Raw genomic sequence first — 72,089 nt, forward strand, 5'->3', positions numbered from 1 at the left:
AGCCACAGGGTAGAGAGAAAGAACGAGTGCCACCGTTAAAGTGGAACCGTGGAACTCAACATTTATCTAGTGGCGTGAGTGTACCATTTCTCTTCTGGATTTTTGTTCGTCCACTCTGAAAACAATCATGAAAACCACTGTTTGTGCCATGTCCGTTCGAGGTCCTTCTGTTAGATTTTGGGCCAAATGATGACGCAGTTTTTGTCCATTCCAGAGTGTCCCATTCTTTGGTAATTGCTCGGACCATACTTAATCATTACAGGGAGTCTAGTTGGAAGAATACTCCTAGTTTTAGTATGAAACAAAAAGAGGTTATCGTCCAGGTTGCATCATACTATTTTTGTTTTCCATGTTTACCATTGTGGAGATCAGTATCAGGTCAAGACTTAACTCTGAAGAATCACAAGGTGCAACAGTTTTTGATTCAAGACTGAACACACTTCATGATTGGGTTCTGAAGAACCAAGGAAGTGAATATACAAGAGAATTGTTTTCATACATAAAGAAGTGAATTGTATTTCTCATTACTGACCAAGATAAAGTGTGCATCGTTCCTTACCAATGAGTTGCATATCAGGATGGTCGCTTCCGGACGTGAATTTGTTTTCTTGAATGTTATGAGAGCCAATCCAAATGTCAACTTTGTACAAGTATCCAATACCTGCATGAATCTGAAAACAAATGTGTACACATATATAAGTTTATCTTACAGCAAGATTCCTTTTGAATGATTTTTTTTGGACTAGTGTCCAATACCTGCAACAATCTGAAAAGAAGTTCACCGTTCCCAAAAAGGCCAAATAAAGCCTAGGCAGTAAGATATCTTCAAAACTCAGACGTTCGACATGGTTAAGAGTGTTGCTGACTATATGTTGGTGCCACATGTGAGTGACCATGATTTTCATTTTTTATGTACTTTTATTATATACAGCTACTCCTTCTGTAACAAAATATAGGACGTTTTTTTGTTTCACGTACAATTGTTAAACACGCCTTACATTTTGTTACAGAGAGAGTGCAATATTGCAATACAAATGCAACATAACATCACACAGTCAAACTTGGTTAGAGGTGGTAGAGTGCACATATATATGGGTTGCCATGTAAAATGTGAAAGGATGGAGTCAAATGCAAGATAATATACATTTTTGTTATTGGAACAATAGTTAATGTTGGACCTACCATGAGTATTAGAAATACTGGTCTATGTTTTCATGCTGCTTGGACAGTTCGCTTGTCCTTGTCAACATGTTTGGACGTTTAGACAATTAAGTGCCCATGTGATCACACACCCTTGAATTCGTCGTAGTTGATGTTGTAGTCATCGGTACAAACTTTTCTATATTTTGAAGTCACTGTAAGAGTTCGCAGAGGCTTCGGTAAAAAATTAAAGTGTTGGCAGAGGCCAGTTAATTTGTCCAGAGAGAAGGATTCCCTCATCAATTCCATGGAGGTTGCCATATCTGCAGTTACAGGTGAACTTTTGAGCAGGTTCATCTCCTTCCTGATGAACAAGTATCGCTCCTCCTTAAGCCATGCACACTCAAAGGAGCAAAAGAAGATGGTGGAGAGGTTGCAGCACCTCCTGATGAGGGCTGGCACCATCGTTGAGGAGGCGGACGCACGGTACATAACCAACTCTGGAATGATGACACAGCTCAAGAAGCTCTCAGAGGCCATGTACCGAGGATGCCGCGTGCTGGACACCTTGAGGTACGGAACCCTCCAAGACAGTGGAAGCTTCGACGAGGTTAGCAACGACTCATCCATCAGCTGCTTGTATTTAGCCAAGCGTTCTCGAACAACTGGCAAGGCCGTGCACCTATAGTCACATGATGCCTTGGAAAGCTTAGAAATTGCTGTTGCTAACATGGCAGAATTTGTTGTGCTTCTGGGTGGATGCGACCGCATGTCTCGTAGGCCATACGACGTTTATCTTTACACCGAAAACTTCATGTTCGGCCGGCATGCTGAGAAGCAGAAGCTCTTGAGCTTCTTGCTGCAGCACAGTGACCCTCATGGTGATCATGCACCGGCCATTCTTCCAGTCATAGGTGGTGCCTCGGTAGGAAAGAAAACTTTGGTTGCTCATGTGTGTGGCGACGAAAGAGTTCACTCACGCTTCTCCTCCATTTTGCACTTGAATGGAGACAGCTTTATGAGGATACTTGACAACGGAAGGAGCATGTTTGGGATGGTGCTGGTGGTTATTACGTTTTCTTCTGATATAGGAGACGATGATTGGAAAAAGTTTCACTCCTTTGTCATAACAATGGGCAGAGGAAGCAAGATCATCATCATAAGTAGACTTCAAAGTCTAGCTCGATTTGGATCGGTGAAACCGATTTTCCTAACTGTTCTGTCTTATGACGAGCTGAGGTACCTTTTCAAGACACTAGTATTTGGAAGTGTAGACCCCATGCAACATCCACGGCTCGTAGAAATAGCAGATGAATATGTCAAGGTGTTGCACAGTACACAAGGTTCACTTGTCGCAATAAATATGTTCGCGGATGTGTTGAGAAGGAACCTCAATGTTCAGTTCTGGCGTGGTATATTGGAAAGGGGGTTACGAATGGTTAAAAGAAACCTCTCCATATACAGTGTGCACCCAACCATCCTTATAGAACAAGGCCATCCGGTGGACATAACGGACTTTGCTTTGCATCCACTTAGCATGACACGTTATACAGTTAATGTTTCAACCAAGAAGGAATCGCCAAGCGTGACATTTGGCCAATTGATAACAGATCCTAGTGTTAGACCGAAAGAAGATTTCATTTTAATTTCATGGGAATCAAGGATACCCCCTCATACCTCGTTTGCTCGTTTTGTTACGAGTCATGCTCAGGATACACATGAAGGGCCAGGGAGGAAGCGACGAGGAGTGCCTATGTAATTTTGTTTCAGAGCTCGCATAATGTAACCCATGTTGTACTTTCCGATGCATGAAAATAAGATGTGTTCGTGTGGCCATGGACAAACCATTTTAAAGAGTGATTCTATACCATTAAACTAAATGTGTTGGAGATCTCAATTGTAAGTAAAACAGTACTATCAGATCCAACGACCCCACCCCCCCTCCACTCTGCACTTTCTAGATAACAAAAAACATCATCTTGCACCATGGAATGAATCTAATCCATATAGGTAGGTGAGTAAACTTAACTGAAATAAGAAGTGAATATTCAAATGTTGTCTATTTGAAGGACTGTGAAACTTCAGAACATTCAGAACTCACTTTAATTTGAAGCTGGCCAAAACAGGATAAAAGCATCATTGCTTCGCCTCGTCATCTGTTCAAGAGTGATTAAATGTATCCAACGGCATGATTCTACCCGTCATTTACCATTTCCTTGTTGTCTCTAGTTTGCTGTTTAAGCCAGTTTTAGCTGCTAATCTTAGCTGAACTAACTGCCAAGTGCCTAATGTGACCGTTGCGGAAGTATATCGCCCCAGCTAATCTTTGGCAGAGAATTCATTTTGGGCCACTCGGTCCTCCTTGAGGCCGCCCTGTTCGATTTTGGGCCACAGTGATAGCGTTTTTTTGGGTAAATTTTAGACTATCTCATGCTTCGGCAATTTTTCTGACTGTACTCAGTACATGGAGCAAATACACAGGGGGTACCTAACAATTTCCTGTAGGATGACTACTTTTAGGTTTTTTAATAACAAAACCAAGTTGGATCCCAGTATTTGCTTTTCCATTTTTACCATTGTGGAGATCAACGTCAGGACACTAAGAATGCACACAGTGCGACAATTTCCGATTAAAAGCTGAATTAGTACAAAATAAGCCGCACAGAGATTAAGGGCAAATGTAGAAACAAACTAGTTACATGTGCTCAGAAAAATTATTAAGGTATAGAGTTGTGATTCTAATCACTGACCAAGATAAAAGGGCGCATATCATTTCTTTGTCAATGAGCTGCGCGCTGCTTCTCTCCACTGAAGCTCATCTGAAAAAACACAAACAATTTTCAAGTGAAACACTGCAATAATAGACTGCACATACATTTTTTTCCCGAGAAGGGGGGTCTCCCCGGCCTCTGCATCAGAGTGATGCATACGGCCATCTTATTAACCAAATAAAAAGGTTCCAACAAGATTCGAAAGTCTTCAACTGTAAAAACTGAAAAGAAAGCTCACACAGAGCCAAACTGGGCTAGAAACACAAACTAGCCAAGAAAAAACACCACAACCGGCTGGCTAAAGATAGATAGGTAAACTAATTGCCTATCCTATTACATGACCGCCATCCAAACCGGTTGAAGATATCCCGAGCTACCATCTCCCAGCGGATAGATCCAGTAACCAAATGCTCCCTGGCCTTCATCGGAGTGAGTAGCGACCACGAACGGATCACAGCCGTGGCTCGGAAAATAACCTGCAAAAAGTGAATACGTGATATTCTGTTAAAAACCAAATCATTTCTGCAATTCCAGATAGTCCACAACAAAGCGCAAACTCCAACACGAATATGTATCGCTAAGTCAGGTTCAATCCCATTAAGCCATGTCCCAAATAACGTGTTGACAGAATTCGGTGGAGTGATATTAAAAGCAATGTGGACCGTCCGCCAAAGGACTTTGGCCAACAGGCAATCAGGAAAGAGGTGTTTGATCGTCTCATCCTGATCACAGAAACTACACCTAGTCGGTCCTGTCCAATTATGCTTTATCAAGTTGTCCTTGGTTAAAATAACTTGTTTATGGACAAACCCCATAAACACTTTTATTTTCAATGGAACTTTGACAGCCCAAACATGCTTGGAGGTAGGAATGGGGTTCGAATTAATAACATCAATATACATTGATTTAACTGTGAATACTCCAGACCTAGTCAGTTTCCAGCGTAATTCATCGGGTTGTTGAGAAAGCTGAACCTCCATCAGTCTCCTAACTAGACGGAGCCATTCTTCCCAATGATTGCCCGCCAGCGACCGTCTGAACTGAATATTAAGGGGGATAGATTGAAATACCGTTGCAACGAACACCTCACGTCGTTGAACAATACGATAGAAAGACGGATATTGAATGGCCAAGGGTGTCTCGCCGAGCCAAGTATCCTCCCAGAAGCGTGTACTAGCGTCGTTGCCAATAACAAATTTTGTCCTATTAAACAAGGATTGTTTGACTTTCATCAGTCCTTTCCAGAAAGGCGAGTCAGTCGGCCTGACTATGACCTGGGACAAGGTTTTTGTCTGTAGGTACTTGCTGCGAAGGATTTGCGCCCACGTGGCATCAGTCTCAGAAGAGAGCTTCCACAACCACTTACTAAGAAGGCATCTGTTCTTAACTTCAAGATTCTCAATACCAAGACCCCCTTGGTCTTTCGGTCTACAGATGATATCCCATTTAGCAAGCCGGTATTTTCTTTTTAGTTCATCACCCTGCCAAAAGAAACGCGATCGATAAAAGTCCAATCTTTTCCTAACACCAACTGGGACTTCAAAGAACGATAAGAGAAACATAGGCATACTCGTGAGCACCGAATTTATCAGAATTAATCGGCCTCCGTATGACATGAGCTTACCCTTCCAGCAACTTAGTTTCTTCTCAAATCGGTCTTCGATGCACTTCCATTCTCTGTTTGTCAGCTTACGATGGTGGATTGGAATACCTAGGTAAGAGAAAGGTAAATCCCCCAACTCGCACCCAAACAATTGCCTATAAGCCTCCTATTCGTCTTTGGCTCTACCAAAGCAGAACAACTCGCTCTTATGAAAGTTAATCTTTAACCCGGTCAATTGTTCGAAAAGGCATAACACCAACTTCATATTTCTCGCCTTGGCCAAGTCATGCTCCATAAAGATGATTGTATCATCAACGTACTGAAGGATGGATACACCTCCATCAACAAGATGAGGTACCAAGCCACCTACTTGACCATTCTCCTTAGCCCTGCCTATCAAAATTGCTAACATATCAACCAAAATGTTAAACAGGATAGGGGACATCGGATCTCCTTGTCTTAGGCCTTTATGTGTCTGGAAGTAATGACCAATATCCTCATTCACTTTAATTCCCACACTCCCTATTTGCGTAAATGATTCAACCTGGCGGCGCCAGGCCTCATCAAAACCTTTCATACGCAATGCATGTTGGAGGAATGGCCATTTGACCTTATCGTACGCTTTCTCGAAATCCACCTTAAAAATTACTCCATCTAATTTTTTGGAATGGATTTCATGGAGCATTTCATGAAGGACGACCACCCCTTCAAGGATGTTTCTGTCCGGCATGAAAGCAGTTTGGGATTGTTGCACCACGGAATGCGCAATCTGTGTGAGCCTATTAGTCCCGACCTTGGTGAAGATTTTGAAACTAACATTGAGAAGGCAGATCAGTCTGAACTGCTCAATTCTCATAGCATCCGTTTTCTTAGGAAGCAGTGTGATAGTTCCAAAATTCAAGTGAAATAAGTGAAGCTGTCCAGAGAATAGATCATGAAACATAGGTAGCAAATCCCCCTTAATAATGTGCCAGCAATTTTTGTAGAACTCGACCGGGAATCCATCCGGTCCGGGAGCCTTATTGTTTTTCATCTGTGCAATAGCATCAAACACCTCCTTCTCTGAGAACGGGGCTACCAGAATATCATTATCAACAGCCAATAGTTGAGGCACATCCTCAGTCCTGGACTCATCAAGGGACACACAATTATCCTCCGGAGGTCCAAATAACTGCCTATAATACTCGGTTATATAGGTTTTTAGGTTATCCTGTCCTAAAATAGTGCCCTCATCTTGTTCAAGTTGAAAGATTCTCTTCTTTCTATGCTTACCATTAGCAATCAAGTGAAAGAATTGAGTATTCGCGTCCCCTTGGACCACTTCACGGACCTTAGCCTGCAATGCCCACTTCAATTCTTCTTCGCGGAGAAGTTCTTTCAACCTCTTCTCTGCCTCAGTTTTAACCTGAAGCTCAGCTGGCAGCAAAATCGTGGATTCGGCCTTTATGTCTAGCGTCTGTATAAGAGAAAGGAGCCTGTCCTTTTCAATCTTATACACCCCACTAAGGTGCTTAGCCTAACCCCGTAAAAAACTTTTCAAATTCCTAATCTTATTCTGCCAACGCTCGACCACAGTTCTACCTCCTGCACCCTTAGCCCATTCCCTGGCAATCAGGTCCAAGAACCCTTCGCGTTCGAACCAGGCCATCTCGAATGAAAAGGTGTTTTTGTTTCCCACGTGGTTCGTCTCCCCTGAGTCTATGAACAAGGGTGTGTGATCGGATATGCCCCGCGAGAGAGCTTGAACCGTAACAAGAGGGAACTTCTGTTCCCACTCCACGCTCGCGAGAACTCGATCAAGCTTTTCGTATGTCGGGTTTGGCATAGCATTAGCCCAGGTAAACTTTCTACCAGAAAGCTCTATCTCCCTCAGATCCAAGCTTTCAATAATGGTATTGAACATAAACGACCACCTGCCGTCAATGTTATCATTATTCTTCTCCTCTCTCCTCCTAATGATATTGAAATCACCCCCAACTAAAACTGGAAGCTGCTCAGACCCACAGATTCGAACAAGGTCCGCCAGAAACTCCGGTTTAAGCTCGGGCTGTGTGGCACCATAAACTGCCACCAAAGCCCAGTTGAAACCATCAACTTTAGACCTGACTCGAAACTTAACCGCGAAGTCCCCCATCACCACACTTTGGACTTCAAGCGAATCGCATCTCACACCCAACAAGATACCACCCGATCTTCCTCGCGGAGGGAGGCAATGCCAATCGAAATCAACACCACCCGCAAGAGAGGAAAGAAACTGGGGCGCAAAGTTATCTCTACCAGTTTCCTATAGAGCAATAAAATCTAAACGATGCTCCAGAGATGCCTCAGCAAGAAACCTTCTTTTAGCCAAGTCTTTCAGACCTCTGCTATTCCAAAAGATTCCTTTCATAACTCATCATGAAATTTTTTAGTAGTCCGAATCCTAGCACTCCTACGAACTGCAGAATCGGGATAAACTTCCGTTCCCACTTGCGCTTTGGTTTAGTAGGTTCTGTCTCCCGGTCCTCATAACCGGGCTCAGCAGTACTAACAACTGCATTATCTATGGGCACATCATCGTCCTCAGACTCATTATTGGAGGGTGCTAGATCCACACACAGATTATCGAGCACTCTGACCCCTAACGCATCAATCTCATCATCATTCATGGGTTTTACCACTGCGAGATTACGAATAGTCTCTAAGGCACGCTCCGCCTCCAAATCTAGCAGATCATTCACCGAATTGGAAATCTCACTATCAGTAGCCCCTAGTGAAACTCCTAATTGGTTTGCATTATTTATAATTTCCTCATTAGAAAAATGCAATAAAGAATTAGATATGTTGACGGACATACCAGTAGAGATCTCAGCATCATGAATCTTGGCCGCCCTCATAGCGCACCTCTGCTGCATGTCATCAACCTCCGGAAGCTCCTGAATGCGAGCACTCATCCGTCTCCCCATCGAGACCGGGTCAGGGATCCCGCCAAAAGCAACGACCTCCTCCCTAGTAAAGCCTTGCGCTGAATCCCGCAAAGGGTTAACCAAGGTTACCGGAGCAGGCGGCTGCGGGCTCCCATGCCCCTCGGACAAGTGCCCCACACCGAGGCCCAGGGCCACGGGCACGTCGGGAGAGAGGATGGCGGGGGCCGCCTGCCCGAGCCCTCCTCCCACCCCACCCCTCGGCACAGAGTGGAACGCTGTCGTCGTAGGAGACGCGGTCCTCCTGACCGCCGAAGAGGAAGGAGGAGCCAGGGCCACCTGCCCCAAACCCCCCTCCCCCAGCGCCACTGGAAGCGCGGGCGCCGTCGCCACGACCGGAGGAGAAAGAGCCGAGGCCTCCTGCCTCGGGCCCCCTCTCCCAGCACCAGCCGACCCCATCGTGACCGGCGTCGCCGGCGTCGAGATAGGGAGGAGAGAAGTCGAGGCCACCTGCCCCGAACCCCCTCCCCCAAGCCCCACCTCAGCCGCAGTCGTCATCTCCGGAGCCTCAACCACAGGTGAAGCAAGGGAAATAGAAGCAACCACCGGCTCCACCTCCCCAACTCCATCCAAAGTCCTCGCCGACGATGCCCTCACCAAGCGTCCAGCCAAGGATCTGCCAGCACCCTCAAACTCCAACAAAGGGAGCGTATGTTCAAACACATCATCAGAATCTACCCGGTCACTCCAAAGTCTGGGAGGGGCAGAGGCTAGCTCAAAGGACCCAAAACACAACGAAGTCATAGGCACCGATGGTGAGGGTGCTGGCTCAACCCCGGTCCCATCCCCGGGCAACTAAGCATCAGGGCGAGAACCGTTAGACCCCTCTCGTGTCGACTCATCAGTCGGTGCCCCCTTGGCTCCCGCACTGTAGTCACCCTCGTGCATATCAACATCATGCCCATTAATCGCCTCAGCAAACAGATCTGTGTCCTCAAACTCGATCTCGAGCGGAAACACCTCTCCCCTATAAGTCCAGTTGACCGCATCAGGCACGAACTCAACATCCAGAACGCTCACTAAAATCCAGGCCACTCCATGAGCACGGGTAAAAGCCATATCCACTTTCTCCGTCTTCCCAACCATAATACCCATACTGGCCACAACTCGAACATCCTGCAAAGGCTTAGATGGAGCCCCCGAAAACCTCAACCAGACCTGCGTAAGCGGCTTTCCCTTAGGCTCCACCTTCTTCCACTCGTGAAACTCCAGAATGCACTTAGTGCCAGGAACTCTACACAAGCAAAAGCTCAGCAGTCTCTGCAAATCATCCACAGTGGGGAAATCAACCTTAAAAACATTGGCCTCGAGAGCAACCAGCTCCCATTGGAAGTCCCTCGGTGCCAGCTCCTGAAGCCTCCGCACAATCAGAGCCTCAGTTACCTCACCCTAGGTAGCTTTCACAACCCCGGTGGTCAAGCTCAGTGTCTCCTCCGGAATCTCTCTCGCGGCCGGGGACTCAAAGAACATTAGCTCAGCACAATAAACTCCATACATTGTCAGAGACGGAGCCTGGTCATGCAATAACGGGCAATCCCCCGAGGCATGTGCTGGCTTGCCACACGACTCACAGTAGACCCGTCACTTTGCCAGGCATAACCACGACCTCCTCCCGTGGAAGAGGAACCACGATGTTGTCCATCTCCATACTCATCATACCCATCGTCCCCCCACTGGCCTCGGAGCGGACCATGGGACTCTCTAGTGTTTGAATTCCGCCTCGTCTGTGACGGTCCCGACCGGTTCTGAGCCGGCCTCGCGACGAAGTGAGGCAGAGGTGTGGCACGAGGTTGACCACCCGTAGGCATCAGCACGACCCCAAAGGCAGCACCACCCTAGCCAGCAGCAGCTACACCGGCCACGCCGCTTGAGGCCGAGGCCCACCACGAACCGCGGCCGGCTAAGCAACGGGCGCCACACCCGGCGCCGAAGGCCTCAGCCCGCCCCTTCCAGCCGCAGTTTGCATGGGCACTTGCCCCGGCGGCCGCACGCTCAAGTGGCCATTGCCACAGCCCGGGTTACCTAGAGGAACACCCCCGCCCGCCGGCGGCCTCTGGCCAAGCGGCGCCAGGGCTCCACGCCCGGCACCCACCGTCGGCGGCGGAGCCGCCCCGCCCCGTCCTGCTGGAGCGGATGAGGCAATCTTCTTGGCTGGTAGCGGCGCAGCCCCGCGGCCGGCCATGTCCAGGAGAGGCCGGATCCTCCTTGCCGGACGAGCACCACACACCGGGAAACCACGAGTCCCGCGCCTGTGAACCCTAGGACCAGCAGGAGACGGCGCACAACGGATAGAAGATCGATCACCCGCGTACGTGCATAGGTTAGAGATCCAGGTAGGATTATGGTCCGGTACAGCATGGGCCTCATACCCATCTGACCCTGGCCCATCTCCTCGCGGACCCAGCTCCCTCCGAGCCAGCACAACACATCCCATCAGGCGTTTCAAACGCAGCGATCTCATCTCCGAGATCCCGGTCGCCGACACGGCCATCACGGGCGCCTCTCATCTCCGAGATCCCGGTCGCCGACACGGCCATCACGGGCGCCGCCGGTGCCTGACGAACATCGATCCGCCTCGCATGCTTCCTCTTCTTAACAATAATCCACGACTCCGGCCTAATCATATCGAATAGCGTATGATTCGGAAGACTCACCTTAGGTAGGGGACCCTTCCAAGGTCTGAGCGCCGACGCCGCCGTCCTCCGATGAACAACACGTCGGATCATCTCTTTCTTCTCGCCCGCGTGAAGACCGATTCGCGCCGGATCGTCCGATGGTAGAACACGATCGATCGTCGTTGCCACTTCATCTTTGTTATAACCTGAATTGAAAAATTCACAAATGAAATCCGAAGGTGTCGGTGAGGGCGGCGACTCCGCCGGGGATGCATCCCCATCGTCGTCCGTGTCGTCCTCGTCGGAGTCGGTGAGAGCCCAAAACCACCCGCCGACGCGCCGACGATCACCGGCGGCGGACGGCACCATCGCGGTTGCGTGCACGGGCGTCCGCCCTGTTGCCCGCCCAGTCGCCCTCATCGCCTCACGGTCACGTGCACGTGGTGTTGATGTACATGGGATGTCATTCCCTCCAGAGGTAGAGGGTGAACCAAATATAAAAGGGGGGCGATTGTGCAGCTAGTTAAGAAACAACCTCTCAGCCTTTGCTAACCCATAAAATTAGGCTAACTAATGGGCCATATATCCTGTGAAAGAGAATTGCCCCTTGGTAAGGGGTGGCCAGAAACCAGGATGGTCCCCAAGAGGATTCCCTCGTATGTATAAAAATGTAAGGTGTTCAACAAAAGACAAATGCAAAGATGTTTAAATATACATTTTGCAACGGGACAGTAATCAATTTAGACCTAACGTAAATATTACAAATACTAGTTGGTTATTTCTTTTCAATGCTGCTTGGAAAGTTCACTGGTCCTTGTCACGTCTTTGAGCTTTAAACAAAGTATCCGTGCCTTTCACCCACCCACCCACCCACCAAGTCGTCCAGGGACACTTTGTTTAAATGCGACTGATACTTGAAGACTTGCAAAGGCCAGCTTAGTTAATTTTTCCAGGGATCAACCAGCATCTTACCTCATCAATCCTGGCCATGGAGGTTGCCATATCTGCAGTTGCAAGTGAGCTTGTAAGCCGGTTCATCTCCCTCCTGATGAACAAGTATCACTCCTCCAGCCATGGACAATCAGAGGAGAAGGTGGTAGAGAGGTTGCAGCATCTCCTGCAGAGGAGGCACCTGTCGGTGTACAAAAAGAGGGGTGCATTTTTGTACCCCTATACCTGTGCACGGGCAGTCGGAGCCGCGCCTACGGTGACGCCAAGCAGAACAGGGGAGGTGAGCCAAGGTAAGACCAAAGCCCAAGATAATAAGAGCAACGCCAAGGCCAAGACCACAAAGAGCAAAGGGACAAAGCAGGTTCCCCCGGCAAGACCCTTGCCGGGGCAGCCTCAGCAGCCCTGGCAAGATCCTTGCCAGGATAGCTCGCCCCGCACCAACAGAGCGGGCCACCCTTGAGCCCACGGTCTCCAACATCACGTTGGGCCAGGGCTCGGGAGGCACCTCCGTGGTGTCATGCAGATCTTTGTGAAGACATATTCAAGATCAGATGAGGAATAGAAGACGACGATCCTCAGCAGGATCCTTGCCGAGGAAGGCCACCAGACCCCAGGCAAGGCCCTTGCCGGGGACGACAGCGCGCCACGGCAAGACCCTTGCCGGGCCACCCGGCAAGGCCCTCACCAAGGACGCCCGCAGGGCCACCGCCAGGCCCACGCCAACCAAGCTTCCCCCACCGTTCGCATGCAGCTGCCAGCCCAACCAGCTGGGCGGGCACCTGCGTGGCAACATGCAGCTCCCAGGCCAACTCATCGAGCGCCTGCGTGGCGACATGCAAATCTTCGTGAAGGCTCCGCCACTGCGCCACCTCAGCTTCCTGCCTGCCTACATGGCACCACGCGCCTCACTGGTCAGGGCACGTGTCAAAGCGAGGAGGAGCTACGACGGACGGGACGGGCCTCGCCCCCGTCCTCAATAAAGCAAGGGGACACCTAAGCTACGCATTAAATGCGTCTTGTCCTGTAATACGAGCGATAAGCTCTGGGCACTGTACGCCTTTCCACCTCCTGTGTGCCACTGTGGCAGCCCCTTCCGACTATAAAAGGAGGCCCATGGCATACTGGAGAAGGATTCGGCTCTTTCGAACCACGCACTGACCACAGCTAGTTCGAGAGCTCAAGAACTCTCTGAAATACACCCACCAAAGCAGGACTAGGGTTTTACTCATCCTCGTGGCCCGAACCTGGGTAAACGATCCTTGTGCCTGCTTTTCTCGCAACCCCGCGCCCCGGCAACCGTAGTAGGGATTCTTGTGATCCCATAGGTGTCGTTCCACACCAACATCTTTGGCGCGCCAGGTAGGGGGCGCAATTGTGAGAATCTGGTCTAGTAGTTAGCCTAGCAGTTCTTCATCGCCCTTGGCTCCTGAGAAGGAGGCGGCCGGAGGAACGATGCCTGCTCGGCAGCAGAAAAGCTAAGTCATTCAGAGTTTTGAGTTATTTCCTCCTATACATAAGGTTATCGTCCTCGGAGATTTCGCCTATGTATGAGAAACCTGCATGCAAAGGGGCCCTCCCGCAATTGGCAATGCCCTTGTTCTGTTTCGAGTCCGCTCAACAGCTCAAAGCGTCCGCATCGAGAGTGGCGGGGTAGCCTTCCGCACTTGGCAACGCTCCTGACTCTGACTTGAGTCAAGCTCGACAGTTCGGGAGGCAAGGTGGTTCACCCGGCAGCAAGCACACCCCGCAGGCCAATGGGGACCCATCCCCAAGACGCCGCCTTGGGTTTACGTGCTGGCGAGCATACCCAATAACATAGGGACGACATACAAAGGAAAATCGAACAGGAAAATAACATGCATAATACTGAAAGTGCTGCAGAGTTATATTACATCGAATTGTTGCTGCGGTTCTAACTAGAGATAGCGATTGTCTTGGTTGTGAACCTGCAGCGGTGATAAAGAACGGGATGCCTAATCCCGGCGCTGACCCTCCACCCTCTGAATTTCGCCGACTCGGCCGATGATGGGCTTGATGCGCTCCCTGAGCAGCGTGAGGTCAGTACCCTCCGGCAAGCTCTCCAGCGCGGCGTCGAAGTCGAGGTCGGGGTACCAGTGCGCCACCTTGGTGAGAACCTTGGTCATGGCACCCTGGCAAAGCCTCCGGGACTCGTCGGCCCGTGAGGCCGCCCGGTTGGCGTGGAGCCGCTCTAGAGCGTCGACAACCTTCTCAAAGAACATGGTCAGGCTGCAATTGGCGCTCACGCTCCGCTCCGGGACATACCTCACATCCAGCATCCCCATGATGGCCAGCTGCGCGGCGGCCTGGTTGGCGACGGTGGCGAGGCAATCGAGCCAACGGTTCTCGCCCTCCACGTGATCCGCGAAGTTGAGGCCCTCGTTCTTCCGCAACTGCTTCTCGGCCTCCAGCTCTTGGCTAGGGTCCCCTCTCGGGTTTTGGCCTCCGACAGCACCTTCTCGAGACCCTCCAGCTTCCGCTTGAGGTCTTTGATGGAGTTGTTGGCCCCGAAGAGCTCCCTGCTATGTCTCGAGCTAGCGTTGGTTTTCCCCGAAGAGGAGGGGGTGATGCAGCACAGTAGCGTAAGTATTTCCCTCAGTTTTTGAGAACCAAGGTATCAATCCAGTAGGAGGTCACGCGCAAGTCCCTCGTACCTGCACAAAATGGTAGCAACTCGCAACCAACGCTTAGGGGTTGTCAATCCCTTCACGGTCACTTACGAGAGTGAGATCTGATAGAGATAATATTTTTGGTATTTTTGGTATAAAGATGCAAAGTGAAAAGTAAAAGAAAAACAAGTAAAATAAAGTAATGGAGATTGATATGATGAGAATAGACCTGGGGGCCATAGGTTTCACTAGTGGCTTCTCTCAAGAGCATAGATATTCTACGGTGGGTGAACAAATTACTGTTGAGCAATTGATAGAATTGAGCATAGTTATGAGGTTATCTAGGTATGATCATGTATATAGGCATCACGTCCGTGACAAGTAGACCGACTCCTGCCTGCATCTACTACTATTACTCCACTCATCGACCGCTATCCAACATGCATCTAGAGTATTAAGTTAAAAACAGAGTAACGCCTTAAGCAAGATGACGTGATGTAGAGGAATAAATTCATGCAATATGATAAATACCCCATCTTGTTATCCTCGATGGCAACAATACAATACGTGCCTTGCAACTCTTTCTGTCACTGAGTAAGGACACCGCAAGATTGAACCCAAAGCTAAGCACTTCTCCCATTGCAAGAACTACCAATCTAGTTGGCCAAACCAAACAGATAATTCGAAGAGACTTGCAAAGATAACTCAATCATACATAAAAGAATTCAGAGAAGATTCAAATATTATTCATAGATAAGTTGGATCATAAACCCACAATTCATCGGTCTCAGCAAACACACCGCAAAAAATAAGATTACATCGAATAGATCTCCACGAGAGAGGGGAGAACATTGTATTGAGATCCAAAAAGAGATAAGAAGCCATATAGCTACTAGCTATGGACCCGAAGGTCTGAAGTAAACTACTCACACTTCATCGGAAGGGCTATGGTGTTGATGTAGAAGCCCTCCTGATGGATGCCCTCTCCGGCGGAGCTCCGGAACAGGCCCCAAGATGGGATCTCATGGATACAGGAAGTTGCGGTGGTGGAATTAGGTTTTTGGCTCTGTCTTTGGTCTAATGGGGGTACGTAGGTATATATAGGAGGAAGGAGCACATCGGTGGAGCTCCGAGGGGCCCACGGGGCAGGGGGGCGCGCCCAGGGGGGGCGCCCTCCACCCTCGTGACCTCCCCGGAAACTTCTTGGAGTAGGGTCCAAGTCTCCTGGATCACGTTCGGTGAGAAGATCACGTTCCCGAAGGTTTCATTCCGTTTGGACTCTGTTTGATATTCTGTTTCCTCGAAATACTGAAATAGGCAAAAAACAGCAATTCTGGGCTGGGCCTCCGGTTAATAGGTTAGTCCCAAAAATAATATAAAAGTGGAAAATAAAGCCCAATATAGTCCAAAACAGTAGATAAAGTAGCATGGAGCAATCTAAAATTATAGATACGTTGGAGACGTATCACTCCCCAGCCTTGCTGACGACCGCGCCCTGCGCCTCTGTCAGGGCACTGTTGAGCGTGTCCTTTTCCTGGTAGAGCTTCAGGGTCTGCTCCTTCAGCTCGTCGCGCTCCGCCTCCAACTCCTCCACCTTGCCGGCATGAACCTGGGCCTGGGCATTGAGTGCCTCTTTGTGCCTAAGCTTCTCCACCTCTGCATCCTTGCCATGAAGCATGGCGACAAGCTTCTCCTCGCGTGCAGCGAGGTCCTCCTCCTGGGAGTTCAGTGCGGCCTCGTGCTGGGTTCGGGCAGCTTTGGCGGCCGCGACCAAGTTCCTCGCCGTCTCTTGAGCTTTCTCGATGTCGGCGAGCTTCATGGTGAGCTCTACGCCGCGCTTGGCCAGCTCGCCCTGGGCAGCCTTGAGCTCCTTGTGGGCCTCGCGGAACCAGTCCTGCGTCTCGGCAACGCGCTTCTGGAGGTCCGCCTGCGCCTTCTCCACCACCGCTGTCCTAGACTTAGCCTTGTCTAGGCGGGCGCGGTCGAGCGCCTGGAGCTTCCGGAAGCTGGCGCCCATGGCGTGGAGGAGCCGCTCTTCCTGCGAACCGTCGCCGCCAACGATCGGCTCGTCGACGACTTCAAGCCCGGCAGCGGCAAGCACTTCGTCGTCGAACACCTCTCCCTCAACGGGCGTCCTGGTGCTCGACGCGCCTGGAAGGTGGACGAACAAGTCGTCGCTCACCCTCAGGTACTTGCCGGAGCCGGAAGCAGCAGAAGAGGAAGGCTGGTCACCAGCCACTTCCTCCTCCTCCTTGGCAGCGGCCCCGCCGGCCTCTCCGGCAGGCCCCTTGCCGGTCTCCTCAGTGGCAGCCTTGCCGTCCTCCCCGGTAGGCCCCTCGGCGGCGTCCTCGGCAGCACCCTTGGCGGCCTCCTCGGCGGCGATCTTCTCGACGTCCGCCTCGGCGGCCTTGGTGATGCCCTCGATGACGGCGTCCACGTCCTCTGGGTTCACCGAGGAGGAATCTAGAAGCCGAAGAAGGGGTGAGGCAAGGCCAGGACCAAGAGCCGGAAAGGAAAAGAAGCAGGGACAAACGGCGAACGACTTACCTGTGCCAGTATGCGGCTGGGAAACGGAAGTTCCCTACCCGCCAACATTTGGCGTCGAGGCAAAGCCGTCGGTGCCCAAGTTCTCCTCCTCCTCCATGTGCGTGGACTCGGTGCCTGGCGCCCTTGTCGGGGACGCCCCTCAGGGCGGCGTGGTCGATGAGGGCGGCGTGTTGGGAGTAGCCCTCTATGGCTCCTCCTGCTGCTGCTCTCCTCCTGGATACCTAGCAAGGTCAGCACCAAAGTGTTGTGCCCCTAACACGTGTCGACGGGGGAAGAGTGATGAACTTACGCTGGGGGCTATGCCAGGGGTTGCTGTCCGGGCTGCTCAACACCACCAGTGGCACCCCTGAAGTACCAATTGGGGGCTGGCCACCCGCCGAGACCTTGGCCCTCTTCACTCTCTGGGCCAGCGTCTCCACATCCCTGCAAAGATGAAGACAAGTCAAGATGAGCAACACAGATTGAGGAGCAGAGATAACGAAAAGGAACCAGATACTTACACGTCGTCCGCCTCCTCCTCTGCTATTTTCCTCTTCCTCCTCGGGCTGAGGGATCCATAGTTGAAAGTAATCTCCGTATCGACATCCGCCGGAGGAGGAGAAGGAGGTGGTGTCCGGACACGCGTGGACGAAGAAGGGGCGGCTGTCTTCTTCTTCACCGCGGCCTTCGCCGGCTACTTTGCCGCTGCGGCCCTCGTGTGGCGCCCGGATCCCTCCAAGGTCAGCTGTGGCCGCGCAGCCCTGCCAGGCCGGACCGGCTCGCCGGAACTGACCCACCACAGGACTCGCCCTCTCCCCATAGCCGGCGTCGGGCCTGCGTGTCGGTCTCCTCCTCCATGACTCACCGGTCACATCTTCAACCAGAGGAGCCTCGATGCCGGCGCTGCTGGCTCCCCGGCGGCCGCCGCCCACCGGGCAAGCTCCTCCTCCTCCGTGGCCGTCGTGGCCTTGTCCTCCACACCGCCGGCGTTGCCGGCCTCCTTGGCAAGTTGTGCCTCCCTCGCCCTGGTGGCAATGTAGTCCAGCTTCGCCTGGGTGGTGTCCTGGACAAGCAGCCGCTCGGCGTCGGCGTTGACGTACCCCTCATGCAGAGTGTCGAAGAACTGCTGCACCTCGGCATCCTCCGGCTCCTTCTAGCTCGGGTCAGGACTATGCGCGTTGCAGTCCGGCATCATGACAATGATATCGGACCGCGTGAGTTATTGCACAACGGGACCACCCCCGGCCTTCGCGGCGACCCTCACGACCTTGCCGGTCCGCTTGACCTCACCGTCGCGGCCCACGTCAAGCTGAAAGAGCCGCTGGCAGAAATGGGCGTGCCCCATCACGGTGAAATTATGGTCAAGGCCGGGACGAAGCCGCATGATGTCGGCGGGGTTCGTGAAGAGCCAGGCTGGCCTCCCCTTGTTATGCAGTGGAGCGATCCGGCGGCGGATGAAGTCCGCCCCGATCATCTCAAGGGTGAGGCCGGCCTCGGTGAGCTGGAGGATCCTGGTGGTGACGACCGTGAGCTTCTCGTCGTCAGCATCGACGTCGCTCCAATCGCTTCTGCGGACCGGCGGCGCCCGGCGAACTTCGCAGAACACCGGCGGGTCCTTCTCCTTGATTCAACACCACCGGCCCCGCCATTCTTCCCACCTCTCCTTCATGGCACCCTCCGGATACGCCCCCTTGGATCTTGAGACCCAGGCAATGCAACCGGAGATGGCGCCCCCTGGTTGGATCCGAGGGGAGAAGTAATGGCGGAAGAGCGCCGTGTTGGGGTGCACCCCGGCGAAGCCCTTGCAGAGATGCGCGAAAAGGGCCATGTATGGCACCGCATTCGGAGTAAAGTCCAGAAGGCGGAAGCCAAAGGTATGCATGACATCGCTGAAGAAATCAGAGAAGGGAGGACAGAGCCCGCAGGAAAAATAATCGACAAAGAAGGGGTACCGATTTGGGGCAGCCTCGGTGCAGTCAGCGGGGATGACACGCGTGGCTGGATGCCCCGAATCCCCCCCTGTCTTCACTCCCCACAGGGGCCTGAAGGAGTCCCGAAGCTCGAACACGTCGACTGTCGAGGGGAATAAGGCGTACTGCGTCCGCTGCACCGCCAGCGCACTCTCCGGCGGCTCCGTGGCTCTAGCGTCCTTGGCCACTCCCTTGCCCTTGGTGGATTCTGGTGCCATGGCGGCTGGGGGAGGAGGGCAGGATAGAGGGCGGCGGAAGCGCAACGGCGGCGAGTAGGAACGAAGCTTGGAGAAGAAGAGGAAGGCAGACGGAGGTTTCCGAGATTGGGGTTGCGCGTGTTGGGGAACGTAGTAATTTCAAAAAAAATCCTACGCACATGCAAGATCATGGTGATGCATTGTAACGAGAGGGGGGAGTGTTGTCTACGTACCCTCGTAGACCGAAAGCGGAAGCGTTAGCACAACGCGGTTGATGTAGTCATACGTCTTCACGATCCGACCGATCAAGTACCGAACGCACGACACCTCCGAGTTCAGCACACGTTCAGCCCGATGACGTCCCTCAAACTCCGATCCAGTCGAGTGTTGAGGGAGAGTTTCGTCAGCATGACGGCGTGGTGATGATGATGATGTTCTACCGACGCAGGGCTTCTCCTAAGCACCGCTACAGTATTACCGAGGTGGACTATGGTGGAGGGGGGCACCGCACACGGCTAAAAGATCAAATCAATTGTTGTGTCTCCAAGGGGTGCCCCCCTCCCCGTATATAAAGGAGTGGAGGAGGGGGAGGGCCAGCCCTCTCTATGGCGTGCCCTAGGAGGAGTCCTAATCCCACCGGGAGTAGGATTCCCCCCTTCCAAGTAGTAGGAGTAGGAGTCAAGGAAAGGGGAGAGAGAAGAGAAGGAAGGAGGGGACGCAGCCCCCCCCCCCCTAGTCCAATTCGGACTGGCACCCAACCTCTCCTCTCTCTTTCCCCTAAAGACCTATAAGGCCCATATACTCCCTGAAAAATTCCCGTAACTCTCCGGTACTCCCAAAAATACCCGAATCACTCGGAACCTTTCCGATGTCCGAATATAGTCGTCCAATATATCGATCTTTACGACTCGACCATTTCGAGACTCCTCGTAATGTCCCCAATCTCATCCAGGACTCCAAACTACCTTTGGTACATAAAAACACATAAAGTCATAATATAACCGTCATCGAACTTTAAGCGTGCGGACCCTACGAGTTCGAGAACAATGTAAACATGACCGAGACACGTCTCCGGTTAATAACCAATAGCGGAACCTGGATGCTCATATTGGCTCCCACATATTCTACGAAGATCTTTATCGGTCAAACCGCATAACAACATATGTTGTTCCCTTTGTCATCGGTATGTTACTTGCCCGAGATTCGATCGTCGGTATCTCAATACCTAGTTCAATCTCGTTACCGGCAAGTCTCTTTACTCGTTCCGTAATACATCATCCCGCAACTAACTCATTAGTTGCAATGCTTGCAAGGCTTAAGTGATGTGCATTACCGAGTGGGCCCAGAGATACCTCTCCGACAATCGGGGTGACAAATCCTAATCTCGAAATACACCAACCCAACAAGTACCTTCGGAGACACCTATAGAGCACCTTTATAATCACCCAGTTACGTTGTGATGTTTGGTAGCACACAAAGTGTTCCTCTGGTAAACGGGAGTTGCATAATCTCATAGTCATAGGAACATGTATAAGTCATGAAGAAAGCAATAGCAGAATACTAAACGATCAAGCGCTAAGCTAACGGAATGGGTCAAGTCAATCACATCATTCTCCTAATGATGTGATCCCGTTAATCAAATGACAACTCCTGTCTATTGGTAAGAAACATAACCATCTTTGATCAACGAGCTAGTCAAGTAGAGGCATACTAGTGACACTCTGTTTGTCTATGTATTCACACAAGTATTATGTTTCCGGTTAATACAATTCTAGCATGAATAATAAACATTTATCATGAAATAAGGAAATAAATAATAACTTTATTATTGCCTCAAGGGCATATTTCCTTCAGTCTCCCACTTGCACTAGAGTCAATAATCTAGATCACATCGCCATGTGATTTAACATCAATAGTTCACATCACCATGTGATTAACACCCATATTTCACATCGTCATGTGACCAACACCCAAAGTGTTACTAGAGTCAATAATCTAGTTCACATTGCTATGTGATTAACACCCAAAGAGTACTAAGGTGTGATCATGTTTTGCTTGTGAGAGAAGTTTAGTCAACGGGTCTGCCACATTCAGATCCGTATGTATTTTGCAAATTTCTATGTCAACAATGCTTTGCATGGAGCTACTCTAGCTAATTTCTCCCACTTTCAATATGCATCCAGATTGAGATTTAGAGTCATCTGGACCAGTGTCAAAACTTGCATCGACGTAACCCTTTGCGACGAACCTTTTGTCACCTCCATAATCGAGAAACATATCCTTACTCCACTAAGGATAATTTTGACCGCTGTCCAGTGATCTACTCCTAGATCACTATTGTACTCCCTTGCCAAAATCAATGTAGGGTATACAATAGATCTGGTACATAGCATGGCATACTTTATAGAACCTATGGCTGAGGCATAGAGAATGACTTTCATTCTCTTTCTATCTTCTGCCGTGGACGGGCTTTGAGTCTTAAACAATTTCACACCTTGTAACACAGGCAAGAACTCTTTCTTTGACTATTCCATTTTGAACTACTTCAAAATCTTGTCAAGGTATGTACTCATTGAAAAAACTTATCAAGTGTTTTGATCTATCTCTATAGATCTTGATGCTCAATATGTAAGCAGCTTCACCGAGGTCTTTCTTTGAAAAACTCCTTTCAAACACTCCTTTATGCTTTGCAGAATAATTCTCCATTATTTCTGATCAACAATATGTCATTCACATATACTTATCAGAAATGTTGTAGTGCTCTCGCTCACTTTCTTGTAAATACAGGCTTCACTGCAAGTCTGTATAAAACTATATGCTTTCATCAACTCATCAAAGCGTATATTCCAACTCCGTGATGCTTGCACCAGTCCATAGATCGACCGCTGGAGCTTGCACATCTTGTTAACACCTTTAGGATCGACAAAACCTTATGGTTGCATCATATACAACTCTTCTTTAATAAATCCATTAAGGAATGCAGTTTTGTTTATCCATTTACCAGATTTCATAAAATGCGGCGATTGCTAACATGATTCGGACAGACTTAAGCATAGATATGAGTGACAAACTCTCATCATAGTGAACACCTTAAACTTGTCAAAAACCTTTTGCAACAATTCTAGCTTTGTAGATAGTAACACTACTATCAGTGTCCGTCTTCCTCTTGAAGATCCAATTAATCTCAATGGCTCGCCGATCATTTGGGCAAGTCAATCAAAGTCCATACTTTGTTCTCATACATGGATCCCATCTCAGATTTCATGGCCTCAAACCATTTCGCGGAATCTGGGCTCATTATCGCTTCCTCATAGTTTGTAGGTTCGTCATGGTCAAGTAACATGACCTCCAGAATAGGATTACCATACCACTCTGGTGCGGATCTTACTCTGGTTGACCTACGAGGTTCGGTAGTAGCTTGATCTGAAATTACATGATCATCATCATTAGCTTCCTCATTAATTTGTGTAGGAGTCACAGGAACAGATTTATGTGATGAACTACTTTCCAATAAGGGAGCAGGTATAGTTACCTCATCAAGTTCTACTTTCCTCCCACTCACTTCTTTCGAGAGAAACTCCTCTAGAAAGGATCCATTCTTAGCAACGAATATCTTGCCTTCGGATCTTTGATAGAAGGTGTACCCAACAGTAACTTTTGGGTATCCTATGAAGACGCATTTCTCTGATTTGGGTTCAAGCTTATCATGTTGAAACTTTTTCACATAAGCATCGCAACCCCAAACTTTAAAAAACGACAACTTTGGTTTCTTGCCAAACCACAGTTCATAAGGTGCCATTTCAACGGATTTAGATGGTGCCCTTTTTAACGTGAATGCAGCTGTCTCTAATGCATAACTCCAAAACGATAGTGGTAGATTGGTAAGAAACATCATAGATTGCACCATATCTAATAAAGTACGGTTATGACGTCCGGACACACCATTACGCTGTGGTGTTCCAGGTGGCGCTAGTTGCGAAACTATTCTGCATTGTTTCAAATGAAGACCAAAATCGTAACTCTAATATTCTCCTCCACGATCAGATCGTAGAAACTTTATTTTCTTGTTACGATGATTTTCTACTTCATCTGAAATTATATGAACTTTTCAAATGTTTCAGACTTTATGTTTCATCAAGTAGATATACCCATACCTGCTCAAATCATCTGTGAAGGTCTGAAAATAACGATACTTGCCGCGAGCCTCAATATTCATTGGACCACATACATCAGTATGTATGATTTCCAACAAATCTGTTGCTCGCTTCATTGTTCCGGAGAACGACGTTTTAGTCATCTTGCCCAAGAGGCATGGTTCGCAAGCATCAAGTGATTCGTAATCAAGTGATTACAAAAGCCCATCAGCATGGAGTTTCTTCATGCGCTTTACACCAATATGACCTAAACGGCAGTGCCACAAATAAGTTGCACTATCATTATTAACTTTGCATCTTTTGGCTTCAATATTATGAATATGTGTATCACTACGATCGAGATCCAACGGACCATTTTCATTGGGTGTGTAACCATATAAGGTTTTATTCATGTAAACATAACAACAATTATTCTCTAACTTTTGGGTATCCTATGATGACGCATTTCTCCGATTCGGGTTCAAGCTTATCATGTTGAAACTTTTTCACATAAGCATCGCAACCCCAAACTTTAAGAAATGACAACTTTGGTTTTTTTGCCAAACCACAGTTCATAAGGTGTCATCTCAACGGATTTAGATGGTGCCCTTTTTAACGTGAATGCAGCTGTCTCTAATGCATAACTCCAAAACGACAGTGGTAGATTGGTAAGAAACATCATAGATTGCACCATATCTAATAAAGTACGGTTATGACGTGCGGACACACCATTACGCTGTGGTGTTCCAGGTGGCATGAGTTGCGAAACTATTCCGCATTGTTTCAAATGAAGACCAAACTCGTAACTCTAATATTCTCCTCCACGATCAGATCGTAGAAACTTTATTTTCTTGTTACGATGATTTTCTACTTCACTCTGAAATTATATGAACTTTTCAAATGTTTCAGACTTTATGTTTCATCAAGTAGATATACCCATATCTGCTCAAATCATCTGTGAAGGTCTGAAAATAACGATACTTGCCGCGAGCCTCAATATTCATCGGACCACATATATCAGTATGTATGATTTCCAACAAATCTGTTGCTCGCTCCATTGTTTTGTAGAACGGCATTTTAGTCATCTTGCCCAAGAGGCATGGTTCGCAAGCATCAAGTGATTCGCAATCAAGTGATTCCAAAAGCCCATCAGCATGGAGTTTCTTCATGCGCTTTACACCAATATGACCTAAACGGTAGTGCCACAAATAAGTTGCACTATCATTATTAACTTTGCATCTTTTGGCTTCAATATTATGAATATGTGTATCACTACGATCGAGATCCAACGAACCATTTTCATTGGGTGTGTAACCATATACGGTTTTATTCACGTAAACAGAACAACAATTATTCTCTAACTTAAATGAATAATCGTATTGCAATAAACATGATCAAATCATATTCATGCTCAACGCAAACACCAAATAACACTTATTTAGGTTCAACACTAATCCCAAAAGTATAGGGAGTGTGTGATGATGATCATATCAATCTTGGAACTATTTCCAACACACATCATCACTTTACCCTTAACTAGTTTCTGTTCATTCTGCAACTCCCGTTTCGAGTTACTACTCTTAGCAACTGAACCAATATCAAATACCGAGGGGTTGCTACAAACACTAGTAAAATACACATCAATAATCTGTATATCAAATATACCTTTGTTCACTTTGCCATCCTTCTTATCCGCCAAATACTTGGGGTAGTTCCGCTTCCAGTGACTAGTTCCTTTGTAGTAGAAGCACTCAGTCTCAGGCTTAGGTCCAGACTTGGGCTTCTTCACTTGAGCAGCAACTCGCTTGCCGTTCTTATTGAAGTTCCCCTTCTTCCCTTTGCCCTTTTCTTGAAACTAGTGGTCTTGTCAACCATCAACACTTGATGTTTTCTTGATTTCTACCTTCGTCGATTTCAGCATCACGAAGAGCTTGGGAATCATTTCCGTTATCCCTTGCATATTATAGTTCATCATAAAGTTCTAGTAACTTGGTAATAGTGACTAGAGAATTCTATCAATTACTATCTTATCTGGAAGATTAACTCCCACTTGATTCAAGCAATTGTAGTACCCAGACAATCTGAGCACATGCTCACTGGTTGAGCTATTCTCCTCCATCTTGTTAGGCAAAGTACTGTCAGAGGTCTCATACCTCTTGACACGGGCATGAGTATGAAATACCAATTTCAACTCTTGGAACATCTTATATGCTCTGTGGCATTCAAAACATTTTTGAAGTCCCGGTTCTAAGCCGTAAAGCATGGTGCACTTAACTATCAAGTAGTCATCATACCGAGCTTTTGTCAAAACGTTCATAACGTCTGCATCTGCTCCTGCAATAGGTCTGTCACCTAGCGGTGCATCAAGGCCATAATTCTTCTGTGCAGCAATGAGGTTAATCCTCATATCACGGACCAAGTCCGCATCATTGCTACTAACATCTTTCAACTTAGTTTTCTCTAGGAATATATCAAAATAAAACAGGGGAGCAAAACGTGAGCTATTGATCTACAACATAGATATGCTAATACTACCAGGACTAAGTTCATGATAAATTTAAGTTCAATTAATCATATTACTTAAGAACTCCCACGTAGATAGACATCCCTCTAATCCTCTAAGTGATCACGTGATCCATATCAACTAAACCATAACCGATAATCACGTGAAATGGAGTAGCTTTCAATGGTGAACATCATTATGTTGATCATATCTACTATATGATTCACGCTCGACCTTTCAGTCTCAGTGTTCCGAGGCCATATCTGCATATGCTAGGCTCGTCAAGTTTAACCTGAGTATTCTGCGTGTGCAAAACTGGCTTGCACCCGTTATAGATGGATGTAGAGCTTATCACACCCGATCATCATGTGGTGTCTGGGCACGACGAACTTTGGCAACGGTGCATACTCAGGGAGAACACTTATACCTTGAAATTTAGTGAGAGATCATCTTATAATACTACCGTCAAACAAAGCAAGATAAGATGCATAAAAGATAAACATCACATGCAATCAATATAAGTGATATGATATTGCCATCATCATCTTGTGCTTGTGATCTCCATCTCTGAAGTACCGTCATGATCACCATCGTCACCGGCGCGACACCTTGATCTCCATCGTAGCATCGTTGTCGTCTCGCCAATCTTATGCTTCTACGACTATCGCTACCGCTTAGTGATAAAGTAAAGCATTACAGGGCGATTGGATTGCATACAATAAAGCGACAACCATATGGCTCCTGCCGGTTGCCGATAACTCGGATACAAAACATGATCATCTCATACAATAAAATTTAGCATCATGCTTTGACCATATCACATCATAACATGCCCTGCAAAAATAAGTTAGACGTCCTCTACTTTGTTGTTGCAAGTTTTACGTGGCTGCTACGGGCTGAGTAAGAATCGTTCTTACCTACGCATCAAAACCACAACGATAGTTTGTCAAGTTGGTGCTGTTTTAACCTTCGCAAGGACCGGGCGTAGCCACACTCGGTTCAACTAGAGTTGGAGAAACTGACACCCGCCAGCCACCTGTGTGCAAAGCACGTCGGTAGAACCAGTCCCGCGTAAGCGTACGTGTAATGTCCGTCCGGGCCGCTTCATCCAACAATACCGCCGAACCAAAGTATGACATGCTGGTAAGCAGTATGAGTTATATCACCCACAAATCACTTGTGTTCTACTCGTGCATATGACATCTACGCATAAAACCAGGCTCGGATGCCACTGTTGGGGAACGTAGTAATTTCAAAAAAATTCCTACGCACCTGCAAGATCATGGTGATGCATAACAACGAGAGGGGAGAGTGTTGTCTACGTACCCTCGTAGACCGAAAGCGTAAGCGTTAGCACAACACGGTCGATGTAGTCGTACGTCTTCACGATCCGACCGATCAAGTACCGAACGCACGGCACCTCCGAGTTCAGCACACGTTCAGCCCGATGACGTCCCTCGACCTCCGATCCAGCCGAGTGTTGAGGGAGAGTTTTGTCAGCACGACGGCGTGGTGACGATGATTATGTTCTACCGACGCAGGGCTTCGCTTAATCACCGTTACAGTATTATCGAGGTGGACTATGGTGGAGGGGGGGCACCACACACGGCTAAAAGATCAAATCAATTGTTGTGTCTCCAAGGGGTGCCCCCCTCCCCGTAAATAAAGGAGTGGAGGAGGGGGAGGGCCGGCCCTCTCTATGGCGCGCCCTAGGAGGAGTCCTACTCCCACCGGGAGTAGGATTCCCCCCTTCCAAGTAGTAGGAGTAGGAATCAAGGAAAGGGGAGAGAGAAGAGAAGGAAGGAGGGGCCGCATCCCCTCCCCCTAGTCCAATTCGGACTAGGCCTTGGGGGGCGCCCAGCCTCTCCTCTCTCTTTCCCCTAAAGCCCAATAAGGCCCATATACTCCCTGGCGAATTCCCGTAACTCTCCGGTACTCCGAAAAATACCCGAATCACTCGGAACCTTTCCGATGTCCGAATATACTCGTCCAATATATCGATCTTTATGTCTCGACCATTTCGAGACTCCTCGTCATGTCCCCGATCTCATCCGGGACTCCAAACTACCTTCGGTTCATCAAAACACATAAAGTCATAATATAACCGTCATCGAACTTTAAGCGTGCGGACCCTACGGGTTCGAGAACAATGTAGACATGACCGAGACACGTCTCCGGTCAATAACCAATAGCGGAACCTGGATGCTCATATTGGCTCCCACATATTCTACGAAGATCTTTATTGGTCAAACCGCATAACAACATACGTTGTTCCCTTTGTCATCGGTATGTTACTTGCCCGAGATTCGATCGTCGGTATCTCAATACCTAGTTCAATCTCGTTACCGGCAAGTCTCTTTACTCGTTCCGTAATACATCATCCCGCAACTAACTCATTAGTTGCAATGCTTGCAAGGATTAAGTGATGTGCATTACCGAGTGGGCCCAGAGATACCTCTCCGACAATTGGAGTGACAAATCCTAATCTCGAAATATGCCAACCCAACAAGTACCTTCGGAGACACCTGTAGAGCACCTTTATAATCACCCAGTTACGTTGTGACATTTGGTAGCACACAAAGTGTTCCTCCGGTAAACGGGAGTTGCATAATCTCATAGTCATAGGAACATGTATAAGTCATGAAGAAAGCAATAGCAGAATACTAAACGATCAAGTGCTAAGCTAACGGAATGGGTCAAATCAATCACATCATTCTCCTAATGATGTGATCCCATTAATCAAATGACAACTCATGTCTATGGCTAGGAAACATAACCATCTTTGATCAACGAGCTAGTCAAGTAGAGGCATACTAGTGACACTCTGTTTGTCTATGTATTCACACAAGTATTATGTTTTCGGTTAATAAAATTCTAGCATGAATAATAAACATTTATCATGAAATAAGGAAATAAATAATAACTTTATTGTTGCATCTAGGGCATATTTCCTTCAGCGCGAAGGGTAAAAGGAACAGTGCGCCCGCGGTTATCCCTTTTTATGGGGAAGCTGCAGGGCGCGCTGCCCATTTACTGCGATGTGACGCATGCATGTGGAAATCGCCCCACGCATGCCGCCCACGTCACGCACACCCCTCCACGCCACGCCACGCGCGCGGGTCGTGGGAAGCGCAATGCGCGAAAAGTTTTACCGCGGTGAAAACCGCCCCGCCTGCCCGCGCACCGTTTTGGGCCTGGCCCAACAACGTGTCGCGCTTATGTGTGGCCCAGGCCCGGGGGCTCCTGTCGGTGTACAAAAAGAGGGGTGCATTTTTGTACCCCTATACCTGTGCACGGGCAGTCGGAGCCGCGCCTACGGTCACGCCAAGCAGAACAGGGGAGGTGAGCCAAGGTAAGACCAATGCCCAAGATAATAAGAGCAACGCCAAGGCCAAGACCACAAAGAGCAGAGGGACGAAGCAGGTTCCCCGGCAAAACCCTTGCCAGGATAGCTCGCCCCACACCAACAGAGCGGGCCACCCTTGAGCCCACGGTCTCCAACATCACGTTGGGCCAGGGCTCGGGAGGCACCTCCGTGGTGTCATGCAAATCTTTGTGAAGACATATTCAAGATCAGATGAGGAATAGAAGACAACGATCCTCAGCAAGATCCTTGCCGAGGAAGGCCACCAGACCCCAGGCAAGGCCCTTGCCGGGAATGACAGCGCGCCACGGCAAGACCCTTGCCGGGCCACCCGGCAAGGCCCTCACCAAGGATGCCAGCAGGGCCACCGCCAGGCCCACGCCAACCAAGCTTCCACCGTCGTTCGCATGCAGCTGCTAGCCCAACCAGCTGGGCGGGCACTTGCGTGGCAACATGCAGCTCCCAGGCCAACTCATCGAGCGCCTGCGTGGCGGCATGCAGATCTTCGTGAAGGCTCCTCCACTGCGCCACCTCAGCTGCCTGCCTGCCTACATGGCACCACGCGCCTCACTGGCCAGGGCACGTGTCAAAGCGAGGAGGAGCGGCGACGGACGGGACGGGCCTCGCCCCCGTCCCCAATAAAGCAAGGGGACACCTAAGCTACGCATTAAATGCGTCTTGTCCTGTAATACGAGCGATAAGCTCAGGGCACTGTACACCTTTCCACCTCCTGTGTGCCACTGTGGTAGCCCCTTCCGACTATAAAAGGAGGCCCATGGCATACTGGAGAAGGATTCGGCTCTTTCGAACCACACACTGACCACAACTAGTTCGAGAGCTCAAGAACTCTCTGAAATACACCCACCAAAGCAGGACTAGGGTTTTACGCATCCTCGCGGCCCGAACCTGGGTAAACGATCCTTGTGCTGTCTACTAGCCCTGCTCTTCTCGCAATCCCGCGCCCCGGCAACCGTAGTAGGGATTCTTGTGATCCCATAGGTGTCGTTCCACACTGACAGCACCATCGTCGAGGAAGCAGGCGCTCGATACATAACCAACTCAGGGATGATGATGCAGCTCAAGATGCTCTCAGAGGCCATGTAGAGAGGGCACCGTCTGCTTGATACCTGGAGGTCCCGAGCCCTCCAAGACGATGCAGGCTTTGATGAGGTTAGCAGCAATAACTCATCTAGTAGCAGTTTGTATTTAGCCATTCCACTCAAACGTTCTCAAACAACAATGGTGAACGACGACAAGGACATTCGCCTCGAGTCAGTTGGTGCTTTGGAAAGCTTAGAAATTGTTGTTGCTAACATGTCAGAATTTGTTGTGCTTTTGAGCGAATGTGAGCGCATGTCTCGCAGGCCATATGACGTTTACCTTTACACCGACAACTTCATGTTTAGCCGACACGCTGAAAAGCAAAAGCTCTTGAGCTTCTTGTTGGAGCACAACGATCCTTCAGGTGATCATGCATGGGGCGTCCTCCCGCTCATAGGTGGTGTCGCAGTTGGGAAGAAAACCTTGGTTGCTCATGTGTGTGGCGATGAAAGGGTTCGCTCACGTTTCTCCTTTATTTTGCACTTGATTGGAGACAGCCTTTTGGGAATACTTGATGATGGAAGGACAATGTTTGGTATGATGTTGGTAGTTATTGAGTTTTCTTCTGATGTAGATGATGATGACTGGAAAAAGTTTTGCTCGTTTCTCATAAGGATGGGTAGAGGAAGCAAGATCATCATCGTAAGCAAACTTAAGAGATTAGCCCGGTTGGGAACGGTGAAACCGATCTTCCTAAGTGTACTATCTTACGACGAGTTGAGATACCTTTTCAAGGCACTATCCTTCGGGAGTGTAGAGCCCGCAGAACATCCTCGGCTAGTACAAATGGCAGATCAATTTGCCAAGGAGTTGCACAATGCACATGGTTCACTTCTTGCAACAAATGCGTACGCGAATGTCTTGAGAAGGAATCTCGATGTTCAGTTTTGGCGGCGCATAATGGACAAGGGGATGAGAGTGGTCAAGAGGAACCTCTCCATGTATGGCGTGCATCCCAACACGCTTATACAACAAGGCCATCCAATGGACATAACAGACTTCGGTTTGCATCCACTTAGCATGACACCTTACACAGTTGGTGCTTCAGTGAAGAAGGAACTGCCATGTGTGACATTTGCAGAACTTGTAACAGATCCTAGTGTTGTCCCAAAAGAAGACTTCACTCTAGTTGCATGGGAATCCAGGATACCCCCTCAGAAATCATTTGTTTATATTGTTACAAGTCGTGCTCAGGATACACATCAGGGCAGCGCCTTGCCAGGGAGGAAGCGACAAGGAGTGCCAATCTAGTTTTGTTTCAAGACTTGTAAAATGTAACTCTTGTTGTATTTTATTGATGCATCGTTGCTGTGAACCATTGAACTAAATGTATCACCCATCTCAATTAATGTACAGTAAATCTGCAGAAGTGCGCTTCTTAGATAATGCTTCAAGTCTCGGTCTCTCGGGTAGGTGGCTAACCGATGCAACAGAAATTAAACATACAAGAAAGAGGTATATGCATCATCAACATCATCATCATTGCAATGTTATGGCTAGCATTATGCTATACTTGATAGTGAAATCGGGACAGGTTTAGATACAAATTGCCTAGGAATTGATTTCGAAGAACCCTGGGAGCACTGCGGCATCGCGTTGCATCCGGGAGGCTCCCGTGCCAGCCCTTGAGGTGCTCGTAGTCGAACTAGCTACGCGCCTCCCATTCTCCCTCGCACCTGACGTCGGCGACCGCCATGGCTCCACACGAGGTGCGGCTCATTGCTGGACTAGGGAAGGCAGGAGGATGCTCGTGGTTGCACCCATGGTAGGTTGGAAAGAAGGTAGTTGGGGGTTGCACAGCATCCGTGAGGCGCACGTTGCCGCTGGCGAGGCTCCTGCTCTAGCCCATGAGGTCCTCCCAATCGACCTGGCTAGGCGCCTCCCCTCGTCTCATTTTAAGTAGGTGACCACCATGGGTCCGCACGAGACCCGATGGGGATGCTACGTGCTGCGCGGCGGCGCCGCTCGTCGGTGGCCGATGCCACGGCGTGTTTGGGCTTTGGGGAAGGAAGGAGATTGGAGATTGATTCAGCGAACAACATCGCTGGTAGGCACTGACCGTCGGGCCCCATGAGAAAACGGAAACGGTACGACTATTGCTAAGAGCATATGCAGATCCCTTAAAAGCTCGCCGGTCATGTTTTTCCGGCTAATTTACAATACAAGCAAAAAAACCCGGCCCGAAAAAGTCATGTAAAAACGGCCCTACATGTAAATGTTTTACGGGAGGCCGGAGAACCGCTTTAGAATCCGCAATATATACTAGAGCGAGGCCGTTTTAGGGTCCGCGTTCTTCATTTCCCATATCCCCCTCTGCTGCAATTGAACATCTCCGGCGACAAATCCCCTTCTTCCGGCAGCTTTTTTGCGGCGCGCGTAGCCATCCGAACCTCATCCTGATTTCGAGCGCATGTCGCCGGAGGGGTGGCCAAGGGTGATTGACAGCCGCCCGGAGACGCTTGAGCACAGGCGAGAATATTCGGTCCAGCCTGTCGAAGTTGCTCCAGGTCCGGCTGCCGGCGCTGCGGGAGAGAGCGTCGCTCTTCTGCGCCTACTCCTTGCGCCACTCCTCCACCAGCAGGCGGAGGGAGGAGCTCCCGGCCCCGTCGTCGTTGTGGCGCTTGCGAGGCAGCGCGCATGGTTCGACGCGAAGGTTTTGCACAGCATGAAAGGTACACTTGTTGAAACAAATATGTTCGCGGACGTTTTAAGAAGGAATCTCCATGTCCAGTTCTGGCGTTGCATATTGAACAAGGGGATAAGTATGGTTAAAAGAAACCTCTCCATATATGGTGTGCACCCAACTATGCTTTAGAACAAGGCCACCCAGTGGACATTCCGGATTTTGCTTGACATTCACTTACCATGACAAACTATACTGTTAATGTTCCAATCAAGGAGGAATCACCAAGTGTGAGACTGGGGGAAATTCTAGAAGATCCTAGTGTTAGACCCAAATAACTTCATTCAAATTTCATGGGAATCAAGGATACACCCTCATAATTCAGCTGCTCACTTTGTTACAAGCTGTGCCCTGGATACACATGAAGTTAGTGCCATGCTAGGGAGTAAGCGGCGGGGAGTGCCGATCTAATATTGTTGCAGAACTTGTGTAATGTAAAATCTTGTCGTATTTTCTGATACATGAGCATCAGATATGTTCGCGTGGCCATATATAGCATCATCTTAAGTGGCAGTTAGTACTACTACTCAAAAGATCTAGCTAGTATTAATAAGGTGGCCAACTAATGAAACATAAATTAAACTAACAAGAAAGAGGTCTATGAATCATCATCGGGTAAATCCTTAAATAATAGTAATTCAGAATCACAACAGCTTTACCATTGCAGAGAGCAATCAGGTTTGTCCATCAACAGAAGCCTGGCCATGAAGAACACATATGGCGCAACAGTTTTGAGCCATGAAGAACTGGTAGATATATCTTCCAAATGATTGACTACTCAGGAAGTAACTTCAAGTATTTTGCTGTTGTGTAACATAAATGATATGCATATTAATTGTATGAGAATATAGTACACAATGGTAGCCTTTGTTTTCTCAACCTGGATTCAAACATCCGTGAGGAATATCATTAAAAAATAATGACGCCATGATCTCCAAAGGCCAAAAACAGGTTAGTGTGGAAGAATATTAATTTAGACCTACCTACTGTGACTATTAAAAATACAAGTCTTTTCATGACGCTTGGGCAGTTGGCTAGTCATTCTCACATGTTTTTACGAGGAGCCCAACTAGTGTATTCCTTGGGGCTAGTAGACCAATATATAGTACAAGTACAGGCAGTTTATAAATGGTACATGTTAGCAGCCGTCTGCCTCTCACTCTTGAACTCGTCGCAGTCAATAGTCTGGGGACTTTTCTATTGTGTGCGGAACTCTGCAAGACTTGACAGATGCTAGTTAATTTGTCCAGACTACATAGAGATCGACCAGTAGCTCTCCTCATCGGCCGCTCTTCTTGCTTGCCATGGAAGCTACCATATCTGTAGTCACAGGTGAACTAGTGAGCCGTTTCATCTCCTTCCCGAAGAACCAGTACTACTCATCTTTGAGCGATGCACAATCAGAGGAGAAGGTGGTGAGGAGATTGCAGCACCTCCTGATGAGAGTCAGCATCATCATCGAGGAGGCAGATGCACGGTACATAACAAATTATGGGATGTTGTTGCAGCTAAAGATGCTCTCGGAGGCCATGTACAAAGGGTACCGCGTGCTGGACACCTTGAGGTATCAAAACCTCCAAGACAGTGCAGACACTAACGAGGTTAGCATCGATGACCCATCAAGCAGCATCTTGTATATATCCATTCCTTTCAAGCGTTCTCGAAAAAAAAATTGAGAAGCTTGACATGGCCATGCACCTCGAGTCAGATGGTGCCTTGGAAAGCTTAGAACTTGCTGTTGCTAACATGGCAGAATTTGTTGTCCTTCTGAGTGGATGTGAGCGCATGTCTCGTAGGCCATATGATGTTTATCTTTACACCAACAACTTCATGTTCAGCCGACATGCTGAAAAGCAAAAACTATTGAGCTTCTTGTTGGAGCACAACAATCCTCCCGGTGATCATGCACCGACAGTTCTTCCAATCATAGGTGGTTTCGGAGTTGGAAAGAAAACATTGGTTTCTCATGTGTGTGCAGATGAAAGGGTTCGCTCACGCTTCTCCTCTACATTGCACTTGAATGGAGACAACCTCTTGACGATACTGGACCATGGAGGGGCCATGTTTGACATGATGTTGGTAGTTATAGAGTTTGCTTCTGATATAAGTGACGACGAATGGAAAAAGTTTCACTTGTTTCTCGTAAGAATGAGTAGAGGAAGCAAGATCATCATCGTAAGTAAACTGAAAAGATTAGCCCGTTTTGGATCAGTGCAACCTATTTTCCTAAGTGTTTTGTCTTATGATGAGTTGAGGTATCTTTTTAAGACCCTAGCATTCGGGAGTGTAGACCCTGCAGAACATCCACAACTAGTATAATTAACAGATGAGTTTGCCAAGGAGTTATATGGTAAGCAAGGTTCACTTGTAGCAGTAAATACGTTCGCCCAGGTGTTGAGAATGAACCTCACTGTTCAGTTTTGGCGTTGCATATTTGGTAAGGGGATAAGACATGTTGAAAGAAACCTCTCCATATATGGTGAGCACCCAAGCAAGCTTAAAGAACAAGGCCTTCCAGTCGACATAACGGACTTTGCTTTGCATCCACTTACCATGACAAGTTATACAAGTAATGTTCCAATCAAGGAGGAATCACCAAGTGTGACATTTGGAGAGCTTCTAGCAGATCCTAGTGTTAGGCCAGAAGGAGAGTTCACTCTAATTGAATATGAATCAAGGATCCCCCCTCATAAATCATTTGTTCATTTTGGTACAAGTCGAGCTCAGGATACACATGAAGGAAGTAGTAGTACCTTGCCAGGGAGGAAGCGACGGGGTGGGCCAATCTAATTATTATTTTTGAACTTGTGTAATTTATGTAACTCTTTTTGTATTTTTATAAACAGATGTGTTCATGTATTATACTGAACAAAATGAATTACAGATCTCAATCAATGTACTGTAAATTTGTATTAAGTATTTGTTATGAGTGGGGGGATCCTGAATAAAGGGCAGACCCCAAGTATTTTATAGCATGGACAAGGGGAAAACAGAAGGAAAATTTGTGTCTTTTATCAGATCCAACAATCCACCGCCTGCTAATCGAGCAACAATACTACGTGTGTGTAAACTCCATGGTGCCATTCCATCTAATCGAGCAACGAAAACGCTGCATATAAAAGAGCAAAGCAACGGAGCTCTGATTTATCCTGTGCCGTGGCGTGGAAGTGGATGTGGACGCCACAAAAATCAGATGAGATCAGACTACGGTTCTGGTAGGCGCCGGGAAAATCAGAGCCTCCCACAAAATCAGCACTAATGTTTTTGCAAAAAAAAACTTAGATCGAAACAGGTTTAGAACTGAAACCACCCACGAATCTATTTCGGGGAGCACCGGGGCGTCGCTCTGCATCCAGCACTGGCGGGGGAGCCTCGCCGACGGCATGCTCGCAGTCGACCCAGCCAGGCGCCTCCCTCACCTCGCTTGAAGCCAACGACCACCATGGGCCCACCGTGGCTGGGCGGCGGTGCGGCTCGCCGGTGGCCGCCATGGCGGTTTGGGGATTGGGGGAAAGAATTCATCGCTGGTGGACACTGACCACTGGGCCCACGGGAAAGCGGAAGCGGTTCGGCTACGCCAATGGTACAACAAGTTGGGCTGAAATGTCTCTCGGCTGAGAAAGAAAATGGACTCTAGCTTAGGTTCAATAATCCTTTCCTGCTGGTCCGGGACTTTTTGGGCTGGGCACTAGGAACCTGCAAACAAAATCCAAACCCAAGCAGAGCAACTACCTAATGGTTACCGTCCCCTCAAGAAACAAACTAACGGTTACCAGCTACCACCTGCGGAGGCTCCCGCAAGGGTCACTTTTTGGCCTGAGAGCATTTGATGTTCATAAAAAAGACAACGGGCGACATCGATAAACCAGTGGAGATGGGGTAGTATTTGACCAAAAACTACCACAATTGGGGTCGACATCCCACCGAACTACACCTTTAAATGATTTTCTGCCTAAAACTATCACTTTTTTCTTCTTTTTTTCTGCCTAAAAACTACCGAAAATGATTGATGGCCGTTTTAGATGATTTAACCATGTTTATGACGAGTGGGATCTGACGAAGCTATGTATCTAGCGTAGGGCCATGGACCTGCCCGAGATACCCTCCCCAAGGACATCCTTAGAAGAAATCATCTTTCAATCAACTCAGAAGTGTTCCACTCGACAAGCTCGAAGACACTCGACCATGAAGACTATCACTCGACCATGAAGCTAACCACTCGACCACCAGGACATCTAAAGTCACTCCGCACGCTAACGGTCGGTCATTAAGTAGCTTTTATGGTCATCATAGCACTTTATTTGTGGCGTTACCAGTAACGCCCGATCTTAATGTACCTTAAACCCTGCATAACTGAGGGCCGGAGGGGTCTGGTGAACTCTATATAAGCCACCCCCTCCTCAGTGTAAAGGGTTCGCACCCCTGTAATTCATACATACATAATCCAGTCGACCGCCTCCGGGCTCCGAGACGTAGGGCTGTTACTTCCTCCGAGAAGGGCCTGAACTCGTAAATCTCGTGTGTCTACAACTACTCCATAGCTAGGATCTTGCCTCTCCATTCCTACCCCCTACACTACTGTCAGACTTAGAACCACGACAGTTGGCGCCCACCGTGGGGCAGGTGCCTTAGCGACTTGTTGGAGAAGTTGCGATTTTTCTGATCCCCTTCATCATGGTTTCAGGCGGAGTTTTGATGGAGGGCCGCGAGATCCGTCTCGGCGCGCTCACGTTCATCGCCGACGACTCCGCTTGGCTTCAGGAGGCTCCGCTCGACGTCAACGCGCTCCCTGTCCGCGGGGCAACGCACTTTCGCGCATGTGTCCGCGGCGTCCTCTTGCGGCAACCGTCGACTCAGTATCGGTCGCCCCCTGTGTCATCCTCCCTCCCTGTTTCCCGCCGGCGCAAGCGCTCCGGTCGGTCAAGGCTTCAGCGGTGGGTGAGACACGCGGTGGCTCGCCAGTCGACCACCCCCCAAGTCGTGGCGATCGAGCCCGACGAATCTCTCTACGGCCTGTTCGACCTGTCGACTGGCTCCGCAGAGACTGCATCCGAGTGCGACAGCAGTGATCCGGCGGCGGAGGTTCTGATGGTCGATGGACCATGCAGTCCTCCTGGCTTTCCCCGCATCGACGAAGGCGACGGCGGAGGCGATCCGTCGCATGCCCATGAAGAGTATCTCCCCGAGCCCCTCACTTCGCTGCAGAGGGAAGAACTTCGTCGTCGGAACATGGATGCGCTGCACACTCCTATCGTTGGAGAAACCCCCGAGGCCCGTGCCTTAAAGGACGCGCGCTTGGCCAACTTGGCTGAGCGCACTCGACTGGAGAACCTCCAGCGAGTACTCGACGAGCGTGCGCGACAACGGGTTCCAGAATCCAGTCGACGTCAGCTCTTTCCGCCACTGACTCGGGTATATCGAGCTCCGATTCAGAATTTAGCAGCTGCAGCCCGTATAGCAGAGTCGATTCAGCCTTCTCAGTCAGAGGTTGGCAGAGGCTTGTTACAGATCAGAGCATTACTCTGGGCGGCAGGAGATCAGAATTCAGCTGCATCACAGTCGCGGAATAGGATCCACAGCAGATCTGTCACTGCAGATACAGTCCAGTCAGCCCACAGCCCAAGATCGCCCCCGAGGCGTGAGGGACGTGGGGACCGGCATGATCAGTACAGGAACTGTGAGCAGTATGATCACCGACTCGATCGTGATGATCGACGTCGAGTGCCCACCCCTCCCCCAAGGAGTGGATCGTATGTGCCTCGACAACAGGATGACATACGCCCTCACAGTGTTGGGCGAAGGATTCCAGTCGACCCAGGGAACCAGGCTTTGATGCAAGATCCATTCTTGTTCAGGGTTTAGTCGACAGGAACAGAGCTCACCGAGAAGGTCATGACAGAGATGTACCCACCAGCAGCAGAGTACACGTCTCAGGACCAGAGTGCTTCAGCAGAGCCATCAGGGCCGCGGTGATTCCTCCCAACTTCAGGTTGGCGACTGGAGTCAGTAAGTTCACTGGTGAGTCCAAGCCTGATACTTGGCTTGAGGACTACCGAGTGGCTGTTCAGATTGGCGGCGGCAACGATGAAGTGGCCATGAAACACCTACCTCTTATGTTGGAGGGCTCGGCCAAAGCATGGCTGAATCAGTTAGCACCCAGCAGCATTTACACTTGGGAAGATCTTGCCCGAGTGTTTGTCAGAACATTTGAAGGAACTTGCAAGCGACCAGCAGGGTTGACAGAGCTGCAATCTTGTGTGCAGAAGGCTAATGAAACTTTGAGGGCTTACATCCAGAGATGGATCACATTGCATCACACAGTAGAGAACATATCTGATCACCAAGCAGTCTGTGCCTTCAAGGAAGGCGTTAAGTACAAAGAACTGAACCTGAAATTCGGTCAAACCGGAGACATGTCTCTGAGTCGAATGATGGAGATTGCCACCAAGTATGCCAATGGTGAAGAAGAGGATCGGCTCTGGAGTGGCAAGCACAAGTCAGTCGCCCACGAAACCAGAGGAGGGAACTCCAGTCGGAAGCAGAAGCGGAAAGCCGAGCCAGCTGCTCCTGGAGAAGCCTTGGCCGTGACTCAGGAAAGTTTAAGGGGAAGCCCAAAGGGCCTTGGAACCCTAAGAAGGTGAAAGACCAAGACGGAAATGATGTGTTGGATCTGCCATGCCACATTCACACAAAGAAAGATGAAGAGGGTAAACTCATTTACCCAAAACATAGCACTCGACAGTGTCGGCTCTTGATCCAGCAGTTCCAAGGGAAGCAGCCCAAAGATAAGGAAAAGGAGTCAGACAAAGTTGAGGACAAGGAAGATAGTGATGATGGATACCCCCAGGTCAATTCCACCCTGATGATTTTTTCTGATGTTGAAAGCAAAAGTCGATTGAAAGTTATCAACCGAGAAGTGAATATGGTCGCTCCGGCGACACCTAGTTATTTGAAATGGTCTCAGACTGCCATCACATTCGACCAGTCCGATCACCCGACGCACATAGCCACCCCTGGGAGGCAAGCTTTGGTGGTCGACCCAGTTGTTGAAGGCACTCGACTGACCAAAGTTTTGATGGATGGAGGCAGTGGCCTGAATATACTGTATGCAGAGACATTGAAAGTTATGGCATTCCGATGTCCAGACTCAGTACCAGCAACGTGAGTTTCCATGGAGTCATTCCTGGAAAGAAGGCTGAGTCACTCAGCCAAATTGTTCTTGATGTGGTTTTTGGTGATTCCAAGAATTACCACAAAGAAAAGTTGACGTTTGAAGTTGTGGATTTCCAGAGCGCTTATCACGCTATTTTGGGTAGGCCAGCTTATGCACGTTTCATGGCTCGACCATGTTATGTGTACCTCAAATTGAAGATGCCTGGTCCCAAAGGTGTGATCACTATTACTGGCAATCGGAAGAAGGCGGAAGAGTGCTTTCAGAAAGGCTCAAAGATCGCTGATGCTCAGATGGCAGTGGTAGAACTGCGGGAATACCAGAAAACTGCTGATCTGAGAGATTTGTTGCGAGCCAAGAAGCCTGCTACGGAATAAGCGTTTCAATCGTCCGGTGAGACAAAGCCGATTCACATTCACCCGACCGACCCCAATGTTGCTCCGACTCATATCTCAACAACACTCGACTCCAAATAGGAAGAAGCGCTCATCCAGTTCCTCCGTGAGAACTGGGACATCTTCGCATGGAAGCCTTCTGACATGCCAGGTGTTCCCAGGGGGCTGGCTGAGCACCGTCTACGAGTCGAACCAAAAGTGAAACCTGTCAAAGAACATCTTCGGCAGTCCGCCGTCCAGAAGAGAAATGCCATTGGTGAGGAGGTGGCTCGGCTCTTAGCAGCAGAGTTCATCCGAGAAATTTACCACTCTGAGTGGCTCGCCAATGTTGTCATGGTCCCCAAAAAGGACAAGTCGCTTCGCATGTGCATTGAATTCAAACATATCAATTGGGCCTGCCCGAAAGATCATTTTCCTCTCCCCCGCATCGACCAGATAGTCGACTGGACAAGGGGATGTGGGCGCCTATCTTTTTTAGACGCCTATTCCGGTTACCATCAGATCCGTCTGTATGGTCCCGACGAGATCAAAACAGCTTTCATCACTCCATTCAGGTGCTTCTGTTATGTTACCATGCCATTCGGCCTCAAAAATGCCGGAGCCACGTTCATGAGGATGATTCAGAAGTGTTTGCTCACTCAAATCAGTCGGAATGTGGAATCATACATGGATGATATTGTGGTCAAGTCACGGAAAGGTTCCGACCTGCTGACTGACCTTGCTGAGACATTTGCCAACCTCAGGAGGTATGATATCAAGCTTAATCCATCAAAGTGCACATTCAGAGTTCCTGTCGTAAAGTTACTCGGTTTTCTCGTTTCCGAATGAGGAATCAACGCCAACCCAGAAAAAGTTGGTACTATACTCCGAATGAAGCGCCCTATGCGCGTGCACGATGTCCATAAGCTTACTGGTTGCTTGGCCGCTTTAAGTCGATTCATTTCTCGTCTCGGTGAAAAGGCATTGCCTCTTTACCGACTGATGAAGAAGACAGACAAGTTCGAGTGGACTCCTGAAGCTGATGCAGCGTTTGCAGAGCTAAAGGCCCTGCTCTCCACCCAGCCGGTGCTTGCTGCCCCAATCAGCAAAGAGCCTTTGCTGCTTTACATTGCAGCCACGGGACAAGTCGTCAGTTCAGTACTTATGGTCGAGCGGGAAGAAGAAGGAAAAGCCTTTAAAGTTCAGCGCCGATATATTATGTTTCTGAAGTTTTGACCCCATCAAAGCAAAGATATCCTCATTATCAGAAGCTTGTATATGGGATTTATATGACCACGAAGAAGGTTGCACATTACTTCTCTGACCATTCCATTATAGTCGTTAGCGACGCTCCATTGTCAGAGATTCTGCACAACAGAGATGCAACTGGTCGAGTGGCAAAATGGGCGATTGAACTCCTTCCCCTAGATATCAAGTTTGAGGCAAAGAAAGCTATCAAGTCCCAAGCAATAGCAGATTTCGTCGCCGAGTGGATTGAACAGCAAATGCCGACTCAAGTTCAATCGGAGCACTGGACCATGTTCTTCGACGGTTCTAAGATGCTGAATGGTTCCGGTGCTGAGGTAGTATTGCTTTCCCCCCGAGGAGATAAGCTCAGATATGTTCTCCAAATCCACTTTTGATTCCTCCAATAACGAAGCAGAATATGAAGCACTTCTGTATGGGTTGCGCATGGCCATTTCACTCGGCGTCCGTCGTCTCATGGTCTATGGCAACTCAGATTTGGTGGTTAATCAAGTGATGAAGGAGTGAGACGTCAGAAGTCCAGCCATGACTGGTTATTGCAATGCAGTGAGAAAGCTAGAGAAGAAATTTGAGGGGTTAGAGCTGCATCATATACCCCGACTGAAAAATCAAGCAGCTGATGATTTGGCAAAAATAGGTTCCAAGAGAGAAGCCATTCCTAGCAATGTGTTTCTGGAACACATCCACACACCATCAGTTCAAGAGGATCCTTTCACCGAAGAAGCCCCGCAGCCAAAAAGTGCCACGGATCCGATTGAAGTTGAAGTTCCAGCAGTGGTCGACCTGATCATGTAAGTTTTGGTCATCACTCCCAACTGGACAGTGCTGTACATCGCGTACATCCTAAGGAAAGAACTCCCAGAGAATGAAGAAGAGGCTCGATAGATCGTCCATCGATCCAAGGCCTTTACTGTGATAATCGGACAGTTGTACAGGGAAAGCGCGACTGGAGTCGGTCAGAAATGTATAACACCAGAAGAAGGTCAAATAATTCTTGACGATATCCACTCGGGGACTTGTGGCCATGATGCGTCCTCTCGGACCATTGTGGCTAAAGCATACCGAGCAGGATTTTACTGGCCAAAAGCAAATGAAATGGCAAAGGAGATAGTCGACAAATGTGAAGGATGTCAGTTCTATTCCAATATGTCACACAAACCCGCCTCAGCCTTGAAGACCATTCCACTCGTCTGGCCCTTCACTGTTTGGGGATTGGATATGGTTGGACCACTGAGAACTGGCAGGAGCGGCTTCACCCATGTGCTGGTGGCAGTCGACAAGTTCACTAAATGGATTGAAGCTAAGCCTATCAAGAATCTTGATGCCTGCACTGCTATCAGTTTCATCAGAGAGTTGATATTCAGATATGGAGTTCCGCATAGCATCATCACTGACAATGGGTCAAACTTCGATTCCGACAAGTTTAGAGCTTTTTGTGCCTCTCAAGGCACACGAGTCGACTACGCTTCAGTCGCTCACCCCTAGTCGAATGGACAAGCGGAAAGAGCAAATGGTCTAATTCTCACAGGGCTAAAACCTCGACTGATGCGCGATCTCAAGCATGCAGCAGGTGCATGGGTCGACGAACTTCCGTCAGTTCTTTGGGGATTGAGGACCACCCCTAATTGGTCGACTGGACGAACTCCATTCTTTCTGGTCTATGGAGCTGAAGCAGTTTTGCCGAGTGACTTGCTTCACAATGCTCCCCGAGTCGAACTCTACTCTGAAGATGAAGCAGAACAAGCCCGGCAGGACACAGTCAACCTCCTAGAAGAGGAAAGAGAGATGGCCATGATCCGATCGACCATCTACCAGCAGGACTTGCGTCGATTCCATGCCAGAAATGTGAAGAGTCGAGCCTTCCAAGAAGGGGACTTGGTTCTCCGAGTGGATCAATAGAAACCACACAAGCTCGCCCCTACTTGGGAAGGTCCCTTCATCGTCACCAGAGTTCTCCACAATGGAGCATACCATCTTTACAACATCGATCGCCAGATTGATGAGCCACGAGCTTGGAACGCGGAGCTGCTCCGCCCCTTTTATACTTAAGTACTCACTCGGATGAGATGTAATAAGACATACCTCTGTAGTTTGTTTATCAAAGACAAAAGTGTTATAATTTTCCCAGTGATTGTTGTTGCTTTTGTTTACGTGAGAAATCCCCCAGTGGGTAGCTTAGCTGTGAATCTGTTTCGCCTAAGTTTGTAAAAAAAATTCCTACCGAGTGGTGAGCAAGCTTCTCACTCGGAGGCTTAGCTGCGAATCCGCTTCGCCTAAGTATTTAAAAATCCTACCGAGTGGTGAGCCAGTCTCCCACTCGGGGGCTTAGCTGCAGTCCAGTACTCGCCTAAGTTTAAAAAATCCTACCGAGTGGTGAGCCAGTCTCCCACTCGGGGGCTTAGCTGCAGTCCAGTACTCGCCTAAGTTTAAAAAATCCTACCGAGTGGTGAGCCAGTCTCCCACTCGGGGGCTTAGCTGCAGTCCAAGTACTCGCCTAAGTATTTAAAATCCTACCGAGTGAGGAGCAATCCTCCCACTTGGGGGCTTAGCTGCAGTCCAAGTACTCGCCTAAGTATTTAAAATTCTACCAAGTGGCGAGCCAGTCTCCCACTCGGGGGCTTAGCTGCAGTCCAAGTACTCGCCTAAGTATTTAAAATCCTACCGAGTGAGGAGCAATCCTCCCACTCTAGGGCTTAGTTACAGTCCAAGTACTCGCCTAAGTGTTTAAAATTCTACCGAGTGGAGAGAAATCCTCCCACTCGGGGGCTTAGCTGCAGTCCAAGTACTCGCCTAAGTATAAAAAATCCTACCGAGTGGTGAGCCAGTCTCCCACCCGGGGGCTTAGCTGCAGTCCAGTACTCGCCTAAGTATTTAAAATCCTACCGAGTGAAGAGCAATCCTCCCACTCGGGGGCTTAGCTGTAGTCCAAGTACTCGCCTAAGTATTTAAAATCCTATCGAGTGGAGAGCAATCCTCCCACTCGGGGGCTTAGCTGCAGTCCAGTACTCGCCTAAGTATTTAAAATCCTACCGAGTGGAGAGCAATCCTTCCACTCGGGGGCTTAGCTGCAGTCCAAGTACTCGCCTAAGTATTTAAAATCCTACCTAGTGGAGAGCAATCCTCCCACTCGGGGGCTTAGCTGCAGTGCAGTACTCGCCTAAGTATTTAAAATCCTACTGAGTGGAGAGCAATCCTCCCACTTGGGGGCTTAGCTGCAGTCCAAGTACTCGCCTAAGTGTTTAAAATCCTACCGAGTGGAGATCAATCCTCCCACTCGGAGGCTTAGCTACAGTCCAGTACTCGCCTAAGTACTTAGAAATCCCACCGAGTGGAGAGCGATCCTCCCACTCGAGGGCTTAGCTGCAGTCCAAGTACTCGCCTAAGTATTTAAAATCCTACCGAGTGGAGAGCAATCCTCCCACTCGGAGGCTTAGCTGCAGTCCAGTACTCGCCTAAGTATGAAATCCATCCCGATCCGCAAGGACGACGAGGTGCAGGTCGACTGGATTTTCCACCTGAGAACTGCATCTCAAGCACAAAGTGTATTTCGAGTGAAGAACAGAGTTTGCTCGAAGGCAAATGCAAGCAAATTCAACGATAATCCAAGTTCAGATAAATCCTAAAGGTCCCAGACCGCAGATGAAAGTACTCGAGCATTCAGCCCGAAAGAGTTTAACAGTTACAAAATCCACTTGGCATTCCGAGGAAAATTTAAAGCGAAGCATAGAAGTTTTACTCCTCAGGTGGAGGGCTGGAGGGCACGACAAACTGGTCCAAGTCAATCCCGTCAGCAATCCGAGTGGCAGCAGCAATGAAGGTCTCCATGAAAGACTGAAAGTTGTGCTTCTTGGTATTGGCAAATTGGATAGCCGCCAGCTTATCCTCTCGCGCCTCCTTGCAGTGAACACGAACCAAGGACAGAGCGACGTCAGCACTGCACCTGGCAGAAGATTTCTTCCATTCCTGTACTCGACCTGGAACTTCATTCAGTCGAGTCATTAGAGACTCGAGGTCATTTTGAAGCGTCGCTCCTGGCCAGAGCGCTGTTTCGATCCGCGACGTCACAACCTTCAGTCGAGCAAGGTAGTCAACCACACCAGCAACACGGGACTCCAGTGAAGGAAATATGCCCTAGAGGCAATAATAAAGTTATTATTTATTTCCTTATATCATGATAAAAGTTTATTATTCATGCTAGAATTGTATTATTCGGAAACATAATACATGTGTGAATACATAGACAAACAGAGTGTCACTAGTATGCCTCTACTTGACTAGCTCGTTAATCAAAGATGGTTATGTTTCCTAACCATGGACAAAGAGTTGTAATTTGATTAACGAGATCACATCATTAGTTGAATGATCTGATTGACATGACCCATTCCATTAGCTTAGCACCCGATCGTTTAGTATGTTGCTATTGCTTTCTTCATGACTTATACATGTTCCTATGACTATGAGATTATGCAACTCCCGTTTGCCGGAGGAACACTTTGTGTGCTACCAAACGTCACAACGTAACTGGGTGATTATAAAGGAGCTCTACAGGTGTCTCCAAAGGTACATGTTGGGTTGGCGTATTTCGAGATTAGGATTTGTCACTCCGATTGTCGGAGAGGTATCTCTGGGCCCTCTCGGTAATGCACATCACTTAAGCCTTGCAAGCATTGCAACTAATGATTTAGTTGCGGGATGATGTATTACGGAACGAGTAAAGAGACTTGCCGGTAACGAGATTGAACTAGGTATGGGATACCGACGATCGAATCTCGGGCAAGTAACAGACCGATGACAAAGGGAACAACATATGTTGTTATGCGGTCTGACCGATAAAAGATCTTCGTAGAATATGTAGGAGCCAATATGAGCATACAGGTTCCGCTATTGGTTATTGACCGGAGACGTGTCTCGGTCATGTCTACATTGTTCTCGAACCCGTAGGGTCCGCACGCTTAAGGTTTCGATGACAGTTATATTATGAGTTTATGCATTTTTGATGTACCGAAGTTTGTTCGGAGTCCCAGATGTGATCACGGACATGACGAGGAGTCTCAAAATGGTCAAGACATAAATATTGATATATTGGAAGCCTATATTTGGATATCGGAAGCGTTCTGGGTGAAATCGGGATTTTACCGGATTACCGGGAGGTTACCGGAACCCCCCGGGAGGTATATGGGCCTTAGTGGACTTAGTGGAAGAGAGGAGAGGTGGCCAGAGATGGGCCGCGCGCCCCTCCCCCCTCTTGGTCCGAATAGGACAAGGAGAGGGGGCCGGCCCCCCTTCCTCCTCTCTCTCCTCTTTTCCCCCCTCCACGAATCCTATTCCAACTAGGAAAGGGGGGATCCTACTCCCGGAAGGAGTAGGACTCCTCCTGGTGCGCCACCTCTTGGCCGGCCAGCCCCCCCTTTGAGCCTTTATATACGGAGGCATGGGGCACCCCTAGAGACACAAGTTGATCCACGTGATCATATTCTTAGCCGTGTGCGGTGCCCCCTTCCACCATAGTCCTCGATAATATTGTAGCAGTGCTTAGGCGAAGCCCTGCGACGGTAGTACATCAAGATCGTCACCACACTGTCGTGCTGATGGAACTCTTCCCCGACACTTTGCTGGATCGGAGTGCGGGGATCGTCATCGAGCTGAACGTGTGCTAGAACTTGGAGGTGCCGTAGTTTCGGTGCTTGATCGGTCGAGCCGTGGAGACGTATGACTACATCAACCAAGTTAACGCTTCCGTTGTCGATCTACAAGGGTACGTAGATCACACTCTCCCCCTCTCGTTTCTATGCATCACCATGATCTTGCGTGTGCGTAGGAAAATTTTGAAATTACTATGAAACCCAACAGTGGCATCCGAGCCTAGGTTTTATGTGTTGATGTTATATGCATGAGTAGAACACAAGTGAGTTGTGGGCGATATAAGTCATACTTCTTACCAGCATGTCATACTTTGGTTCGTTGGTATTGTTGGACGAAGCGGCCCGGACCGACATTACGCGTACGCTTACGCGAGACCGGTTCTCCCGACGTGCTTTGCACAAAGGTGGCTAGCGGGTGACAGTTTCTCCAACTTTAGTTGAACCGAGTGTGGCTACGCCCGGTCCTTGCGAAGGTTAAAATAGAACCAACTTGACAAACTATCGTTGTGGTTTTGATGCATAGGTAAGATTGGTTCTTGCTTAAGCCCGTAGCAGCCACGTTAAACTTGCAACAACAAAGTAGAGGACGTCTAACTTGTTTTTGCAGGGCATGTTGTGATGTGATATGGTCAAGACATGATGCTAAATTTTATTGTATGAGATGATCATGTTTTGTAACCGAGTTATCGGCAACTGGCAGGAGCCATATGGTTGTCGCTTTATTGTATGCAATGCAATCGCGCTGTAATGCTTTACTTTATCACTAAGCGGTAGCGATAGTCGTGGAAGCATAAGATTGGCAAGACGACAACGATGCTACGATGGAGATCAGGATGTCGCGCCGGTGACGATGGTGATCACGACGGTGCTTCGGAGATGGAGATCACAAGCACAAGATGATGATGGCCATATCATATCACTTATATTGATTGCATGTGATGTTTATCTTTTATGCATCTTATCCTGCTTTGATTGACGGTAGCATTATAAGATAATCTCTCAATAATTATCAAGAAGTGTTCTCCCTGAGTATGCACCGTTGCGAAAGTTCTTCGTGCTGAGACACCACGTGATGATCGGGTGTGATAGGCTCTACGTTCAAATACAACGGGTGCAAAACAGTTGCACACGCGGAATACTCAGGTTATACTTGACGAGCCAAGCATATACAGATATGGCCTCGGAACACGGAGACGTAAAGGTCGAGCGTGAATCATATAGTAGATATGATCAACATAGCGATGTTCACCAATGAAACTACTCCATCTCACGTGATGATCGGACATGGTTTAGTTGATTTGGATCACGTAATCACTTAGAGGATTAGAGGGATGTCTATCTAAGTGGGAGTTCTTAAGTAATATGATTAAATTGAACTTAAATTTATCATGAACTTAGTCCTGGTAGTATTTTGCAAATTATGTTATAGATCAATAGCTCGCGTTGTTGCTTCCCTGTGTTTATTTTGATATGTTCCTAGAGAAAAATTGTGTTGAAAGATGTTAGTAGCAATGATGCGGATTGGATCCGTGATCTGAGGTTTATCCTCATTGCTGCACAGAAGAATTATGTCCTTGATGCACCACTAGGTGACAGACCTATTGCAGGAGCAGATGCAGACGTTATGAACGTTTGGCTAGATCAATATGATGACTACTTGATAGTTTAGTGCACCATACTTAAATGGCTTAGAATCGGGACTTCAAAGACGTTTTGAACGTCATGGACCATATGAGATGTTCCAGGAGTTGAAGTTAATATTTCAAGCAAAAACCCGAGCTGAGAGATATGAAGTCTCCAACAAGTTCTATAGCTAAAAGATGGAGGAGAATCGCTCAACTAGTGAGCATGTGCTCAGATTGTCTGGGTACTACAATCGCTTGAATTAAGTGGGAGTTAATCTTCCAGATAAGATAGTGATTGACAGAATTCTCTAGTCACCATCACCAAGTTAGTAGAACTTCGTGATGAACTATAATATGCAAGGGATAACGGAAACAACTCCCAAGCTCTTCGTGATGCTGAAATCAACGAAGGTAGAAATCAAGAAAAACATCAAGTGTTGATGGTTGACAAGACCACTAGTTTCAAGAAAAGGGCAGAGGGAAGAAGGGGAACTTCAAGAAGAACGGCAAGCAAGTTGCTGCTCAAGTGAAGAAGCCCAAGTCTGGTCCTAAGCCTGAGACTAAATGCTTCTACTCCAAAGGGACTGGTCACTGGAAGCGGAACTACCCCAAGTGATTGGCGGATAAGAAGGATGGCAAAGTGAACATAAGTATATTTGATATACATGTTATTGATGTGTACTTTACTAGTGTTTATAGCAACCCCTCAGTAATAGATACTAGTTCAGTTGCTAAGATTAGTAACTCGAAACGGGACTTGCAGAATAAACAGAGACTAGTTAAGGGTGAAGTGACGATGTGTGTTGGAAGTGGTTCCAAGATTGATATGATCATCATCGCACACTCCCTATACTTTTGGGATTAGTGTTGAACCTAAATAAGTGTTATTTGGTGTTTGCGTTGAGCATGAATATGATTTGATCATGTTTATTGTAATACGGTTATTCATTTAAGTAAGAGAATAAATTGTTGTTCTGTTTACATGAATAAAACCTTATATGGTTACACACCCAATGAAAATAGTTCGTTGGATCTCGATCGTAGTAATACACATAATCATAATATTGAAACCAAAAGATGCAAAGTTAATAATGATAGTGCAACTTATTTGTGGCACTGCTGTTTAGGTCATATTGGTGTAAAGCGCATGAAGAAACTCCATGCTGATGGGCTTTTGGAATCACTTGATTATGAATCAGTTGATGCTTGCGAACCATGCCTCATGGGCAAGATGACTAAGACTCCGTTCTTCGGAACAATGGAGCGAGCAACAAATTTGTTGGAAATCATACATACCGATGTATGTGGTCCGATGAATATTGAGACTCGCGACAGGTATCATTATTGTCTGATCTTCACAGATGATTTGAGCAGATATGAGTATATCTACTTGATGAAACATAAGTCTGAAAGATTTGAAAAGTTCAAAGAATTTCAGAGTGAAGTGGAAAATCATCGTAACAAGAAAATAAAGTTTCTACGATCTGATCGTGGAGAAGAGTATTTGAGTTATGAGTTTGGTCTTCAGTTAAAACAATGTGAAATAGTTTCACTACTCACGCCACCTGGAACACCACGGCATAATGGTGTGTCCGAACGTCATAACCGTACTTTATTAGATATGGTGCGACCTATGATGTCTCTTACCGATCTACCACTATCGTTTTGGGGTTATGCATTAAAGACAACTGCATTCACGTTTAAAAGGGCACCATCTAAGTCCGTTGAGACGACACAATTTGAACTGTGGTTTGGCAAGAAACCAAAGTTGTCGTTTCTTAAAGTTTGGGATTGTGATGCTTATATGAAAAAGTTTCATCCTGATAAGCTCAAACCCAAATCGGAGAAATATGTCTTGATAGGATACCCAAAGGAGACTATTGGGTACACCTTCTATCACAGATCCGAAGGCAAGACATTCGTTGCTAAGAATGGATCCTTTCCAGAGAAGGAGTTTCTCTGAAAGAAGTGAGTGGGAGGAAAGTAGAAAACTTGATAAGGTAATTGTACCATCTCCCTTATTGGAAAGTAGTTCATCACAGAAATCTGTTCTTGTGACTACTACACCAATTAGTGAGGAAGCTAATGATGATGATCATGTAACTTCAGATCAAGTTACTACCGAATCTCGTAGGTAAACCAGAGTGAGATCCGCACCAGAGTGGTACAGTAATCCTGTTCTGGAAGTCATGTTACTAGACCATGACAAACTTGTGAACTATGAAGAAGCGATGGTGAGCCCAGATTCCGCAAAATGGCTTGAGGCCATGAAATCTGAGATGGGATCCATGTATGAGCACAAAGTATGGACTTTGGTTGACTTGCCCGATGATCGGCAAGCCATAGAAAATAAATGGATCTTCAAGAGGAAGACGGACGCTGATAGTAGTGTTACTATCTACAAAGCTAGAATTGTCGCAAAAGGTTTTCGACAAAGTTCAAGGTGTTGACTACGATGAGATTTTCTCACTCGTATCGATGCTTAAAAGTCTGTCCAAATCATGTTAGCAATTGCCGCATTTGATGAAATCTAGCAAATGGATAACAAAACTGCAATCCTTAATGGAATTCTTAAAGAAAGAGTTGTATATGATGCAACCAGAAGGTTTTGTCAATCCTAAAGGTGCTAACAAAATAAGCAAGCTCCAGCGATCCATCTATAGACTGGTGCAAGCATCTCGGAGTTGGAATAAACGCTTTGATAGTATGATCAAAGAATATAGATTTATACAGACTTGCGGTGAAGCCTGTATTTACAAGAAAGTGAGTGGGAGCACTACAACATTTCTGATAAGTATATGTGAATGACATATTGTTGATCGGAAATAATGTAGAATTATTCTGCAAAACATAAAGGAGTGTTTGAAAAGATTTTTTCAAAGAAAGACCTCGGTGAAGCTGCTTACATATTGAGCATCAAGATCTATAGAGATAGATCAAGACGCTTGATAAGTTTTTTTCAATGAGTACATACCTTGACAAGATTTTGAAGTAGTTCAAAATGGAACAGTCATAGAAAGGGTTATTACCTGTGTTACAAGGTATGAAATTGAGTAAGACTCAAAGCCCAACCACGGCAGAAGATAGAAAGAGAATGAAAGTCATTCCCTATGCCTCAGCCATAGGTTCTATAAAGTATGCCATGCTGTGTACCAGATCTATTGTATACCCTACACTGATTTTGGCAAGGGAGTACAATAGTGATCTAGGAGTAGATCACTGGACAGCGGTCAAAATTATCCTTAGTGGAATAAGGATATGTTTCTCGATTATGGAGGTGACAAAAGGTTCGTCGTAAAGAGTTACATCGATGCAAGTTTTGACACTGATCTAGATAACTTTAAGTCTCAATATGGATACATATTGAAAGTGGGAGAAATTAGCTAGAGTAGCTCCGTGCAGAGCATTGTTGACATAGATATTTGCAAAATACATACGGATCTGAATATGGCAGACCCGTTGACTAAAATTCTCTCACAAGCAAAACATGATCACACCTTAGTACTCTTTGGGTGTTAATCACATAGCGATGTGAACTAGATTACTAAATCTAGTAAACCCTTTGGGTGTTGGTCACATGGCGATGTGAACTATGGGTGTTAATCACATGATGATGTGAACTATCGATGTTAATCACATGGTGATGTGATCTAGATTATTGACTCTAGTGCAAGTGGGAGACTGAAGGAAATATGCCCTAGAGGCAATAATAAAGTTATTATTTATTTCCTTATATCATGATAAAAGTTTATTATTCATGCTAGAATTGTATTAACCGGAAACATAATACATGTGTGAATACATAGACAAACAGAGTGTCACTAGTATGCCTCTACTTGACTAGCTCGTTAATCAAAGATGGTTATGTTTCCTAACCATGGACAAAGAGTTGTCATTTGATTAACGGGATCACATCATTAGTTGAATGATCTGATTGACATGACCCATTCCATTAGCTTAGCACCCGATCGTTTAGTATGTTGCTATTGCTTTCTTCATGACTTATACATGTTCCTATGACTATGAGATTATGCAACTCCCGTTTGCCGGAGGAACACTTTGTGTGCTACCAAACGTCACAACGTAACTGGGTGATTATAAAGGAGCTCTATAGGTGTCTCCAAAGGTACATGTTGGGTTGGCGTATTTCGAGATTAGGATTTGTCACTCCGATTGTCGGAGAGGTATCTCTGGGCCCTCTCGGTAATGCACATCACTTAAGCCTTGCAAGCATTGCAACTAATGAGTTAGTTGCGGGACGATGTATTACGGAACGAGTAAAGAGACTTGCCGGTAACGAGATTGAACTAGGTATGGGATACCGACGATCGAATCTCGGGCAAGTAACATACCGATGACAAAGGGAACAACGTATGTTATTATGCGGTCTGACCGATAAAAGATCTTCGTAGAATATGTAGGAGCCAATATGAGCATACAGGTTCCGCTATTGGTTATTGACCGGAGACGTGTCTCGGTCATGTCTACATTGTTCTCGAACCCGTAGGGTCCGCACGCTTAAGGTTTCGATGACAGTTATATTATGAGTTTATGCATTTTTGATGTACCGAAGTTTGTTCGGAGTCCCAGATGTGATCACGGACATGACGAGGAGTCTCGAAATGGTCAAGACATAAAGATTGATATATTGGAAGCCTATATTTGGATATCGGAAGCGTTCCGGGTGAAATCGGGATTTTACCGGATTACTGGGAGGTTACCGGAACCCCCCGGGAGGTATATGGGCCTTAGTGGGCCTTAGTGGAAGAGAGGAGAGATGGCCAGAGATGGGCCGCGTGCCCCTCCCCCCCTTGGTCCGAATAGGACAAGGAGAGTGGGCCGGCCCCCCTTCCTCCTCTCTCTCCTCTTTTCCCCCCTCCGCGAATCCTATTCCAACTAGGAAAGGGGGGAGTCCTACTCCCGGAAGGAGTAGGACTCCTCCTGGCGCGCCACCTCTTGGCCGGCCAGCCCCCCCCTTTGAGCCTTTATATACGGAGGCACAGGGCACCCCTAGAGACATAAGTTGATCCACGTGATCATATTCTTAGCCGTGTGCGGTGCCCCCTTCCACCATAGTCCTCGATAATATTGTAGCAGTGCTTAGGCGAAGCCCTGCGACGGTAGTACATCAAGATCGTCACCACGCCATTGTGCTGACGGAACTCTTCCCCGACACTTTGCTGGATCGGAGTCCGGGTATCGTCATCGAGCTGAACGTGTGCTAGAACTCGGAGGTGCCGTAGTTTCGGTGCTTGATCGGTCGAGCTGTGGAGACGTACGACTACATCAACCAAGTTAACGCTTCCGTTGTCGATCTCCAAGGGTACGTAGATCACACTCTCCTCCTCTCGTTGCTATGCATCACCATGATCTTGCGTGTGCGTAGGAAAATTTTGAAATTACTACGAAACCCGACATCCAGTCGAAGCACGTTCATAGCAGCTTCATCCTTCACCGGAGAGTGATGAAGCTATGTACCTAGGGTAGGGACACGGACCCGTCCAAAGAGCCCTACCCAAGGACATCCCTAGAAGAAATCACCTATCAATCGACTTGAAGGTACTCCACTCGACAGGTTCAAGACACTCGACCGAGAAGCTACCACTCGACCATGAAGCTAATCACTCGACTGCCAGGAGACCTACAGTCACTCCGTAGGCAAACAGTCAGCTGTTAAGTAGTCTTCATGGTCATTATAGCACTTTATTAGAGGCGTTACCAGTAACGCCCAATCTTAAATGTACCTTAAACCCTGCATTACTGAGGGCAGGAGGGGGCCGGCGAACTCTATATAAGCCACCCCCTCCTCAGTATGAAGGGTTCGCACCCCTGTAATCCATACACGCATAATCCAGTCGACCGCCTCCGGGCTCCGAGATGTAGGGCTATTACTTCCTCCGAGAAGGGCCTGAACTCGTAAACCTCGCGTGTAACAACTTCCCAATAGCTAGGATCTAGCCTCTCCATACTCACCCCCCTACATCACTGTCAGAGTCGGAACCACGACAGTTGGCGCCCACCGTGGGGCAGGAATCTTAGCACTTAGTTGGAGAAGTTGCGATCTTTTCCGATCCCTTTGATCATGGTTTCTTGCGGAGTTTTGGTGGAGGGCCGCGAGATCCGTCTCGGCGCGCTCACCTTCATCGCCGATGACTCCGCCTGGCTTCAGGAGGCACCACTCGACATCGACGCGCTCCTCGTCCGCGGCGCGACGCACTTCCGCGCATGCATTCGTGGCGTCCTCCTGCGGCAGCCGTCGACCCAGTATCGGTCGACCCCTGCATCGTCTCCCCGCCCTGTCTCCCACCAGCGCAAGCGCTCCGATCGGTCGAGACTTCAGCGGTGGGTGAGGCACGCCGTGGCCCGCCAGTCGGCAGCCCCACAAGTTGGGGCAATCGAGCCCGTCGAGTCCCTCTATGGCCTGTTCGACTGGCTCCGTGGGGACCGCATCCGAGTGCGACAGCAGCGACCCAACGGCTGAGGTTCTGGCGGTCGATGGAACACACAGTCCCCCCGGTTTCCCTCGCGCTGACGGAGCTACGGGCGGAGGCGACCCGTCGCGTCCCCACGATGAGTATCTGCCCGAACCTCTCATGTCGTTACAGCGAGAGGAGCTTCGCCGCCGGAACATGGACGCACTCCACACTCCTATTGTCAGAGAAACCCCCGAGGCCCGGGCCTTGGAGGACGTGCGCCTTGCTAACCTGGCCGAGCGCACTCGACTGGAGAATCTCCAGCGAATACTCGACGAGCAAGCGCTTCAGCGGGCTCCCGGGTCCAGTCGACGTCCGCTAGCTCCCGAGTCCAGTCGGCGCCGGCTCTTCTCACCGCCTCAGGTATATCGAACCCCAGTTCAGAATTTGGCCGCTGCAGCCCGTATAGCAGAATCAATTTAGCCATCCCAGTCAGAGGCAGGCAGGGGCTTGTTGCGGATCAGAGCATTGCTCCGGGCGGCAGGAAACCAGAATTCCGCCGTTTCTCAGTCGCGGGATAGGATCCACAGTCGATCCATTGCAGCAGACACAGTCCAGTCGGCCCACAGCCCGAGATCGCCCCCGAGGCGTGAGGGACGTGATGACCGGCATGATCAGTACAGGAGGAATGAGCAGTATGATCGTCGATTCGGTCGAGATGATCGACGTCGAGTGCCAACCCCTCCCCCGAGGAGCGGGTCATATGCGCCTCGACGGCAAGATGATAGACGCCCTCACAGTGTTGGGCAGAGGATTCCAGTCGACCTAAGAGACCCAGGCTTTGATGCGAGGTCTATCCTCGTTCAAGGTTTGATCGACAGGAACAGGGCTCATCGAGAGGGCCACAACAGAGATGCGCCTGCCAGCAGCAGCAGAGTACGTGTTTCAGGGCCAGAGTGCTTCAGTCGAGCCATCAGGGCCGCAGTGATTCCTCCCAATTTCAGGCTGGCAACTGGAGTCAGCAAGTTCACCGGCGAGTCCAAGCCTGACACTTGGCTCGAAGATTACCGAGTGGCTGTACAGATTGGCGGTGGCAATGATGAAGTGGCCATGAAGCATTTGCCTCTTATGTTGGAGGGCTCAGCCAGAGCGTGGTTGAATCAGTTGGCACCTAGCAGCATTTACACCTGGGAGGACCTCTCCCGAGTGTTTGTCACGACCTTTGAAGGAACATGCAAACGACCTGCAGGCCTCACAAAGTTACGGTCTTGCGTGCAGAAGCCGAATGAAACACTGAGGGATTACATCCAGAGGTGGATCACGCTGCACCACACAGTTGAGAACGTGCCAGACCATCAAGCAGTTTGCGCTTTCAAAGAGGGCGTTAAATACAGAGAGTTGAATCTGAAGTTCGGTCGAACTGGAGAGATGTCTCTGAATCGGATGATGGAGATCGCCACCAAGTACGCTAATGGTGAAGACGAAGACCGACCCCAAAGCGGCAAGCTCAAAGCGGTCGCCCAAGAAACTGGAGGAAACTCCACACGGAAACAGAAGCGGAAGGCCGAGCCAGCTGCTCCCGGGGAGGCCCTGGCCGTTACCCAGGGAAACTTCAAGGGGAAACCCAAGGGCACCTGGAAGCCCAAGAAGGTCAAAGATCAAGACGGGAATGATGTTTTGGACTTACCGTGTCACATCCACACCAAGAAAGATGAAGAGGGTAATTTTATTTACCCAAAGCATACCACTCGATAGTGCCGGCTCCTGATCCAGCAGTTCCAGGGCAAGCAGCCCAAGGATAAGGAAAAAGAGCCAGACAGGATTGAAGACAAAGAAGACACAGACGATGGATACCCCCAGATCAATTCCACCCTGATGATTTTTGCTGATGTTGAGAGCAAGAGTCGACTGAAAGTCATTAACCGTGAGGTGAACATGGTTGCCCCGGCAACACCCAATTACCTGAAGTGGTTGCAGACTGCCATCACATTCGACCAGTCGGATCACCCGACGCACATTGCCACCCCTGGGAGGCAAGCTTTGGTGGTCGACCCAGTTGTCGAAGGCACTCGACTGACCAAAGTATTGATGGACGGCGGCAGTGGCCTGAACATACTGTACTCTGAGACTTTGAAAGGGATGGGCATTCCGATGTCCAGACTTAGTACCAGCAACATGAGCTTCCATGGAGTCATTCCTGGGAAGAAAGCCGAGTCGCTCGGCCAGATTGCTCTTGATGTAGTTTTTAGTGATTCAAAGAATTATCGCAAAGAAAGGTTGACATTTGAAGTTGTGGACTTCCAGAGTGCCTATCATGACATTTTGGGTAGGCCAGCTTACGCACGCTTCATGGCTCGACCATGTTACGTGTATCTCAAACTGAAGATGCCTGGCCCCAAAGGTGTGATCACTGTTACTGGCAGCCGAAAGAAAGCAGAAGAATGCTTTCAGAAAGGCTTAAAGATCGCTGACGCTCAGATGGCAGTAGTCGAGCTGAAAGAGTACCAAAAGACTGCCGATCCGAGTGAATTGCTGTGAGCCAAGAAGCCCGCCTCAGAATCAGCTTTTCAGTCGGCTGGCGAAACAAAGACAGTCCACATTCACCCGACCGACCCCGACGCTGCTCCAACTCACATCTCGATGACACTCGACTCCAAATAGGAAGAAGCGCTCATCCAGCTCCTCCGTGAGAACTAGGATATCTTCGCATGGAAACCCTCTGACATGCCTGGAGTTCCCAGAGAGCTGGCTGAGCACCGTCTACAAGTCGACCCAAAATTCAAGCCTGTGAAGGAACATCTCCGACGGTCCGCCGTACAGAAGAAGCAAGCCATTGGCGAGGAAGTGGCTCGGCTCTTAGCAGCAGAGTTCATCCGAGAGATTTACCACTCCGAGTGGCTCGCCAATGTCGTCATGGTCCCCAAAAAGGACAGGTCGCTCCGCATGTGCATTGACTTCAAGCATATCAATCGGGCCTGCCCGAAAGATCATTTTCCCCTCCCTCGCATCGACCAAATAGTCGACTCGACTGCGGGGTGCGAGAGACTGTCATTCCTAGACGCCTATTCCGGGTACCATCAGATCCGTCTGTATGGGCCCGACGAGATCAAAACAGCTTTCATCACTCCATTCGGGTGCTTCTGTTACGTCACCATGCCGTTCGGCCTCAAGAACGCCGGAGCCACGTTCATGAGAATGATTCAGAAGTGTTTACTCACTCAAATCAGTCGGAATGTGGAGGCATACATGGACGATATCGTGGTCAAGTCCCGAAAAGGTTCCGACCTGCGGGCTGACCTTGCTGAAACCTTTGCCAATCTCAGGAGGTATGATATCAAGCTCAATCCATCAAAGTGCACATTCGGAGTTCCAGGTGGAAAGTTACTCGGTTTTCTCGTTTCCGAACGAGGGATCGATGCCAATCCTGAGAAAATTGGCACCATACTCCGGATGAAGCATCATGTACGCGTGCACGATGTCCAAAAGCTTACAGGCTGCTTGGCCGCTTTAAGTCGATTCATTTCTCGTCTCGGTGAAAAGGCGTTGCCTCTTTACGGACTGATGAAGAAGTCTGACAAATTCGAGTGGACTCCAGAAGCTGATGCAGCGTTTGCAGATCTCAAAGCCCTGCTCTCCACCCAGCCGGTGCTTGCTTCCCCAATCAGAAAAGAACCTTTGCTGCTTTACATTGCAGCCACAGGACAAGTTGTCAGCACAGTACTTACGGTCGAGCGGGAAGAGGAAGGAAAGGCCTTCAGAGTTCAGCGCCCAGTCTATTACGTGTCTGAAGTTTTGACCCCTTCAAAACAAAGATACCCCCATTACCAGAAGCTTGTATATGGGATTTACATGACCACAAAGAAGGTTGCACATTACTTCTCTGACCACTCCATTACAGTTGTCAGCGACGCCCCACTGTCAGATATTCTGCACAACAGAGATGCAGCTGGTCGAGTGGCCAAGTGGGCGATTGAACTCCTTCCCTTAGATATCAAGTTCGAGGCAAAGAAGGCTATCAAGTCCCAAGCAATCGCAGATTTGATCGCCGAGTGGATTGAACAGCAACTTCCGACTCAAGTTCACTCGGAGCACTGGACCATGTTCTTCGATGGATCTAAGATGCTTAATGGTTCCGGCGCGGGAGTAGTCTTAGTCTCCCCCCGAGGAGATAAGCTCAGATATGTTCTCCAGATTCACTTTGATTCCTCCAATAATGAAGCAGAGTATGAAGCACTTTTGTATGGGTTGCGCATGGCCATTTCACTCAGCGTCCGTCGCCTCATGGTCTATGGCGATTCGGATTTAGTGGTTAATCAAGTGATGAAGGAGCGGGACGTCAGAAGTCCGGCTATGACCGGTTACTGCAACGCAGTAAGAAAGCTAGAAAAGAAATTTGAGGGGTTGGAGCTTCATCACATTCCCCGACTGAAAAATCAGGCAGCTGATGATCTGGCAAAGATAGGCTCCAAGAGGGAAGCCATTCCCAGCAACGTGTTCCTGGAACACATCCACTCGCCGTCAGTCCAAGAAGATCCCTTCACAGAAGAAACCCCGCAGCCGAAAAGTGCCACAGATCCGACTGGAGTCGAAGTTCCTGCCGTGGTCGACCTAATCATGGAAGTCTTGGCGATCACTCCCGACTAGACGGTACCGTACATCGCGTATATCCTAAGAAAAGAACTCCCGGAGGACGAAGAAGAGGCTCGACAGATCGTCCGTCGATCCAAGGCCTTCACGTCATAAAAGGACAGTTGTACAGAGAAAGCGCGACTGGAATCGGTCAGAAGTGCATAACACCGGAAGAAGGTCAGATGATCCTTGATGAGATCCACTCGGGGACCTGTGGTCACCATGCGTCCTCTCGGACCATTGTGGCCAAAGCATACCGAGCGGGATTTTACTGGCCAAGAGCAAATGAGATGGCAAAGGAGATAGTCGACAAGTGTGAGGGGTGTCAGTTCTACTCCAACATGTCACGCAAGCCCGCATCAGCCCTGAAGACCATTCCACTCGTCTGGCCCTTCGCTGTCTGGGGACTGGACATGGTCGGTCCACTGAGAACAGGCAGGAGCGGTTTCACCCATGTGCTTGTGGCAGTCGACAAGTTTACCAAATGGATTGAAGCTAAACCCATCAAGAACCTCGATGCTTGCACTGCTATTAGTTTCGTCAGAGGACTAACATTCAGATATGGAGTCCCTCACAGCATCATCACTGACAATGGGTCAAACTTCGATTCAGACCAGTTCAGAGCCTTTTGCGCCTCTCAAGGCACTCGAGTCGACTATGCATCAGTCGCCCATCCCTAGTCGAATGGACAAGCTGAAAGAGCAAATGGTCTGATCCTCAAAGGACTAAAACCTCGACTAATGCGTGATCTCAAGCACGCGGCAGGTGCCTGGGTCGACGAGCTTCCATCAGTTCTGTGGGGATTAAGGACCACCCCTAATCGGTCGACTGGAAGAACCCCATTCTTTCTTGTTTATGGAGCCGAAGCCGTTCTGCCAAGTGATCTCCTTCACAACGCTCCCCGAGTCGAGCTTTACACCAAAGATGAAGCAGAACAGGCTCGGCAAGGTGCAGTAGACCTCCTGGAAGAAGAAAGAGAGATGGCCATGATCAGATCGACCATTTATCAGCAAGACTTGCATCGATTCCATGCCCGGCATGTGAAGAGTCGAGCCTTCCAAGAAGGAGATTTGTCCTCCGAGTGGATCAACAGAAACCACACAAGCTTGCTCCTACTTGGGAAGGCCCCTTCATCATCACCAGAGTCCTCCACAACAGAGCGTATCACCTCTACAATGTTGATCGCCAGATCGACGAGCCACAAGCTTGGAACGCGGAGCTGCTCCGCCACTTTTACACTTAAGTTCCTTCCTATAAAGATGTAATAAGAGAAACTTCCGCAGTTCATTTTTATCAAAGTCAAGAGTGTTCCAATGATTGCTGTCACTTTTGTTTACATACGAAAACCCCCAGTGGGTGACTTAGCCGCGAATCCGTTTCGCCTAAGTTCAAAAAAAAATCCTACCAAGTGGAGAGCAAACCTCCCACTCGGGGGCTTAGCTGCAGTCCAGCACTCGCCTAAGTTCTCCTACGAAGAGACTTAACTGCAGTCAGCACTCGCCTAAGTTTGAAAAATCCTACCGAGTGGAGAGCAAACCTCCCACTCGGGGGCTTAGCTGCAGTCCAGCACTCGCCTAAGTTCTCCTACGAAGAGACTTAGCTGCAGTCGGCACTCGCCTAAGTTTGAAAAATCCTACCGAGTGGGGAGCGAACCTCCCACTCGGGGGCTTAGCTGCAGTCCAGCACTCGCCTAAGTTCTCCTACGAAGAGACTTAGCTGCAGTCAGCACTCGCCTAAGTTTGAAAAATCCTACTGAGTGGAGAGCAAACCTCCCACTCGGGGGCTTAGCTGCAGTCCAGCACTCGCCTAAGTTCTCCTACGAAGAGACTTAGCTGCAGTCAGCACTCGCCTAAGTTTGAAAAATCCTACCGAGTGGAGAGCAAACCTCCCACTCAGGGGCTTAGCTGCAGTCCAGCACTCGCCTAAGTTCTCCTACGAAGAGACTTAGCTGCAGTCAGCACTCGCCTATGTTTGAAAAATCCTACCGAGTGGAGAGCAAACCTCCCACTCGAGGGCTTAGCTGCTGTCCAACACTCGCCTAAGTTCTCCTACGAAGAGACTTAGCTGCAGTCAGCACTCGCCTAAGTTTGAAAAATCCTACCTAGTGGAGAGCAAACCTCCCACTCGGGGGCTTAGCTGCAGTCCAGCACTCGCCTAAGTTCTCCTATGAAGAGACTTAGCTGCAGTCAGCACTCGCCTAAGTTTGAAAAATCCTACCGAGTGGGGAGCAAACCTCCCACTCGGGGGCTTAGCTGCAGTCCAGCACTCGCCTAAGTTCTCATACGAAGAGACTTAGCTGCAGTCAGCACTCGCCTAAGTTTGAAAAATCCTACCAAGTGGAGAGCAAACCTCCCACTCGGGGGCTTAGCTGCAGTCCAGCACTCGCCTGAGTTCTCCTACAAAGAGACTTAGCTGCAGTCGGCACTCTCCTAAGTTTGAAAAATCCTACCGAGTGGAGAGCAAACCTCCCACTCGGGGGGCTTAGCTGCAGTCCAACACTCGCCTAAGTTCTCCTATGAAGAGATTTAGCTGCAGTCAGCACTCGCCTAAGTTTGAAATCCTACCGAGCGAGAGCAAACCTCCCGCTCGGAGGCTTAGCTGCAGCCCAGCGCTCGCCTAAGTATGAAACACATCTCATTTCCCAAGGACGATGAGGGGCAGGTCGACTGCCACCTTCTCCTGGAGAGCTTCGCCACAAATACAATGTGCGCTCTGTCCCACCCCACAGCAACAGGGTGTGGGTCGACCGCCACCTCCTCCTGGAGAGCTTCGCCACAAATACAATGTGCGCTCCGTCCCACTCTGCAGTAACAGGGTGTAGATCGACTACTACCTTCTCCTTCGGAGCTGCACCACAGACACAAAGTTATTTCGAGTGAAGACCAAATTCCACTCGACGGGTCATCCACAAAGAGATTCAACGACAAATCAAGTTCAAATAAAGCCTAAAAGGTCCCAGAGACCTCAGATCAAAATACTCGAGCCCCTGGCTCGGCAGAGTTTAACTGTTACACTTCCACTCGGCATTCCGAGGCAAATTTAAGGCGGAGTTTTAACGGATTACAAAATACACTCGGCATTCCGAGGCAAGTTTTTTCATTCCTCAGGAGGAGGAGGACTGGCAGGGGCGACAAACTCATCCAAGTCGATTCCGTCTGTGATACGGGTAGCAGCAGCAATAAATGTCTCCATGAAGTCCTGGAAGTTGTGCTTCCTCGTGTTGGCGACTTGGATGGCGGCCAGCTTCTCCTCCCGCACCTCCTTGCAATGGACGCGGACCAGAGACAGAGCCACGTCAGCGCCACACCGAGCTGAAGACTTCTTCCACTCCTGCACTTGGTCAGGGATTCCGTTGAGTCAAGTCATCAGAGACTCGAGATCATTCTGGAGCGTAGACTCTAGCCAAAGCGTCGGGTCGATCCGCGTCATGGCAACCTTCAGTTGAGCCAAGTAATCCACGACGCCGTCAACACGAGATTCCAGTCGGAGCAGGTTCATGGCAGCTTCATCTTTCACCGGAGAGTTGATTGGATCCAAACCTGTTTCGATCCGCCCAGTCTCCTCTTCAAAGTTCTGGCAAAGTTCTGCATACACGACCCAAGGATAAGTCAAATTTCATAAAACTGAGTCGACACAAAAAAACAGTCGGAACTGAATGTGCACCTTCGAGCTTGATGTACAACTTCTTGGCAAAACTCCTCAAGTAGCCCTCTAGGTCGTCCCTCCTACGAGCGATGCATTCCATCTTCTCGCCCAAGAGGAGGTTCTCCTTCTTCCAATTTGCAGTCAACCTGTTGGCTTCATTCAGAGCGGTCTGCAACCTGGTATTCTCTTTTTCCAATTGGTCGACCGAAGCCAGCTTCTGTGTGGCCAGAACAGTCTTGTCATCAGCCTCCTTACGGGCAGCAGCCAAGTCCTGATCCTTCTTCGCCAGAGCTTCTTTCAGTTTTTCTGCAAAAAAATGATGATTGAGTCGGAGAAAGCGAAAAGATACTCAAGCCTAAAAACTAACCAGTCGACAAAGGCGTCTTACCTGCGGCGCCGTCTCTGACCTTCTGCAGCTCTGTCCTGGCCAGCTCCAGATCAAGGTTCATTTGAATTTGCTGCTTCTCCAAGTCAGCCAAGCGGGTTCCAAGATCACAAGATCTCTGAAGTCAAAGGGGAGGAGTTACAATTTCAGTAAAAAAAAGCAACAAAGGCAATAAATACTAAGACTACGGTCGACTGCCAGCAGTCCACCATAGTCTCGGGGACTACACCCAGTGGGTGCACTTAGCGTGCCCCCACCAGTTCCTATCCCACCCGACCGACCCCTGAAGTCGAGTCCAAGACAAGTTGCTTCCGAGCAGCTAAGAGACAATAATGGAGTTTCTAAGACTACAGCCGAAGCGAAACATTCGACAGTAGCCTCGGGGACTACACCCAGTGGGTGCACTCAGCGTGCCCCCACAGTAAAAAAAAGAGAAAGACGTCGACTGCCCGCAGTCGACAGGATACCATTCCATTCGACATGACCCGATCAGACAGAGCGAAGAAACTCAACTACAACGACTCAATTTAAAGACTACAGTCGACTGCCAGCAGTCCACCGTAGTCTCGGGGACTACACCCAGTGGGTGCACTTAGCGTGCCCCCACTCGTCCAAGAATTGGCAAACACACCCAGTGGGTGTACAAACTTAAAGATCTTCGAAAAAGAGATTCTTCAAAGGACATACCGAAACAGACCAAGTGTTGAAGTCGACTGACCTGGACATTGCTCTGAAGAGCCGAGCTTGCGTCATAAGCCGCCTGGCAAGCCTCCCGAGCCACTTTCACCTGTTCCATCATGATTCCAGCCTGGCGTACAGCCTCCTTCGCAGCAGCCGCTTGGTCCTCAGGGACGGGGTACGCAGCAAAAAGCAAAGACGGATCCGCAGTCGACGCTGAAGGCCGCACACTCGTCAGAGGAACAGCGAAAGTCACGGAAGCCCGAGAGGGTTCGCCATCGTCCCGAACTACGGCCTCAGGCGCCGGAGTGGATTGCGGAGTCTTGCCAGCCAATGCCTTCTTCTTCCTCTTCACCCTCAGTGGTTCGTTGTCATCGTCGTCCGGGAGGTCAATAACATGAGGAGGAGCTGCAAGGAAAACATTCAATCGACCAGAGTCGCAATAAAGTTTCAGTCGACTCGAGAGCAGGACGTCAGTGATCGTACCAGGGTTGGAGGTGACAGCGTCCTCCATCTCTTGGTCGTCGTTCCTGGCGGAGACCTCAGAAGTTGCACCACTGCAAATCTCGAAAGTTAGTCAGTTGGCCCAGTGAATCGACCAAGGATCCGTCCACAGTCGACAAAGGAAAGCAAGTGTTACTGTTACCCGGAAATGGTGGGAATAGCTATCTTCATCTTGGGCAAGGCCTTGGGCGGCTTGCATGGCGTCGCTCGTGGGTGCTTGGGAGCCTTCCCGGTCGGCGGAGGAGAAGAAGTCCGAGGGCGTTTCGACGACTGCCCAACAGGAGCAGTCGCCTTGCCACGTTCCTGCGCTGGATCGTGGGTGAGCTTGGATCGCCCCTCCAGGCGGGAGGGTTCAGCCTCCTCCTCCTCTTTGCTGGAGAAGATGCCGTTGCCTTCCTCTCCCTCACCGTCGGACTCCCACTCGCCCTGGTCGTCCCCGCTCTCGCCTCCGCTCCCCTCACCTTCCTCAGTCGACCCTTGTGCCCCGTTGGGCGTCGAGTACATCTCAGTGGTCGCCTGGAAGACAACAGACAGGACGAAAGTCAATCGACTTACCCAAAGAAGACCAATACAGAAGGCCAGATATCCGACACAAAGACATACCTGATCCACTTCATATGAGTTGTCGAGTGGAATTACCCTTCTGGCTCCTCGGGGGTTGTCTTTGTTCCCCGTGATGCTTGACAACCACCCCTCCAGCATCTCGTCGGTGACCTCCTCCGGGTGGATCCGAGTGGTGTCGTCAAGGCCAGAATACAGCCACATCGGGTGGTCTCGCGCCTGGAGCGGTTGGATGCGCCTCTGGAGAAAGACCTCTAACAGGTCCATCCCACCCCCTCACGGACAAGCTCAACCACTCGACCCGCCAATACCTTGACTTGGGCCCTTTCCTCCGGCGTGACTTTCAGAGAGACAGGCTTCTCGGCTCGGTCGAGGGAAAAAGGAGGAAGACCAGTCGACTGTCCGGGGGTCGCCTGGTCCTGGCAGTAGAACCAGGTCGACTGCCAGCCGCGGACCGACTCCGGGAATGTGATAGAGGGGAAACAGCTCTTCCCCCTCGTCTGGATCGCCAGGCCCCCGCACAGCTGGATCACTTGCGTCTTCTCATCACTCGACTTGGCCTTTTTAACCGACTGAGAGCGGCAAGTAAAAATATGCTTGAAAAGCCCCCAATGCGGATGGCAACCCAGGAAGGCCTCGCACATGGAAATGAACGCGGCAAGATAGACTATGGAGTTGGGGGTAAAGTGATGGAGATGCGCTCCGAAGAAATTCAAGAAGCTCCGGAAGAATGGATGGGGAGGCAGAGAAAACCCTCGGTCGATGTGGGTGGCGAGGAGCACGCACTCACCGTCGCGGGGTTGAGGTTCGATCTCCCTCCCCGGGAGACGCGTAGCCTCGTGGGGAATGGCTCCTCCCTCGACCATGTCATCGAGATCATCCTGCCGGAGCACCGATGGCATCCAGTCGCCTTGAATCCAACCCTTGGGCAGGGTGGTCCGGGAGGAAGATCCGCCTCGTGCAGACCTCTTTCCTTTCCCCGCCGCCGCCACCTTCTTCGCGCGCTCCAAAGCAGTGGTCTTGCCCTTCACCATCGTCGCCGGTGAGGTCTCACACGGGCTAACAGCGCTAGGGTACGGCCGAAGGTCACGGGAGGGCTGGCGAAGGGAGAGAGGAAGAAGAAAGAAGAAGAGAAGCGCACGTCTTGGAAACCCCGAGCCGGCAACTTATAAGGGGCCGCTCCCGAGTGGCTGACTGGTAGGCCCAGGCAGTCCGGTCAAATCCCGCAGCAGACGCGCGCGCAGTACTTGGCGAAAAAGGCGACGCGAGGATCGAGGAGTTTCCGCTTTATCACTTCCGATTACTGCGGCTGCTCCCGTCCCGCGCGCTTCCCAAAATCCGAATCCCGTGAGATCCGCGGGCCGCAGAACCACTTGCCAAAAACAGAGTATCCCGCTCGCACCAACACTCGGCATGTCGCAAGCAAAGATATTCACTCGACGAAGGGCCTAGAATGGATCAAGGCAACTGAAAGAGGTTGATGACGTCATCCGTGACAACTGACCCTAAACGAGGCACTCATACAGCCCCAAAGAACCAGTCAGAAAGGATCCCCAACTCTTTCCCCACTCTAACCTCGATCCATTTGGGGGCTAATGATGAAGCTATGTACCTAGGGTAGGGGCACGGACCCGTCCAAAGAGCCTACCCAAGGACATCCCTAGAAAAAATCACCTATCAATCGACTTGAAGGTACTCCACTCGACAGGTTCAAGACACTCGACCAAGAAGCTACCACTCGACCATGAAGCTAATCACTCGACTGCCAGGAGACCTACAGTCACTCCGTAGGCAAACGGTCAGCTGTTAAGTAGTCTTCATGGTCATTATAGCACTTTATTAGAGGCGTTACCAGTAACGCCCAATCTTAAATGTACCTTAAACCCTGCATTACTGAGGGCAGGAGGGGGCCGGCGAACTCTATATAAGCCACCCCCCTCCTCAGTATGAAGGGTTCGCACCCCTGTAATCCATACACGCATAATCCAGTCGACCGCCTCCGGGCTCCGAGACGTAGGGCTATTACTTCCTCCGAGAAGGGCTTGAACTCGTAAACCTCGCGTGTAACAACTTCCCAATAGCTAGGATCTAGCCTCTCCATACTCACCCCCCTATATCACTGTCAGAGTCGGAACCACGACAGAGAGTTAATGGGGTCCAAGCTTGTCTCCACTCGACTGGTCTCCTCCTCGAAGTTCTTGCAGAATTCTGTAAACACAATTCAAAGATAAATTAGTGGCTCTACGTTGAGTTGATGACTACAAGTTAGTCAGGTAGGAGAGATTACCCTCAAGCATGACGAATAACTTCTTGGCGAGCCCTCCCAGATAAGCCTCCAGATCATTCCTCTTCCCCGCCAGCTCACTTGCCTTGTCGTTCAGAGCTATCTTATCATTCTTCAGACGGCTGACCTCTTTGTTGGCCGCGTCGAGAGCAGCTTTCAGTTTGGAGTTCTCCTCTTCTAGTTTACCGACCGAAGCCAGTTTTTCTTCCGCAAGCTTCGTTTTGTCTGAAGCCGCCTTCTGCGCCTCACCAAGGTCATGGTCCTTCTTCTTCAGAGCCTCCTCCATTTTATCTGCAAAATGATGATGAGATCAGCATCAAGAATGGGCAGAAAGAAAAGACAGTCGTCAGGTTCTCACAAGCCATACCTTTTGCTTCGTCTCTCGCCTTCTGCAAGTTCTCCTGGGCAAGCTTCAAGTCAAGGTTGAGCTGGATCTGTTTGTTTTCCAATTCATTATAGCGAGCCACAAGCTCGCAGGATTTTTGCGAAGAAGTCAGTCGACAGACATCAAAGATGGATCGCTTCCAAGCGACTAAGAGAAAAATCGTAGCATTTCTAAGACTACAGCCGAATCAAAAATATTCGTCAGTAGTCTCGGGGACTACACCCAGTGGGTGCACTCAGCGTGCCCCCACTGGTTCTACCGACTTGGTCCGATCAGTCGACCGAAAGAGACAAAGAGGTTATGATCCTAGACCATAGCTAACTACCAGCAGTCAGCCACGGTCTCATCGTGATTTAAAAAAACAAGGTTCTTCAGACCTTCGTCGACTGCTGGATGGTCTCGGGGACTACACCCAGTAGGTGCACTCAGCGTGCCCCCACTGGTTCTAGGATTCCATTCGACATGGTCCGACCAGACCGAGTGAAGAAGTCAGAGTGCAGAAACAAAAAAATACAAAGACGACAGTCGACCGTCAGTAGTCCACCATAGTCTCGGGGGCTACACCCAGTGGGTGCACTCAGCGTGCCCCCACTAGTACAAAACATTCAATCGACACACCCAGTGGGTGTACAGATGTAAAGATCTTCGGAAAGAGAGTCTTCAGATAGCATATCCTAACAGAACAAGCGGTGATCAACTAACCTGGACATTGCTTTGAAGGGCTGAACTAGCATCGTAAGCCGCTTGGCTGGCTTCCTGGACCACCTTCACCTGCTCCATCATGATCCCCGCCTGCCGTATAGCCTCCTTAGCAGCACCCACTTGGTCCTCTGGGACGTGGTGTGTGCCAAAAAGGGAAGGCGGATCAGCAGTCGACGATGAAGGCCGAACACTCGTCAGCGGCACAGCGAAGGACACAGAAGTCCGAGTGGTATTGCCACCCTCCTGAACTGGTGTCTTAGGTACTGATGCAGTTTGGGGTGTCTTGCCAGCCGACGCCTTTCTATTCCTCCTCGCCCTCAGCGGCACTTCATCATCATCATCAGGGAGATCAATGACATGAGGAGGAACTATAGGAAAAATCCAAAGTTAAAAACGAAAATCCAACCGACCAGAAAAGATCGTCAGTCGACCAAGAGTGAAACTACAGAGACCGTACCAAGGTTGGAGGTGACAGCGTCTTCCATTTCCTAGTCTTCGTTCTTGGCGGAAGTCTCGGAGGTAGCATCACTACAGGTTTCAAAAACCAGTCGGTTTAGTCAATGAGTCGACCAAGAGTCTATCCATGCTAAGCGAAAAAATGCAAGTTCTGTTGTTACCCGGAGATGGTGGGAATGGTCACTTTCATCTTGGGCAAGGCCTTCGGTGGCTTTGATGATGCCGCTCGTGGATGCTTCGGTGCTTTTTCAGTCGGCACTGGAGAAGACGTCCGAGGGCGTTTTGATGACTGCCCAACAGGCGTAGTCGCTTTTCCACGCTCGCACGCGGGGTCATGGGTGAGCTTGGATCGCCTTTCCGTGTGGGGAGGATCGACTTCTTCCTCCTCCTCCCCACTGGAGTCGTCGTCATCCACCTCCTCCTCACCGTCAGATTGCCACTCCTCCTCACTCTCACCTCTGCTCGCCTCCCCCTCCTCGGCCTGTTCTTGCGCCCCGTTGGGCATCGAGTACATCTCAGAAATGGTCTAGAAGACAACAAACAAGACAAAAGTCAGTCGACTGATTTTAAGCAAACAGAATGAAGAAAGCAAGGTCACAGTCAGAGATACAGAATTGGACCTGGTCTACTTCGTACGATTGGTCGAGTGGAGGAATCCTCCTGGCTCCTCGGGGGTTGTCCTTGTTCCCCGTGATACTCGACAACCACCCTTCCAACGTCGCCTCCTCGACCTCCTCCGAGTGAATCTGAGTGGTGTCATCGAGACCCGAGTACATCCACATCGGATGATCATGAGCTTGGAGCGGTTGGATGCGTCTCCGGAGGAAGACCTCTAGTAAATCCATACCAGTCACCCCGTCGCGGACAAGCTGAACCACTCGACCAACCAACACTTTGAGTTGTGCCTTCTCTTCCGGTGTCACTTTCAGAGAAGAAGGTTTTTCTGCTCGATTCAGGGAGAAAGGGGGAAGACCCGTCGCCTGTCCTGGGGTCGGCTGGTCTCTGCAGTAGAACCAGGTCGACTGCCACCCGCGGACTGAATCAGGAAGAATCATAGCTGGAAAAGAACTTTTGCCTCTCATCTGAATCCCGAGGCCCCCGCACATCTGGATCACTTGAGTTCTCTCGTCACTCGGATTAGCCTTTTTCACCGTCTGGGATCGACAGGTGAAAATGTGCTTGAAAAGACCCCAATGAGGTCGACAACCCAAGAAATTCTCGCACAAAGACACGAAGGCAGCAAGATACACGATGGAATTTGGAGTAAAGTGATGGAGTTGCGCTCCGAAAAAGTTCAAGAAGCTCCGGAAAAAAGGATGAGGGGGCAAAGAAAATCCGCGGTCGACGTGAGTGGCGATGAGGATGCACTCACCCTCGCGAGGCTGTGGCTCGATCTCGTTCCCCGGGAGACGCGCAGATTTGTGAGGGATGAATCCCCCCTCGATCAGATCATCGATGTCGTCTTGTCGAATCGCCGAAGGCATCCAATCACCCTGGATCCAGCCCGGCGGCAGAGCGGACCTCGAAGAAGATCCGCGCCGACCGGACTTCTTCGCCTTCGCCTGCGCCGTCGCTTTCTTCGCACGCTCCAGGGCCGCCGTCTTCTCCTTCACCATTGCCGCAAGCGAAGCTCGAGCAGGCCGGCGGCGCCGAGACGAGAGCAAAGGTGGCGGAAGAATTCGAGAAGAAAGGGGAAAAGTGAAGGCGCACTGTTCAAAAGCCCTGGGCCGGCAGCTTATATGAAGTCGCTTCCGAGTGGCTGACCTGTAGGCCCAGGCAATCCTGTCAAATCCCGCAACAGTCGCGCGCACGATACGTGGCGAAAAAGATGGCGCGGAGATCGAGGCGGCTCCGTCCTATCCCATTCGATTACTGCGGCCTCCTCCGTCCCGCGCGCTTCCCGAAATTCGAATCCCGTGAAATCCGCGGGCAGCAGAACAACTTGTCAGATGGAGGATCCCCTCCACACCGTCACTTGGAGATCTTCAAGTAAAGAAACTCACTCGACAAAAACATGAATGGATCAAGGCGACCAAGAAGAAGTTGAAGCCGTCGTTGCAATTCATTGATCCAAGAGCAGACGCACTCAAGGCACTAAAGATGGGTCGGGGATATATGTTCAACTCCTTCCCCACTCAAACCTCGATCCATTCGGGGGCTAATGACGAAGCTATGTACCTAGGGTAGGGCCATGGACCTGTCCGAGATACCCTTCCCAAGGA

General features: G+C 49.3%; 1 protein-coding gene and 3 pseudogenes across 1 annotated transcript; 3 read left to right on the forward strand and 1 right to left on the reverse strand.

Moving 5' to 3' along the window:
- Positions 1-1,447: 1,447 nt before the first annotated feature.
- Positions 1,448-2,899, forward strand: LOC147982811 (putative disease resistance protein RGA3; annotated as a pseudogene).
- Positions 2,900-12,080: 9,181 nt separating this feature from the next.
- Positions 12,081-31,715, forward strand: LOC125528467 (uncharacterized; annotated as a pseudogene).
- Positions 31,716-34,451: 2,736 nt separating this feature from the next.
- Positions 34,452-35,937, forward strand: LOC125528468 (disease resistance protein RGA2-like; annotated as a pseudogene).
- Positions 35,938-70,024: 34,087 nt separating this feature from the next.
- Positions 70,025-71,483, reverse strand: LOC147982812 (uncharacterized). Its single transcript, XM_087540547.1, has 3 exons — positions 71,240-71,483; positions 70,488-70,903; positions 70,025-70,393 (listed from the first exon to the last, which is right to left on the reverse strand). Exons 1-3 carry the CDS (start codon positions 71,481-71,483, stop codon positions 70,025-70,027), a joined length of 1,029 nt encoding a protein of 342 aa, XP_087396673.1.
- Positions 71,484-72,089: the final 606 nt, after the last annotated feature.

The sequence above is a fragment of the Triticum urartu genome, chromosome 2A (assembly GCF_056163025.1).
Source record: "Triticum urartu cultivar PI428250 chromosome 2A, HENAU_Tu73, whole genome shotgun sequence".
Taxonomy (NCBI): Eukaryota; Viridiplantae; Streptophyta; class Magnoliopsida; order Poales; family Poaceae; genus Triticum; species Triticum urartu.

What these genes read in the sequence shown, in the direction of transcription:
- LOC147982812 (XM_087540547.1), bottom strand. Translation starts at nt 71,483, where the DNA reads ATGGTGAAGGAGAAGACGGCGGCCCTGGAGCGTGCGAAGAAAGCGACG. An exon ending in CGAGCCACAGCCTCGCGAGG is followed by an intron (nt 70,904 to 71,239) that starts GTGAGTGCATCC and finishes TTCCTGATTCAG; the next exon opens with TCCGCGGGTGGCAGTCGACC. An exon ending in AATCGTACGAAGTAGACCAG is followed by an intron (nt 70,394 to 70,487) that starts GTCCAATTCTGT and finishes GTTGTCTTCTAG; the next exon opens with ACCATTTCTGAGATGTACTC.